At 33.9% G+C, this 72089-nt stretch overlaps 2 protein-coding genes across 3 annotated transcripts; one reads left to right on the top strand and one right to left on the bottom strand.

The window, feature by feature from the left end:
* Positions 1-11107: 11107 nt before the first annotated feature.
* LOC104903456 (uncharacterized) lies at positions 11108-26713 on the top strand. Its single transcript, XM_010691491.4, has 17 exons — positions 11108-11338; positions 11444-11533; positions 11648-11759; positions 11934-11961; positions 15314-15412; positions 15529-15598; positions 15700-15734; positions 15849-15923; positions 16003-16098; positions 20950-21013; positions 22654-22707; positions 23675-23760; positions 23855-23915; positions 23996-24060; positions 24226-24331; positions 24671-24759; positions 26144-26713. Exons 1-17 carry the CDS (start codon positions 11273-11275, stop codon positions 26304-26306), a joined length of 1359 nt encoding a protein of 452 aa, XP_010689793.2. The 5' UTR covers positions 11108-11272; the 3' UTR covers positions 26307-26713.
* A 30834-nt stretch (positions 26714-57547) lies between these two features.
* Positions 57548-64282, bottom strand: LOC125493090 (DNA (cytosine-5)-methyltransferase CMT3-like). 2 transcript variants are annotated; one of them, XM_048635804.2, is made up of 3 exons: positions 63735-64282; positions 58297-58508; positions 57548-57959 (listed from the first exon to the last, which is right to left on the bottom strand). In XM_048635804.2, the coding sequence occupies exons 1-3, from the start codon at positions 63762-63764 to the stop codon at positions 57866-57868; spliced, it is 336 nt and encodes a 111-aa protein (XP_048491761.1). In that variant the 5' UTR covers positions 63765-64282; the 3' UTR covers positions 57548-57865. The 2 variants fall into 2 exon arrangements, 1 of the variants encoding a protein (XP_048491761.1); XR_007269469.1 differs by lacking the exons at positions 57548-57959; positions 58297-58508 and adding an exon at positions 60697-61607.
* Positions 64283-72089: the final 7807 nt, after the last annotated feature.

The following is a 72089-nucleotide window of genomic DNA, read 5'->3' as shown; positions in this document are numbered from 1 at the left end:
AAAACCTCTTTCTCCAGTGTTTGAGAGATCTGAGTTTCGGGTACACCGTCAGCTTACCCGCCTTCGTATATAGGGACATCCAACCGCCACGCCCTCAAGTTCATCAGCTCGGGATCTCCTTTTCTTCCAGGCTCCCTTCCCCTTAGCGGATCCGTCTTCCTTGATCCAATGAAGCTTCTGAAACAAATTGAGGGTCTCCGAAAACCCCTTGTAGCGAACAACCCAGGCATAGGCCATAAAATTTCGCCACCCTAGTGGCATAAGATGTTCCAAGCATATGCTCTAAGCTTGGAATACTTTTACAAAGAAGGGGTCCAAGGGAAAACGAAGTACAAAATCTAAGCATATATTTTCGACTTTTACAAATTGTAAAAACTAAATCATAGGTTTTGGAACACTTCCTTATATACAACATTAATCGTGATATTATATGATTTGACCCGTGCATAATGCACGAGATATATTTTGTTTGATTAGTTTGTTTCTAGGATATAATAGATAATTATAAAACTAAATATATAATTAGTTTGTAGATTGAAGAAATTTTTTATAGATAGTATTCCTTAAAATTTCTTATATAATTTAATATGAAATATGATAGTTTTCTTTTGATTTTTAGCATTATTATGTGGACCATGATCAGATTCAAAACACACCAAATATATGTATACTAGACCTTATTGCTTTATTTGTGACAAAAATATTTGAATGCTTAAGGTGATCGATTGAACGTTAAAATGATCGATTGAATGTTAAAATGATTGATATCTTGGGAATGATTAAGTGACTAACTCATCCTCTCTCCCAGGAAAAAAAGGCACTACTTATTATAAATAAATAAATGAATGATTAATTAAATCAGAAGTCACAACTCTACCATCACTCATTTAACTCTACCCTCACTCTTATCTAGCAAAAATGATGAATAACATTAACATAATGTAATAGGAGTACTTAACTTTGCAGTTGCATATGCTGATGTGTACAACTCATGTACCTAAATAACATAAAATGTAATAGATACATTTAGTTGTCCTGACTTTGGATTATTCTCGGTATTAGCGTTATAAATTTACCAGAAAACATACTTTGTCTATTCTATAGAATGTTACCACTTTCTCTCGCTTCAATGAAGTTCATGAAATAATTTCTCACCTGATTTCAATCAATCCCACCATCTTAAATCTTCCAGATTATTCACTGAACAAAATCTTTGCTTAATTTCTAATCCACCGGAGTTTTGCCACAAATGCTCCGAAAACGGTTGGTTGTTAAGGCGTTGCATGTTCTTTTTCTCCCTCCTCCACTATATTTGTCGCTGCTGCAAGCCAGCGCTCCGTTGAGCTGTTGTGATTGTTGTTCTAGTTAATATGCTGCCTTTTGTCTCGTGTGTATGTGTTGTGTTTGTCAGCTCCTTAATGCTTTGTTTTTTTTAATGTATGAAATCATGGTAATTATCTTCTCTTAACTTACGATAAAATCTTCAATTCCTTAAATACACTTGTATGGGGGCTGACTAAGTTCCATACCGGTCCACCTAGACCAATAAGTATCGCCATGGTCAGCATGCTTACTACAAAACCGTTGACTTTGTCATACCGATTTCACTATGATACCCAGACGGTATCCCTCACCGGGCCATTACTCATGGGCCTGGGCTTGATCCAGTTTCTATCTACAGGCGCCTACGAGCCTAAGGATAAAACTTCAATAAAGGCTAAAAGTATATCCTAAAGGAATATACTTGCGTCCAACTAACCAATAGGAGTAGAGTCCTACTTGAACAAGGACTCTTGCCGGCTCCTATAAATACCCCGTTGATCTTAGTCATAAGGTACGTTCACAATCACAATCATATTCTACTTGAGAGCTACCGGTTTACCCATCACTAACTTAGGCATCGGAGGGGCGTTTCTCGGATCAACCCTCGAGGCTAGTTTACGTGTTCTCTCTTGCAGGAAATCGAACCGGCTTATATACAAAGGACATACCGGTTCACACCCTAATACTTATTCCATACCATAACAACACTAATTTAGGCGTAACTTGGGGCTGAGATTTTATAATGTGATTGCATTACCTGTTTTATTGTTGATTAACAATATTATAACCATGCTAATGTGTGAATTTAGGCCATAATAAATTTGTCACACACTTGCCGACTTGGCTAGTGGTGTCAAAATAGGTTCTCAAACAGGTTCTGGGTATACCCAGGGCAAACCAGGTCAGACCCGGACAGATCAGGATTCTGTCAGTCAATGTCCAAGGTCATGATTGGTCAAGTTTTTGTTCAACTGGGTCAATCACATTTGAATCATGAGATTGCCGGGTGCCGAGCAGGTCTGAACATTCCATTTACAAGTCGATCCATTATCGGGTATGATCGCTAGTGGATACTTTTTAACCGGGTCTGTGCAAGTCATATTTGGGTTTCATCTATGCCTGGGTAGAGTCAAGTGTACTCGGGTTGAATCACTAGTGACCTTAGTTTGATTATTGTGAAGCATCAGGTCCATTTTCTATTGAACCTTAATTCAACTTCAGTTGACTCCTTGTCGGGTCATTTTGATTTTGTAATGAATTTTGTAAACGAATCATATTATTAAAAGCATTAAGATCAACATATATATACATATGTAAGTGTGCGACAAATATATGGATGATAACAAAAAACTAATAAAACACTAATTCTTTATCGTGATGTTTAGTGTATTCTCTTAGTCAACTCTTATTTCGACTAATCAATTGTGTATAACCGCTCTAATGAGTAAAGGAATAGAATGACTCTTCAAATGTTCTAATATTATGTATAATAACCAACTAACAATAATAACAATATAAATACTAATAGTAATAGTAGCGACAATGCTAATAATAGCAATAACAATAACAAACATAACACGGTATATATGTGTTATGTTGTGACTATATATGATAAAGTATTAACAAACTATTTTATCAATATGTTTAATCATTTTAGTAGTACACTGGTATTAATATAATATAAAACCATTGTAATATTATATTGATTATAAATTAGTACACGACTCTTAATATGTTATGATATTATAACAGATGACAATCATATATTTATAACAATGGTTCATATGAGGCATAACCGCCTAAGTAATTATAACGAGAGTTAATATGTTGTACAATAATAACAATAATTATAACAATAGTTTATATAAGTGATGGTAAACATAACAATCATAAGTCAATAAGTTAACAAGTACTTAATAGTTAGTAACGTGTTAGCAACCATAAGTTAACTTAGCATTTAGTCAGTTACTCACTTAGAATTATACCAACTCAGTAACTCACTAACTTGTTCCACTATAATTGAAAGAAGTTGTTACTAGATAATATTAACGAATGTATCAATATAGATTATAAGCTAATTCAAGAACAATACAATATTTTATCTAATAGTCTTCATATGAAATGCATTTCGAAACTAAAAATATGTAATTGGATTGAAACAAGTTGTTATTGGACGAGATCAATAAATGTATCATTGTAAGTCGATAATCTATGTCAATGTAACACTACATATAAGTTTACTTAAGTAAATATAATTATACTATTACTTAATTGAGTAATAGACTGATAGTTGTATAAGCAACGCTATAAAGAGTCTAATTAAAATTTAGAAACTCAATTCATAAATCTAATTAAATAATACTTAACACTAATCATAATAATTTTGATAAAAATAACCAAAATTTCAAATTAATAAAATAATTGACTATTTATTAAAGTTAGAAGTTACTAAACCAAAACAAGAATTAGTAAGATTATAAAAAATATAAAATTGTCAATCATGTGATAAGTCATCAATCCATGTGCTAGATAATTCTCTTTTCCTATTGGCCAAAGATTAATGTCATGGATCATGAATTAGAACCCTTGATTTGAGAAGGATCAAAATCTAACCATCAATCTCTCAAAGACTCAAACCCATCTCCCATTTCTGATTTCCCTTCACTCTTCCATCTCTCATTTCTAAAACCTAATCCCCATGCCTCTCTCATCAAACCACCTTCTATTCCTTTTGTCATTCTCTCTCCTTAGCCTACCACCCCCTCAACCACCCATTCCTCTCTCGTCACACTCTCAACCACCCCACGGCACTAACCCTCCCACTCCATCCTTCGTCGATCTTCGCTCGTCGTCGTCGGTATTCGCTCGTCGTCATCGGTATTTTGCTCGTTGTTGTCGGTATTTGGCTCGTCGTTGTCGTTTGTATTCGCTCGTCGTCGTCGGTATTCGCTCGTCGTCCTCGGTATTCGCTCGTCGTCGTCGGTCTTCGCTTGTTGTCGTCGATCTTCGTTCTTCGTCGTAATTGTAAACTTTTTTTTCGTCACCTCCTCACCACCGCCAACATCAATTTGCTTCTCTTCTCAAATACCGTCCCTCGATTCCGGCCAGATTTAGTTTTCTTTCAAGATTTTTTTTCATTTTTTAGTTTAATTTGTTAATTTTTGTGCTGATTAATTTTGTTTTTGTGTAATATTGTTCAATTTCGTCCTAGATTTATTGACTTTTGTGTAATTTTATATAATTCCACATTTATTTTTTGTGTGATTTTTATGTAATTTCACTAAATCTTGATTTTTTGTATAATTTATTATAATTGCAGATTTTTTATAAGCTCATATGTTGTTGTCTAGTATAGTGTTATGAGAATTTGAGATATTATAACTCTTAAATTAAATGTTATTTATTCAATTAATTATTAAATGTAAGAAAATTTATAAATTTATAAATTTATATATTTAAATGATTTTATAGATATAAAAAAATAATTGAATTTTAGTAACATTTGGTTGAGTATGGTCGGGTTCGAATTTGAATGCAAGTCTGTCTGGTCAGGTCAGCATATAATTTTGTCAGGTGCCGCTCAGGTCTAGGTAATCCTACGTCAGGTTTCGGTCAGGTCTGGGGACTAACCCTCACAGGTCGAACCATGTTCAAGTCAAGTCAGAATTAGGTTGACCCAGCGGTCAGTTCTGTTTCTGACACCACTAGACTTGGCAAAAAAGTATGTAATTGTATTGCATTGCCAATTATGAATGAAACAAATGATTTCATTCTATGTATATCTAGTCCGTGATTTTAGCACATAAGCACACAATTAATTGCACTTTTTCAATTTAGTTGATTTAGGCTAGAAATCATGGAATATAAAAAATATTACGTTGATTTAACTTAAATTAGGCAATGATTTTTTGGGAGTAACCGATTTTGGTAATTGAATTGGATCATTTAAATGTTAAATGCTTGATTTAAGTAATTGATTGCTATCTATATTACTAACACAAACAATTTTTTCTAATTGATTTGTTTCCTTACATGTTACATGCTTGATTGAAGTAATTGATTGATTTCTATATTATTAACATAACCGAATTTTTTAAAATTGATTTGATTCCTTAAATGTTAAATGCTTGATTGAAGTAATTGATTGATTTCCATATATGACCCGTGCAGAATTGTACACATGGACACCCTATGTGATAACTTTGATTTGGTTGTGCTCTACATTTGCTTGGTGAATATGAGCTTGCTACGTAGGATTTAGGATTCTGCTTTAGATATGATGATGAGTGTTAGTTGATGATTAGCAGCTGGAGATTTATGAAACTTTAAAGGTAGGAGTGTGTAGGAGGGATTTGTGAGCTAGTATTGGAGGTTTGCCCTGTTTTATGAGTGTTGGGCCATGGTTATGAGTTAGTTAGTTAGTTGGGAGTTTTGTGAGTCGAGTGATTTTTTAGGATGTGAGTGGTGTGCTTTGGTTTCGTCGAGTGATCCTCCATTATTTCGTGAGATGGTTCTATTATATATGGTAGGTAGGTTTAGGTAGTTGTATTGTAATTAGGTTTCCTCAAGTTAGTAGGTCTCTAAAAGATATTAGAAAATAGTTAGTAGGTTTCTAAAAGATTTTTATTATAAAAGATTTTTATCAAAATAGTTAGATAAAAAATATATTTTAAAACAGTTTGGGAAAAGATTATTTTTGTAAAAGATATTTTATTAATAAAACTAATCAATATAATTGATTAATTCTATTAATTAAATCAGGCTAGAAAAGAGGTTTCATAAAATTGGCCTTTCCTAAAACTATTTTTAAAAGCTTTTTCAACATCCAGAAAGCATAAAAGTTACCTAGAATTTAAAAGTCGATACATAATCAGTTCCTATAACTACAACAATTTTACCATATATATCTAGTTATCGTTAACTATAGTTCTAAGCAAAAGTTGTTGTAACTCTAATTAATACTTTGCATAAATGTAATTAGTAACTTTAAACAAGACTTGTTGTAACTCTAAAGAAGACGTGTTGTAACTTTTAAGTAGTATCCCTATAACTCTAAACAAGCATTGATATGACTCGTAACTACTACTGCCAACAACTAACTCTATACAAATATTGCCAAAATCTAATTAGTACTTCCTATAACTCTAAACAAGCATTGATATGTTTTTATAATTCTAATTAGTACTTCTTATAACTCTTAACAATTATTAATGTAATTCTTAACTACTACTTCCTACAACTCTAAACAACTAGTTCTCTTGTTAAAAAGTGTTGCCATGTGTCAGCATTATTGTAAGAATTATTTCATATAACTCTAACTACTCATTCGTATAACTCTAAAGAAGTGTTGCCATAATTGTAATTAATATCAAAGGAAAATAAGTTAGTATTATGATACCTTTAATTAGAAGTACATAACAAGTAATGCCATAACTATAATTAGTAATTCTTATGATTAGTCAAATACTCTTGTAACTCTAATTAGTAATTCATATAACTCTAATTAGAACGTACATAACAAGAAATGACATAACTATAATTACATCTCTTATGACATGTCAAATACTCCTATAACTTTAATTAGTAATTCCTATAACTCTTATCAAATACTCCTATAACTCTTCTAATTAGAATGTACATAACAAGTAATGTTATAACTATAATTATAACTCTTACGACTACTCAAATACCCCTATAAATCTAATTAGTAATGTCTATAACTCTGAACAAGTGTTGGCATAACCCTAATGACTATTTCTTATAACTCTAAAGAAGTGATTGTACAATTCCTAAACTGTAATAATTATTTCATATAACTCTAACTACTAGTTCGTATAACTCTAAAGAAGTGTTGCCATAATTGTAATTAGTATCAAAGGAAATAAGTTAGTATTACGATATAACTCTGATCAAGAGTGTATATAACTCTAATTATTACTTTATATAACTCTAAACAAGTCGTATAATAAGAACATTAATAAACTTCCCAAGAGCTCATTCACATGTGTTAAACACAGTTGAATCAAAGTATTGTCAAAATTATATCATATAATGGTTTTCGATCTTATAGTATAGTTTTAGAATATATAAGAACAAAAATTTTTTTACTGCAGTTCTTTCAGTTATATTATTTTTCAAGAAGATATAAGGATGGAATACTAGGACTGTAATACACAATTGTCATGGCAATATACTCGCATGTTCTAAATTTCCTCATAGTTACATTCTCCCAACTTCAAAACTTCAAAATTATATCATAATTTCACGAAAAGGCAAAAAACAGAAATAAAAAATACAAATCCAATGTAAGTTAAGTTGTTGCCTGAAATTTTCAAGCCAAATTTGATTAAATTTTCGCAACTTCAAAATTTCAGATTTGTTCTCCTTATACTGTAAACAAATTTCAAAAAAGAGAGAAGCATACAAATTCAAGAAAATAAACTAACCTTCACGCGATGGGGTAATGGATTCCATGAAATTTCTTGATAAAAGGAGATGACAGGAGAGACCTGCAGTAGGAGATAAGTGCTTTAAGTTGATCTTGAATGTACGACGTTTTTGGAAGAATGAGAAGAGAGGAGAGAGAAAATTAGGTTTTGCATGGAAAGGATGAAAAAAAGGTAATTTAAGCTTAACATTAGTTTTTAAATCTTGGCTATTGATAGTATCTAATCTGAGGGCAGTAATTCTTTCTCATTTCTCACCTAATTTCCTTTCTCACATGATCTTACCTATATATATATATATATATATATATATATATATTATATATATATAATATTATATATATATATATATATATATATATATATATATATGAAGATGTATGTGTAAGTTTAAGTATTATTGCTGTTGTTGTTGGATTATGATGTATATACTGTGTTTATGAAGGCTTATGAAATCTATGTTTTAGAAACCATTTTATGAGACTTGGTTTTATTTTGAGAATTTTGATGTTATTATACTTTTGATGAGAAGAGAGAAGTTTATATAATGAATTTAACTATTCGGATTGGGATCCCAGTTTTTCTGTAGATTTGGGGTATAAGACCATTTGAGAATTCATATTGATATTTTGATTTGACAAATTATTTGGATGGATTTATGATTTTGTTATTTTGAGGTGTAAGTATCCGGTGGGATAGATATAATCCTCGATGAAAAATATGTCAACCACCTAGGTTGCGATCTAGGGATTTACCTGGTAAAATTGTTGTCGTATGAGAGGTCGGGAGGTACTGAGCTGGATACTACCCCGTATCAGGAGTTTGGTGATTCTTAGACACATGCAGTATGGATCATAAACCCATAGGCTATTTGCAGGTTGCGATTTGGCAAACCTTAGGAAGTGGGTGGTTAGCGATCCACTAACTTTCTGCTCTTTCTCAAAACATGTTATATTATACTTTATTTGGTGTTTAATATATTTTTGAGTAATTAATATTTGATTGGTTGATTATTCTCTCTTTGTTCAGGTAACTTATGTTCTATTAGTTGGTTTTTTATGGGTAAGATTAATTAGAATCGTCATTAACTTGTTAGTGTATTCATGCTGCAATGATGTGTTGATTTATTGACTATTAAATCTTACTTCTAATGCAATCTTGATTTTATTTGTTATGGGAGAACGATTAGTTACTCCTTAATGATTGTGGATTATTTGTTGCCTTATATACTTTTGCTAATGAAGTTGAAAGCTAGATTGATCACAATTTGGGCTCAGGATGTGAGGATACGAAATTTGTCTAAGTTTCTTATTTTTGTTTTAGTGGATGACACGAAGTCTTTTAGCTTCATATGTTAAGTAGGTTGGAAGGATTTTGCGGTTGTGTTTGTTGCGATGAGTTTTGACATTTAATTTACTATGTTTGGGTTTTGTGGAGGTTTCTTTTACTTCTTCGGATGTTTTGAATTTTTGTGACCTTGGTTATATTTCTTTTTATTAGAATGATGCCTGTGTTTTATTTAACCTTTTAGAGTGACATATTCGTCTCGGCAATATTGTCGCTATCTGTTATTTATTGTTTATAGTTGTTTATTCTTTGATTTTAATTCCGCATAAGGACAAAGTGTTACACCTTCAACTGTCCTCTTTTCGACTTCCCCATTGCGCTTCACTTCTTAGATACCAGTTTTATCTAGTCTTGCTCTTCCATCTTAAAAAAAGCATCTATATTCAGTTTCATTATCTTAGTTATAGTTCTCTTGATAGATTTCATCTCTAATTTTCCATTGCTATTGCTGCTAATGCCCTCGCAAAATGTCTAGGAACCAAGGGCTATAGATGCTCATAAGTTCGGGCTAATGACAAGCTTGTGAGAAGGTAGATTTGGTTGGGTTGTGGAGGCGAGTGATGAAGGCACGGGAGACAGGGGTTGTTGCTGGGGTGGATCGAGGTGGTGGTGAATGCCGGTGGGGAATAAAAAGGGGTGGCAGGGGAGGGGAGCAAGGAGGGTTGGCAAGGGATGAATGAGGGAGAAAATCATACGAGTAGGAAGAGATAAAATAAAATAAGAGAAGGTATTGTGTCAGACTCGTCTGACACAATACAACTGGTCGGACCACTTCAGTTAGAAGCACTTGGGATTCAGTTGGTCTTCATTTTTTCCAATTAGTTTCTAATTTTTTTCAGTTAGTCTTCATTTTTTTCAGTTAGAGTATGGTGATGGAACATTAATTATATTAACTTAAAAAGATATTGCTATTAACTGAAAAGTCAGGTACCTAACTTGCAAATATCATACTTCACTTATAAAGAGCATGGTCAGAGGGATTGTAGATAGTAATCTGCTATATTCTATGAAACAGGTGAATTGCTCCATTAACAAAATGTCCAGAAACTAATATGGATGTCTTCTAAGTTCAGTTACTTATCTTATTGTTTCATTTACGTGTTTTATTCTAACTGATAATAAAACTCAAGTAAATGAAATAAAATAAGTTTTAAATGAAAGCAACTTACTTCTAAATGAAAGCAACTTACCACTAAATGAAAGTAAGTTACCTCTAAATGAAAGTAAGTTACCTCTAAATGAAAGTAACTTACCTCTAAATGAAAGTAACTTACGTTTAAATGAAAGTAAGTTACCTCTAAATGAAAGTAAGTTGCCTTTAAATGAAAGTAACTTACCTCTAAATATTTCTGAAAAAAGGCTTTCACATAAATCATCTAAAAAAACCCCTCAATAATTACGATCAAGATGATGATAATGAGATGTTGCTCGAAGGTATCGGTGATAGGGACGATTTGGTCTTTGGATGTAATTATGATATTAATCTCCTACATGATGATAATGAGTATTACATAACATCATTCAAGGATTACCCTGAAGAAATTTTACATGATATTGATGCTCCATGTCATGATGATGATGATGAGAAAGACATAAGTTTTGGAGATAACAAAGAAACCTCTTTTGGATGTGGAAGACAAAGAAGTAACAAAATTGATGACGAAGGTTATGATGATGATGATGTCGATGATGTTAATGATGTAAAAGGTACAATTGCAGGAGACAACAATAGCTTGATGTTGATGAACACTACTGCAGAGTTGAAGAAGAGAAGAGGAGGAAGAGGGAGGAATTTTATTATTGGATTGGGCTCGTCTGACCATAAGTCATAACTTATGGTCAGACGATCTGACCCAATACTTTTGCATAAAATAAATACAAAATTTTATCGGTAATATAAGTCATCAGTCAAGTGAGACTATTTTCTGTAAAACATACTTTAAAATTGGGAACAGTGAGAAATAATTAAAACTTAAGACTGAAAATAGTCAAAGCTATAATTGAGACGGTTCCGGGTTCCGTCAAATTTTCCTTTATCTTATATTTTCGTTCTTTTGAACAATCCATCCTGTATCCTCGGTCTAGGGTTTAAGAACCAGAGTTCCCCACTTTAGGGTTTAATCACTCTCTCGTTCCTGCAATCTTGTTCAAGCAGAATGAGGGTCAAAGTGATTTCGCGTCCAACAGACGAATTTACTCGTGAACGTAGTCAAGATCTCCAGGTTAAAATTTACTCTTTCCCAAATTTTCATTTTTTCAGCTCAAAATCATAAATTTGTATTCTTAATTTTTGATCTATCTCCTATCTTTTGGGAAAATAAAATTAGAGAGTATTTCGGAACTATGATCCCAATTTGAGACCTCAGGAGAAGGCGGTGGAATATGTTCGAGCTCTTAACGCAGCTAAATTAGACAAGGTATCATTATTTACTTCATTCTATAGAGAAAATTATATTCTTAGTATGAGAGTGTTAATTTGTTATAATTACTGCAAAAAGAGTTGATAATTTTTGTTGTGGGAATTCGTTCAGATTTTTGCAAGACCGTTTGTTGGGGCAATGGATGGACATATAGATGCTATTTCATGTATGGCTAAGAATCCAAGTTATTTGAAAGGAGTATTTTCGGGCTCGATGGACGGAGGTACTAAGTTCGCCCCCTTTTTGTCTCAGTTTCGTATTGGAGTTAATCTTTCTCTAATTCCCAACTTCACTATTATTGCCATTGTGAAATTATGAGTTGGTTTATATTTAATTGTATGAGATTTGTTCTTTTGCAACTGAAGTTGTGATCATTTTTTTCCCTCCCTTTGCGCAGATATCCGTCTGTGGGATATAGCCTCCAGGTAAATTATGCAACTTTGAACTTGCTGAGATAGGTGTATTGATTTTAATTATGCTTATTTTTTTTTAATTTTGAAAATTCTTCTGAATATTATCTGGAATTTCTCATGAGATTTTAATTATGCTTAGTTTTTTTTGTTTTTAATTTTGAAAATTGTTCTGAATTTTATCTGGAATTTCTCATGATACCTTTAATCATCATGTCATGGACCCAAGACCACTGGCCGAACCTGGATTTTAAAGTAGGTGTCTCAGTATTATAATGGTATATGGAAAGAAATTGCATGAATTATTACTTTCATGGAACATATGTTATTTGAGAATTGATGTGTCATAGAAATTCAAAATCACATCTTATGGCAACGGAAGATATTACGTATGAATATATAACCAGTCTTACATTATTGAGTTACGAAAATTCTAAAGTTATAAGCATATTTTGAAAATTAAGATAAAAAATCCAAGCATAAAAATATTCACTGACAGATTTTGTTTGCTATTAAATCAAACTAATGAAAAAGGAATAAATTCAATTCTAGTGAAGTAAATAAAACATCATTTGTCATACTCTATCAAGGCGTGTTGGTTGTATAGAGCAACTTTACAATGTATCCATAAATTGCTCATTCGTTGTTAGCCCTACCCATCCAAAAATAAGAAAAAAGTAACCAATGAGGCAAACAAGTGGGCATTGAGGGAGTACAATCTAAATTGTCTCTTGATTGATCCATCTTATATGATTGATTGACTGTATCCACCTATGTTACTCCGGCACTCTCTTCTACCTTGAGTGTCGCATGTCGACTCGACACTCAACACGATGCGCGACATGGCTGGATATAGGTGTCGATACGCGTATCGGAAAAGCGTCCCTTTTCGAACACCCATTTAGCAAAAGTGAGAAAGAAACGAAGGGAGAAAAGGGGAACAATTACCTAATTCATTGCACTTCCAATCAAATTTTGAAATTTAGGGTTTATATGTAAACCCTAGATATGCTAATTGATGTACAAAATCTCTTGATACTATGTTGGGGTTTTTGCTCGGGAGATTGAGCCGCACCCAATGATGTGATTTCCTCCATTAGACACAGGCACACAGCCATGGATTACCTTCAGTTTCTTCTCCGGCAACGGTGGAGAGATGAAAACTCTTCGCAGCTTTGTCAAATACTACGTACACTATTATGTTTAATGATGTCAAATTATTTGGTACAGCTGTACAGATGTCAAATAAAATTATTTAATAATGTTTAAAAGGTGTGGTGTTAATGTGTTGTGGTGTACAGCTAATAAGAGTCATGTGACTGTTGGAAGAATTCCAAGAGTTGTACTTTTTGTATAACTTAACTTTTTCGATTTCTTCTAAATATAATACTCAATATAATATAATACTTAACTTTTTGTACAACTAATAGTACTATTTTAAATTTTATCATTTTTTTACTTCATTTATTATTATATTTTAATCAATATTAAGTGTCGGAAAGTTTTTTCCGACACTTTCAATGATAGACGTGTCTAGAAAATTGGTCAAGACACCCTCTTGACCGTGTTCGAGTATCAACTAAATTCTTGGAGTAGGGTGTCGGATCCTTCAATCCCTACTTGGATACGACACCCGTGTTGGAGTAACATAGGTATCCACAGTATCATTAGTCTGATTGGTAGCTTGCGGTTCACATATAGAGTGCCTAAGTTATCCTTTTTAGCATTCTACAATATTGAGCAATTTCAAATTTTTTATATAGTTGTCTCTCCTACAAATCATACGCACTTGAAGTTTCTCTGATGTTGCTTCTCCAGCCTGATTCTTTGGGGGAAAGTTATGCACCGATTATCACCTTAACTGAATGGCAGAGAGAAATTGTGTAGTTAAGGTCTCCAAAATGAGATGTATGTCATATTAATGTTAAGGATTTGGTGCCATTTTGTCTTGCTAGTCTCTATATGAAATTATTGCTAGTAAAGCAGTTGACTACTCTTGCACAAAGTTATGTGCAAACTTGAGTCTTGAAATTAATCAAAGAGTTTAAGTGCTTTTGAGTTTGGAAGGTTGTTCCACTCAACCTGATTTTAGCTATGTTATTTTCATTTTAAAAAATTTAGTTCTAGGAAAATTTTAGTTTAGGTAAATAATGATAAATTCCAAGTTCACATCAGATCTGATTAGTTCTAATATGCGTTTTCCAAGTCAAATTCTTGACTACAATAAGTTATGATTTGTTCAGTAAGTTCGAATTAGTTTGGATATGATTTGTTACATGTTTGAGACTTAATGAAAAGTCATCCTTATAGGATTTGTTTGGTCACACTGTACTGTAATGCGTAGTAGATGACATAAACTTCTCAAAAATTGTGAATAATACTGTCCTTTCTGTCTCAAAATAGCGGACTACAATTTACTTTTATGGTGAATAATGCGAATTCTCAGTCAATCTTGATAATTGATTTTATAAAACGTTGCGTCAAGTTTAATTTGACTTGTGTATATATGTAGTGAAGGCCTTGTTCTTTCCACCGAATTTTCCATGGATGAATTATAAAAACTTATGTGAACTATATGAACCTTTTAAGCCTTATTTAACTTATGAAAACTTTTCAATTTATTTATTTTGTAGTTATGAAGTGAATTGGATAGCCCGTATATGAACCTACCAGTTTTTGTCCAAACTAATTTGAGCTTTTATTTGAAATTTATGTTGCAAAGTTGAAAAGTACAAGGCTCTGCTGTAGATAGTTTCAGTAAAACATACTATCTTACAACTTTTACTGATGACATAGTGATAAACAGTAAAGGCCGAGGATGATGAAGTTTGACCACCAAAATCAAATATGAATTTTAGTTTGTTTAGAAGGCAGATTGGGAAGGAGATTATTCAGAAAGTTAGCAGTGTCAATGACTTCCAATTGTCTTATGCGAGATTGATCAACTTTTTTGTGGATTTTTCTACTGAACTAATTGAATCGATGGTGAATCTGCTTTTCTCATTAAAGTGTAATCTGTGATGTAGCATGAGTATTCTTTCTATACCCGCTATGTTCTCTGACTCCATCATGGCACCTACGTTGAGCACAATATGCTAAAATGAGGAGGATTTTGCTCTTATCCAACTGATGATTACTGCTGAAATGTGTATCTTTTGTTGTCTCTGCTTATTACTCCTATTTCCCACAAAATAGGTTCAGCTTTTGTTGTTTCTGCGTTGTCTTAAAAAATGCTTTTATAATTGGTAGCCAAAAGCTTTTCATATATGATAATACTCTTTGCTGCTTGTTCTGATTCTGAAAATTTTCAATTTGATGCTTGTATGGACATTTTTGCTAAATGATACTTACTATTTTCTGGAATTAGGCGAACTGTTTCCCGTTTTCTTGGTCACCAAGGTGCTGTAAAGGGTTTAGCAGCATCAACAGATGGACGTGTTCTTGTATCATGTGGACTTGATTGCACGTAAGTCATTGCATTCAAATTCGAACTTCATTCCTTGTAATTAAGTAATACATTATTGTAAGCAATTTAGCATCTAGTATACTAGTGTGTCTTAAAAACCTATATATTTACTTCAGTGTCAGGTTGTGGAATGTGCCTGCTCCCTCTTTCATGGAATCTGATGATATATCTGATGGGTCTCTAACGGTTTGTTTTCCTTCTGTAACGGCTTTTCAATTTCTATGCTACATAGTGCATGATTCATGCTTTCAGTTGTGGCTGGTATTAATTCTATTGAAATTTTCCAGCCTTTTGCAGTGTACACTGGACAAAATGCATACAAGTAAGTCTACTGCTCGCATCAAGAGTGTTGATTTGGTCTTTCCAGATTATCTAGTATTTTAGTTGCTCTTATGAGTTGAGGATGATTCGTGGCTTTTTGTTTGATGTCCTGTAGAGCTGTTGATCACCAGTGGGGTGGGAATCTCTTTGCTACAGCCGGTGCACGGTTAGATGTTTGGGATCATAACAGGTTTCACTCTATTCTTGTATTTCCTTCTACATCCTAGCAGTTGAATGAATTAAATTGACTCCGTGTCTTGTTACATAAGGTCACAACCAGTGAACAGCTTTGAATGGGGAGTTGACACTGTTGTATCTGTTCGTTTCAATCCTGGGGAACCAAATCTGCTGGCTACATCAGGCAGGTTAGAAAGATACCTTATTTTGATTATCTTATCTACGTCGTGCATAAAGTGATAAGCAATTATATGGGTATTATGCATGCCTATGGTCATTATGTTCTGTGGTGTGTATTGGAAGCACAACTCCCCAAACACCCACTCTTGTTAAAGAAATTAAACGGTTTAATTTGATATTTCAAGCTTCACTCATTTAAGCTTCTAGTTAGGTTGGATTGATTGATTGGGCTTTACTAATCTAATCAAATTATCTAAGGAAACATAAGCTCTGTTCTTTTGGACTGAATTAATGAAAAATTCAGTTCATTTCAGGACAGGAAAAACTTAGGATGCGTTCTCTTCACCTTAATACATTAAGTTTTTGGCCAATCAGTTTAGTTCAGATAAGTTCAGTTCGTCCAATTAGGACAATAAGTTCCAATCAGGTCCAATAAGTTCCAATCAGGTGCAATAAGTTCCGATAAGGTCCAAATAGTCAGTGATCAATAAGTTTGAATTAAAATTTTAATTAAAGTACCACTATGATTATTATTTAATATTATATTTGTAATATTCTCTATTATTCTATTATTCATATTACTATTAGTTGATATATTATTATTAAATTTTTTGATAAAGTACCATTATGATTATATAGTATTATATTTGCATTATTATCTATTATTTTATTACTCATATTACTATTGGCTGATTATGTTATTATTAAAAAATATTATAATCATGATCATATAAAGTTAACAATAATAATCATCATAATTATAATATTTTTGCAATTTGTCTTTAAATAACTAGATATATCATGTTTTCGTTACTAATGACAATGAAAGATATATATGTTATTACTTGATTTCCTGCTAGTACTTTATGAAATCAAAGCAACACTATTTTATATATTAGTGGTGAAAGTTATATATAGGCAACATATAATTACTATTTTTTTGTTAAAATGTTAACCATAGGAGATAACAAATAATTACTATTTTTTTGAAGGATAAATTTTAATGATTATTATGTTGTAATAAATTTTGAGGGATAGTATTTATGTTAGGGGTAATATTTATGTTATTACTCATCAATTTTTTTGTTAAATAAGGTCAAATAAGTCCCAATTACGTTCCATAAGGTCTAATAAGTTCCAATCAGGTTCAATAAGTTCCAATCACGTCAATAAGTTTCAATCAGGTTCAATAAGTTTAGTTGAGGTCCAATAAGTTCAGTTCAGATAAGTTCAGTTCAGATAAGTTCACTTCAGTTCAGGTGAATAGAACGCACCCTTAGGGTGCGTTCTATTCAACTTATTGGACCTGAACTTATTGGAACTTATCTGAACAGAACTTATTGAACCTGAACTGAACTTATTGGAACTTATTAAACCTGATTCAACTTATTGGACCTGATTGGAACTTATTGGACCTTATTGACCTTATTGAAACTTATTAGACCTTACTGGCCCTGATTGAAACTTATTATACCTTATTGGACCTGATTGAAACTTATTAGACCTTATTGGACCTGATTGAAACTTATTTGACCTTATTAGACAAAAACATTGGCCATGAATAACATAAATATTACCACTAACGTAAATACTACCCCTCAAAATTTTTTATGGAGTAATAATTATTATAATTCGTCCTTTAAAAAATAATTATTAATTATCTCTTATTTAATTATTTAACAAAAAAATTTACTATTTATATATTTGCCTATACATAACTTTCACCACTAATATATCGAATAGTTTTGTTTTGGTTTTATAAGACACTAGTAGAAAATCAAAATTTTATATCTTTCATTGTTATTAGTAACGAAAACATGTTATCTCTAGTTATTTAAAGACGAATTGCAAAATATTATAATTATAATTATTATTATTATTGTTAACCTTAATTATTTGACCATGATTATAATATTATTTAATAGCAATATGAATATCAAATAATAGACAATAATATAAGTATAATACTATACATTGTGGTACTTTGATAAAAAATTCTAATAATAACATAATCAGCTAATAGTAATATGAATAATAAAATAATAGACATAATATAAATAATTATAAAATAATAGACATAATACAAAAAATAATAAAATAATAGACACTAATAAGTATAATACTATATAATCATTGTGGTATTTAATTAAAATTCTAATAATAACATAATCAGCTAATAGTGATATGAAATTATGAATAACAAAATAATGAACAATAATACAAATGTTTATTAAACATTGACTATTTGGACCTTATTGGACCTTATTAGACCTGATTGGAACTTTTGGACCTTATTAGACCTGATTGGAACTTATTGCACCTGATTGGAACTTATTGCACCTGATTGGAACTTATTGCACCTATTGGAACTTATTGACCTTATTAGACCTTATTGGAACTTATTGCCCTTATTAGACCTTATTGCAACTTATCTGAACTTATCTGAACTTATTGGACCTGAAACTTAATTTTTTAAGTTGAACAGAACGCACCCTTAGTCTACTTCAGGAAAATTAGTTGAGTTCAGGAAATCAGTTCAGTTTGATTAGTTTCCTCTCACAATTTTAATTCAATTCATTCAACTTACTTCAATTCAGTTCAGACAAATTAAGTCCATACCAGTCCAAATTCCAAAAGAACAGAGCCTTATTTTAGGATTCGTTCTCCTACAACCAGGATCTTTGTAGTTGCTGACTTGCTGCACTTGCAGTGTATTACATCATGAATAAAGACATTACTCTAATGCACTGTAAATAGGCTAAGGCACCCTGAAGAGTGCTTACCAAAAGGAATTTAGAAGACTGCCGAATCTAGAAAAATATAAATTAAAACAAGACCTGATGTCCCTTGATTTTGGGCTCACATTGTTCCTGAGTGTAATCTGAAAACACTAATAATCCTAAGTTAAACATGTCACACATGCACAAACCAACGCTGCAACAATCAGCTATGTGAAACGTGTGAATGAGATACATTTCTGGTGGAATATGGTAGTGATAAATAACGGCCGTATCAATTTGGTTTACCCGAGTTGTAACGGTTTTCAACTTAAGTGAACCGAATTCGACTGGCGTACCGCCTTTTAATAATACACCGAGATTTCGGCCGTTCCCATTGGCGAAATATTGCCCACGTTTCCCGTTCCAAGATGCGATTTTCAATTTTTTTTCTTGAAAACAAACCCTAGATCTATCGATTGAAGATGAAATATGCGATTTCTTTCATGGAGACTTTAGGGCTTGTGCTCGGGAGGTTGATTCCTGTGCAAAGGCATTAATTTCGTCGTCGGGCACAAAAGTTGCCGGCCGCTGTAAAGAAGAGAGAGAAGCCGCGAAGAGAAAGAAGGTGATAGCAATTTATTCTTTTTCTTAGGCCTTGTTTGGTTGTATATAGGAAGTCATACTTCCTAGGAAGTTGTTTTTTCCATGTATTTGAAATTTCTAGGAAGTGTAAAATTGTGTTTGGTTGATAATGGGAAGTAGGATTTCCTATGGGAAGCTCTACTTACCTAGGGGGACCTAGGTAAGTAACTTCCTCCATTTTGGAGGAAGTAGAACTTCCTAGGAAGTGCAAATTCCCATGATTTTGCCAACCAAACAACTTCATATACTTCTACTTTCTAGAAATTTGCACTTCCCATGATTTGTTTTGTCAACCAAACAAGGCCTTAATTTTATGTGGGAAGGGAAAGGGCACCCTACTAGTACTACCCACGGGCCACGTGAATTGCAGTACACCTGTAATTTCTATTTTTTCCGAACATGCTATACAGCTGTATAGCATTAGCAGCAGCTACAACTCTTTCTCTCTTAAATTCTTATTGCTTTTTGTTATGGGTGAAGGAGAGTCACGTGCAAATGTGCAATTGGGTTACTGATTGGTTTTTATTTTGATTTTCCATTCTATCTTTATTATTATGAACACTTTGACTTTTCAATTCCATATCTTTTAAAGTAGAAAGGAATACATGGAAATTTTAGAAGATTTTATAATATGTTGATGTACAACCATTTAGAAAATAAAAATTTGTCCACCAAAAAAGAACCATTAAGAAAATAATAAGCATAAAAGTATTACTTCCTCCGTGTTTTTATTCTTGCTACATAGAGAAAGTGGGGGGTTTTTAAGAAAGGTAGAGAGAGAAAGTAGGGGACTACCACTTTTTGAATAAAAAACCATTTGTTAAGGAAAAAGTATGAGTATTTTAAAAGAGAAGGTGGGGGACCACCAACTTTTTAATAGTATTTAAAAATTTTTATGGTGAAAAGGAATCCATTTATGGTATGTAGCATCTATTATGACATTTTCATTTAAGGGAAATGTAGCATCTATAAAAAAACGGAGGAAGTATAATATAAAATTCTTGCCGCGACGTGGTCCGGGATGAAATTATCTGTTCTGTTCCAGCAATACCGCAACCGTTGCCACCGGCCGCATTTTCGAACTATGGAATATGGTGAACGATACTTGTTTTTTTTTTTTTTTGGTCAAAGGTGATTGGAAACCAGATTATTCGTATGTAAATTCTGTTCATGGATCTATTTTTCGTTTTGCAGGGATGTTTATGCCCCAAAATATAATTTTGCTAAAGAACTCAAAATTCAAATGAAAAATATGTGATGGCTAATCATATTTTTCTTAGGCTACCTATTATTACTTATCTGCTGCTTACCTTGCTTCTAGGATTTATCCCAGTTGTTGACTATAACTCTCGAAGTCGAATTATGGGGTCATGAGATTTTTATTTGTTTGTGTTTATCAAGCTTTTACATTGTGGTACTTTTACTTGATGGAAGTTCTAGCTGATTGATGGTAATGTTATATCTATTCCTTGATATTCTATCTTCTCTTCTCTCCAGTGACCGAAGCATCGCAATATATGATCTTCGTTTATCTACCCCGGCGAGGAAGATTATCATGCAGGTATATTGGTGCATGAACTGTAGCTAAATGAATACATAATCTTGCACACACACACAAACAGACCAACAATCTGGAAGGGGGCTGACTTGGTGGATTTTTGTCTAGAGAACAAGAACATGAGAGCCATATCTTTTATAATTAGACCAGAAGTGAGAGAAGTAAGCATGTTAAAACTAGCCTCTCGAAAGCTTGCAGTTTTCCTTTAAAGTTTATGTATATCTCAATATATCAATCAATTTTATCATCATCATCTTCTCTTAATTGCCTGACGAGCTATGTTAATACATAGCATCTTATTGGTTTGGATTCCTTACAAATCGTAAATTGATAACACTTGTCATCCTCTGGCATATAATAAATGATTATTATAATAATGAATTTAGTTTAAAAAAAAATCTCAGAACAATTTCCATGATAATGTTTATATATCCTCAATTGTTTCTTGTTTTCATAAATTTTCATTACCAATTTGTCATCAATTACCACTACAGAGGTGATATTGCGATGATATGAAAATTTATGAAGAAAAATACATGTTCGTGGATAAAGTTTCAATATTATAGGAATTGGCTTGAGACATTCTTTACAAAATTACAGGTAGATTAAATTTTATTACTATTTTTTAAAATTACCATTGATATTTGATTTAAGAGAGAAGGTAATATTCCCAGTATATATAGCATTATAGCTACAACCTTATAGCCTTTTGGAATGCATGGAGTGCAATGAAGTTGGTTTTGAGGACCCTAACCCATCTTTAATGTAAGTGTCTGATGTTTGATCTCTTGGCTTAGGGAAGCCCAACCTTAACACCATGATATATACATCCTGCATTTCTTAATACTTGAAACATACTCTTTTTGGGATGTTTCACAATACTTGCAACATTTCTCTTTTGGTTAGTTTCTAGTTTCTACTCAAATAAAAGCCTTATTTTATTATTTGTACATGGCCAATGTTTTACTTTCTCCACTCCTTGCTTCATGTGTTTACCAATGTTGCAAGTATTAAGAAACGGAGGAAGTATTTTGTTTTTTTAGTTTGTAGGCCATTTTGGCAATGTGTATCACTTTGTGGTTGATTTCTAAAGAGTAGCTATGAGTTAGGCTAAAACTTGAAATTTATGGGTTTAAGGGTTTATACTCTTTGAGTGCGTAAGACTTTGGGAGTCAAAAGTGAAAGGGAATGTGTTATTGCATTTTATACCATTAATTGTGGTATTTGTGTAGTTTACTAGAAGTGTAAAGGAAGCTATGCCAAATGTCCAGAAACGTAGATTTATGAGAGTCAAATCTTGGCCGTATATTGGGATAGCTAAGAACAAAAATTCATCCACCATAATGGGACAGAAGAAATATATTATAAAAGAGATCGTGATTCATGTTGGGGTCGTTGTCAATATTATTGGAGCTTATATAAAATTATTCTACTCGGTACTCTGTTAGCTCGAGATATTGCTACGTATTTATATCCCAATAGTGAATGGTGATTATCTGCTGCATCATTGCTGTTGAAACATTAGATTGGCAGATTGTAAACCCTGTAGTGGTCATTATATTGATGATTTGATGGTATGCAAGACAAAGAGAATGTGATATTGTTCCTGTCTTGATCTTGTACTTTATGTTCTTTTGTTGCAGACAAAGACAAATTCGATCTCTTGGAATCCAATGGAGCCATTGAACTTTGCTGCGGTAGGCACTAGCAAGCTCATCTTCTTGATGCAAGATGTTTCTCGCTTCATGCTGTTCTTTCCATGATATTGTTTGTTATGCATGATTTGTCTTTTAGTTCAATCAATTGATATTGAAGAGTGTATTTGTGATTTTCCATGATTAGTACTCCCTCCTTTTTTTTTTTAATTGTTACACTTCACTTTGGGGGAGAACCAAGGAAATTTTGCAAAAAACAAGGAAGAAGTACAAAAAAAAGAATGTTTGGTTTTGGAAAATGTAAAAGAAGCATTAAAATATTGTAAGAGAAAAAAAATAGGGTAAGTGGGAAGGTTTTGGGTGGATTATTCAAGTGGGTGGTGGAGTATATGAGGTAGAAAAGTTTAAAAAGTTGATGAGATAGGTTACCATATAAGGAAAAAATGAAAGTGCAACAATTAAAAAAAAGACTGCCAAAAAAGGAAAGCGTAATAAATTGAAAAAAAAACAGAGGTAGTATTACTATGGTACACATAAATGTCTTTGAAGGTTATGCAGACAGAATAAAAAATTGTTAGTTTTCTTTCAATACTGACATAATATTTTGCTGGTATTTGGAACTGAAAGTACTAATGGTTTGACTTTTAAGTCACAGATAATATTGAAGAAAAGAAGATAGTTAAGTAGGCAAATTATACAAAATGGAGGGAGTAGTATGTTCACTTTAGGCACAAACTCCTCACAAACGGCCATCTGAAAAGGCAAATTTGAACATGCAAGTGGTATACTTTTGGGCTAAAATTTACAAAACTAGGTAGCAACTGCACTTTTGTAAACATATTCTCATACTGCAAATCAGGTAATACTAAGTGGCATATTTGGCGGTTGATACTTGAATTTGATTTATCTGATTTATTGGACTGTTTGAATCGCTCTGAGGGCAGGCAGTTAGAAATTTCAGTGTGATTCTATCTGGTCATTTTTCTTACAAATGTATATCATTATGCAGGCAAATGAGGATTGCAATTGCTATAGCTTTGATAGTAGAAAACTGAGTGAAGCTAAGTGTGTTCATCAAGATCATGTATCTGCAGTGTATGGGTTTAGTTGGCATTCTTAGCAAGTTTAATAGTCTAATATTGATTACTGGAATACTGACGGATATGGTATACTACCTATTTCTGCACAGGATGGACATTGATTACTCTCCTACAGGTCGAGAATTTGTTACAGGGTCCTATGATAGAACAGTAAGTTATTAGCTTTCGTAATCTGTCTGTGTTGCTTTCAACTTTCCATTCAGTTCTTAAGTAGAGTAATATGTTTTCAGGTAAGAATTTTCTCCTATAATGGTGGCCACAGTCGGGAAATCTATCATACAAAGAGGATGCAAAGGTTGGCTTATTATTCAGTAACTCTGTTAGTTAATTCAGTATCCTGATCTCTAGAATAAAGCTGTTTCTGATCACTTGCTATACCTATAGTGGACAATCAATATATGTGGCATGTGAAAACTAATATGGGAATGCTTAGTATAATGATCTCATCATTTTTATGCAGGGTATTCTGTGTGAAGTACAGTTGCGATGCTTCATATATAATATCTGGAAGTGATGACACAAATCTGCGGCTGTGGAAAGCAAGAGCATCTGAACAATTAGGAGTTGTGAGTATCATCACCTCTTTGCTGCTTAACTTGTCCGAAAACTAGGAGTATTTCTATATACTGTGCGTTCATATGTTTAAACCTTTTTGTTCAAAATCGCATTGAACATAATAATCTATATCTGATGATAATTGAGTGTTATGTGTCATAAAAAATTTAACATCCCTTCCTCTTATAATGTGAAATTTGCACTGAGCATTCAATATAATGCCTAGCTTCTGGAGTTAGCTAATAATGTGATATGTCAAGGACTAAACTCTATGTTTTTTTTTTTTTTGAATTGGACGTTTTGATATGCTTATATTTTGCTTATGCTGAAAAAGGATCATTCTGCTGCAGGTTCTTCCTAGAGAACAAAAGAAGCATCAGTATGATGCTGCTGTATTAAAGCGTTACAAGCACCTTCCGGAAGTGGGTCGTATATTTAGGTAACTCATCCCCTGCCTCCCTCTCTGTGTAACTTTCATGAAACTGCACTTGGAGAGTCAATATTTCAGAAAATTATCGTTAAATTATTAGGCGGTAGAGATGAACAGAACGAAGTACTAATGGCTATTGGCTGTCGATTTGGGATCGTCTTGGTGACTTCTGAGTGGGGGCAAGTGACAGTTGACTTGCTTCATGTCACATTTACATAATCTTAAAGTAAAATAGTGACCTTTTCTCACCTAGATAATGCCTTTGCTTATATATATATATATATTTGAACTTTGGATTTCGGAGAACAACATTGCTACAAAATTTGCCATTTTTGATGATCAAAGTAATCCCTGCTGGCAGGAGCATTATGCTAGGTAGTTGTAATTGTTACTCCGTCCCAGAAATGAATTTGACATTTTTGGTGGGTTTCCTTGAAAATAACTTCACCTTAACTTTTGTAGTTGAGATCAACTTTTTAAATATCATTATCCTCTCCTTTTGCATCTTCCAACTTTCTCTCTTTACACGTACCCTTTTTTTTTTTTTCACATTTTAACAAGTATTCTTAATGTTTGTGCCAAATTCAAGCATGAATAGTACGTAAAAAACTTATATGGACCTATAGTGTAAAATTTGACTATGTGAGAAAAAAGCTTACTACGTACAAAGTGAAAATTTCGTTATGATAAACTAATGTAAGAAATTGTAATTATATTGAAAAAAGGGTCATTATGGTAGATAGTAAATGTATAGTGTAATTTAAGATTTTAAAAGGTTACTATATGAGAAAAAAAAGGCTCATTATATAAGTGGCTTTGGTGCACAATAATATTAGTGTGGACCAGGTCCACGTAAGACCAACTCGAATAGTACTCCTATATACTACCTCCGTTTTTTAATAAGTGCAACATTTTCCTTATTTGGAATAGTCATAGTAAGTGCAACCAAGCTCAAAATGGTAAAAAAAGTTCAATATTATTACAAATATGCCACCAAAAAGCAAGAGGGGACCACAATTTTTTTGTTTCATCACTTGAATTACTCTACTTTATTGTGGTCCAACTTTCTCTCTCTATATTTCTTGGTATTCCCCCACTTTCTCTATGTTGCACTTATTAAGAAATGGAGGAAGTACTTCAGTTCAGCAAAGAGAGAGTTTATTAGCTCATCTAGCTGATTACAATGTAGGTGGTAGTAATATGGGAGCTCTTACTATATATGACTAGGTGTGTGACTAGGCTTCAGAGGTTGAAATATAAAGTTAACTCGATATGTTAAGCTCACAATACTTCTCATGAGGTGTGTGACATTGGACTTGTGACATCTTTTTAGGTCCGTGTTCATGTGGGTGGTATGACATCCATATATATTTTTTTTTTGTTATATTTGCAGGCACAGGCATTTGCCTAAACCAGTGTACAAGGCACAGAATTTGAGACGTACAATGATGGAAACACAGCAGAAGAAAGAGGGAAGAAGAAGAGCACACAGTGGCCCATCCAGTGTGCAGAAGAAGCCAATGCGAAAGGGTAAAATCATTAAAGAGATTGAGTGAAGGCTGCATCAGCTTCGAATTCATACCCCACTTGATGAGCATCTGCAAGCTTTCTAATCAGCTGAATGTACGGACATAAAAGAAAACGGAAGATAGGGTCATTGGGACGTATTGGAAAGTTGGAACTTTTGCCTTTTTGTAGGTAAAGTGTTATAGTATATACTTTTTATGACCTGTGTCCCTGCTCTAGAGTGTCAGAATGACCGGGTCTATTCTCAGCCATCTCTAAACGAATTTTGAAAGGTGAAGCTCAAGTTCAGCCTATTTACAATTTGCTTGGCTACAATTTTGACGACATATTTTCTGTAATTCATAGTATGTAATCCCTTTTTTATTTCTTTATTGTATTTGATGTTTTTTCGGTATATCGTTTGAAAATAATGATCAAATGTACTGTAGTTTCTGTATGGCATTGCACAGACCGGAGAAATCTGCTCGTCTCCTGCACTTATATACTACCCCATGATCCTAGCGTTATCTTTTCCCGAGGAAGATAATGAGGAGCTTTATTGCTGGAGTTGTGTGGAGCATGTGGCTACATAATTTTTTGTTTGGGTGCAACTATACAAATACACAATAGTGTATGAATCTTAACATGTGGGAAAGAACATGGGCTGTAGTTACTTACCCCTCCAAGTCTTCCTCTCAAATCTTTGAGCGTGCCCTAACTTTTCAGTCAGTGCATAACCCGAGTACTTCTATCACCTTCATCTGGAAATCAGTGAGCTTCCTATTTTTGTTTTTTTGATACAACAGTTTTTGTTCTTTTCGATATGAAGGGTATCTAAAATGCATACTCAACGAAACGTGTTTCCAATTTCCTAATATTGGTACAGATTACCTGAGTTCAAATAAGGTGGTATGATAATGTGTTGTGAAAAAAAGCTAGTCACTGTTAATACTGAACTCAATATGGACAACTACTGTATTTGTAGATGAAAACTTTATATTGGTAACTTGTTAAAGGAATATATATGCTGCCAATAGCTAAGTATGTGCATATAGGGGTGACAAATTTACCAAGAATCAAGGATGGTTTAGTTAGTAGAGGTCGTCTATTTGCCCATATGGGTTGTGACAAGGTTTGATTTTTACTCTTCACTATGCGTGGTTTGATTTTTACTCTTCACTAGCTGCAATGCTTGCAAAACCATGCATCGCCCCAAGGTGGCAAAAGTAAGTTAGATAATCTATCTCTAGCGAGTTAATATGGTATCTGAATTTAATAATTTAGGTAGCAATATTATTACGTTAACTTAATAATTACATGGAAATACAACACTTGCATTTCGTATAATTATGTATCGCGTACATGGACTTCCAAAACGAACTTTACTTTAACTAGTTATAGTAGTTTTTATTTGAATTTAATTAAACATTAGTTGATTAAGATAGCTTTAAGTTAGATGGAAACATATGATGGATGATTCATCATCATCATCCATCATCTGCTTAACCCTGTTTTATTAAACAGGTGAAAACCTGAAATAAATGGATGAGCAGTGAGTAGCGGGTGAAGCCGATGATAGATGTGGGTGAGATTTTTTTTATCCGCCTTTCGACTCATCACCTACTTACCACCCACTAAGGATGAGGTGCTAGCTCATGTGGTAGAGCACTCTCCTCTGATCCTTGAGGTCAGGGGTTCGATCCTTACCCCCAGCATTATGTTGGGGTATTTCCTTAGCATGCTTTGCATGGTTTACCGGCCAATGTGCTGGTAGTTCCTACAAGGCTAGTAGCCTTGGTAGGGGTTAGCCCTTGGGCTGATTTAATTTCCCAATCAAAAAAAAAAAAAAAAAAAACTACTTAACACCCACCCATCATCCATATTATCAATTACTCATGTTTATTTATTTAACTTTTTAGTTGAAAATTTTAATAAGTATCTTGTGACATGTTTTTTGAAAAAATTGTAATATATCACTTCACTCGCTAACCACCGACTTACCTGTTCAATCGGTGGATGACAGATGGATGGATATGGGTGAGGCTTATGCGGGATATGGATGGATACATGTGAAGCGGATGGATGTGGGTGAAGCTCCACCTGCCCCGAACACAATCCATTCTTAAGTAAATGGTTGTAAATAAATATTTTTTATTTGAGAACTAAATGCAATTAGATTTTCAAATTTCTTTTTTAATCATAAACTTTTTTTTAAAAAAATAGATAAATTTCAATATCAACTATAAACTTTTAAGCTAACGATGTGATATGAACCCGGTTACGGATCCTAGCATAAGTTCTCACAAGTTTTCACTCACTTATGATTGCTTAAGGGTTCTAAAACAAATTAAAGATTTCCTCACCTTAAACCTGATTTAGGAGGGGTTAGATTGATTAATTTGGTTTCACTTACCAATTAAAAAACCTAACTTAAACTAAGCTTCATTCACTTAGATTAAGAGATTTATGTTTAAGTTCACTCCTTAAACACAAGAAAAAACTTGGATAAATGCCTCCAAATTTAAATAAGCAACAAAGGTCACTTTTCATTCATCAATACACGAGTACTACAAGAATAGTACATCCCTTATATAGGAAGAAATACACGTCCTAAACAAAAACAAAACAAAATAATACAAAATATCTAAAATAAGCTAACTTGACTGAACAACTGCTTGCATCCTTGCTTCCCTTCTCAAGTGGACGAACTTTTTGGATCCAGTAGGAACCTTTCCTACATTTGAAGTATTTCAATTTTGAGAAAACAACCACCCTTATGGCAAAAAGCGTGAGAATCACTCATTTTTCCTCATTTTACGTTATATATGTATATGTTTAAACTAATATTACAACGACCCTTATAGTGAAAATCGTGAGAATCACTCAATTTTCCTCCTTTTATGAAGAATTTTGCTGATTTCACAATATATATAATCATTTTTCCTCCTTTGATGAAGAATTTTACTTATTTTACGGGTTGGGTTCTAGTGAGAATCCTCTTATGGTGAGAACCACTTAAAATGAGCAAAAATTTCCTAAAATGAGCAAAAAAAGTAACAAATGAGCAGAAACATAAAATGAGTAGAAAATATTAAGTTATCAAAAACGTAAAATGTATAAAAATGTAAAAGAAGAAAAACGTAGAATGAGCATAAAAAAGTTCAATGAGAAAAAAAGTAAAATGAGCAAAACGTAAAATGAGCAAAAACGTTGATATATGAGAAAAAAATTGTTAAATAAGCAAAACCATAAAATAAGCGAAACAAAAAATGAGAAAAAATGTTATGAAATGATCAAAATCTTCATAAAATGAGGAAAAATGAATGGTTCTCACAGTTCTCACCATAAGGGTGGTTCTCATATAAACTTAAACCTTCATATAAATATTTATATATACATATAAATATATATATACATATATATATACATATACATATACATATATATATACATATGCATATACATATACATATACATATACATATACATATACATATACATATACATATACATATACATATACATATACATATGCATATGCATATACATATGCATATGCATACACATATACATGTACATATACATATACATATACATATACATATGCATATACATACACATATACATATACATGTACATATACATATACATGTACATATACATATACATATACATATACATATACATATACATATACATATACATATATGTATATGTATATGTATATATATGTATATATATGTATATGTATATATATATGTATGTATATATGTATTAGAGGTGATCATCTTGGCCCGGTTCTCGGGCTCGGCCCGGCCCAACCCGTTTTTGGGTCGGGTTTTGGGCAGAATTTTTCGGCCCGCGGGCTGGGCCTGGCCCGGCCCGGCCATATTTTTTTGTTTTTGGGCTGGCTTTGGGCAAGCCAAAAACGACTTTTTAGTCTATTTTTTGGCCCGACCCGTTTTGGCCCTTAAAAGCCCGCTAATTTAGGCCCAAAATAGCGGGCTTTGGACACAAAAGTTCGGCCCGACCCGACTAATGGGCAAATTTTTTTGGCCGAGGCACGACCCAAACCCGGGCTGGCCCATGATCACCTCTAATATGTTTATATATGTATATATATGTATATATGTATATATATAGATATATACATATATGTATATATGTATGTATATATATGTATACATATGTATATATCTGTATATATGTATATATATGTATATATGTATATACCTGTATATATATGTGTTAGAGTCCGGTTTTTCGAGCTGCTAGCGAAACACATTCAATATCCATAAACTAGAATTAGTTCTTAATCAACAGTTTTTTCACCAGGTACCCTTGAGGTTTCACGAAATGCTATTGATATAAGGACTTCATTACGAGCCCATACATGACATTTCGGGTTTTAAAACCCACTCGTATAATCGTTGCATCTATTTATGGGCTCGTTTAGGCCCTTGCCTTACAAATCTCGAAGCATATACAACTCCATCTCTACAAAAGCTCGTTCTATAACATATTTCAAATCCAACATAGTCTATCAACTGAATAGATCATCCTTGGGCTCCATGTGTACCTTGATTAGGACTTCATTACGAGTCCATACAAAAGTTTATGGGATCCAGACCCATACGAAATCCCAACTATTTTATGGGTTCACTTAGACCTGTAACAATCACAACACATTTCGAATCAAGCATAACTTACATGGATCTTCCATGCGGGCTTCCCACTCCTCCTCTGTGAAAAACAGTTTTCTAATCGAAAATTTGAGCTTCTAATGGGACGATCGAAACATATCATCTGCATTAGTATCATATCACTGCATTAATTAGTGTCACATCTCTAAATTTGCATTACATATATGCATCGTCCAAACATTGTGTCAAGCATGGTATCCTTCGTCCTTAGCCATAAGATTCTAGCGCCAATCATCATGTCGTAAACACATACACACATATGTATGCACACACGATAACACATGCAAGTAAAGTCAAGCCAAAGTTTAGTCAAGGCAATTCGAGTCCAATGAAGTCAAGTCATGTTCTATCCATACACTAGCACCCACATCATAGGACACATGCATGTCCCTTAGTTGTTTGTCTGTATATCTGTGTGTTATTTGTATTCACATGTACCCAATATTAAATGGCTCTATACATGTTATACTCTTCCAAGGTTTGAAAACCATTACAATTTAACAATAGAAAACAAGTGCTATATACATGGTGCGTCCAACGCACTAACCACAACATCGTATGCAGAAAACTGCATCCAACGCAGCATACCACACCAAGCGCGAGCCTTCGCATCTGGCGCACATTTCTATACAACACGGTTGGGGGGTTTTTAGCCAGGTGTACAACAGTCCTGTACAATACGCTTGGAGGCTTCAAATGTTCGTTATGACAGTACGCGCGAGAACCAACAAACTTCAATTTATATTTCTCGCCTTTTAGCGAATGAACTTTTTGTAAGTTATATATATTACTCGCTTTTTACGAAACAACTTTTCATAAGTTATATTTCTCTCTTTTTAGCAAACGAACTTTTCGTCAGTGATATTTCTCGCTTTCAGCGAACGAACTTTTCGTAAGTTATATTTCTTGCTTTTTAACGAACGAACTTTTCGTCACTTATATAGCTTTTTAGAGAATGAAATTTTCATACGTTGTATTTCCTGCTTTTTAGTGAACGAACTTTTCATAAGTTATATTTCTCGCTTTTAAAGAACGAACTTTTCGTAAGTTATATTTCTCGCTTTTTAGCGAACGAACTTTTCGTAAGTTATATTTGTCGTTGTTGAGCGAATGAACTTTTCGCAAGTTATTCCTTCTTGCTTTGAGAGAATGAGATTTTTGTAAGTTATTCCAATTCCAATTGCGTTTAACCCAAGTCGATCTGCCTCGAATAATCCCTTTCATGCGACTAAACTTTTGACAGCAACAACAACGAAAAACAAACTGTTGGGTCTCCAAACCATTTCAAATCAAGGACGAAACACAAACCGTCAATAACGGAACACAAACCATTAGGTGCACGAACCATGTAAAATCAATGACGGAACACAAATCGTTAATAACGGAACACAAACCGTTAGGTCTATGAACTATTTCAAATCAATAACAGCTTACGAACCGTTAGGTCTGCAGACCATTTCAAATCAACAATGAAAAATAAATCGTTGGGTCTGCGGACCATCACGAGCCAAGAGAGCGGGAAACAAAGCGCTAATATGGTTCGTGTTCCTGAAGAAAAAAACAGCGGAATGCAGCACAACCCTAGAGCGGGGTGCAACTCTACATATAAGCACAACACTGGAGCGGGATGCAGCTCTACATATGATAAGCACATCCCTGGAGCGGAATGCAGCTCTACCCCCGCATGAGCCAGACCATAATAGCTCATGATTCCTTTTTTCACATATCATCTCATTTTTGCAAATTTATGATTATTTTGCAAATTTATTTCACATATGGTTGTTCCTGAAGCATTTGCATATTTTGTAGGTACGACCGTAAAAGAGTGATTTTGGATTGCAGAGCATCTAGAATCATTCTCTGTCCCGACACATGTAGACTTTCGGTTTTGCAAATCTCAGTCAAAGTGGGGGCTTTTGTAGGCACATAATCGTGTCTACCCATTTGGTACCCTATGACGATTAATTCCCTGCTCCAATTGGTCCGGATCGAAGAAAGAATAAAGAACGAGTCTAAAATAAAATGTTTAAGCCCAAATGTATTTTCCAACTCTTTTTGTTAACTCATTTCCGAAAACCTTAGTTTTACTACGCCCACTTTCTAAAACATTTTGAAATAATATTTTTAAAGGCCGATCTTCGGAAACCTTTTAAAAATAGTGTTATGAAAGCCCAACTTTTATGAAACTCCTTTTCTAGCCGAATTTAATTAATTATGTTGATTAGTTTTATTAATAAAAATATCTTTTAATCTTTTTTCCAAACTATTTTAAATATCTTTTATCATATTATTTTGATAAAAATCTTTTATAATAAAAATCTTTTAACCTACTAACTATTTTCTAATATTTTTTTAGAGACCTACTAACTTTTGGAAACTTATTACAACTCAAGTACCTACCTACACTATATAACTCAACCTCCCTAACAACTCACAACATCACAAGACTATCTTTATCATCACTCACGCCATATTTTCTCTGAACCTAACTCATAGCTACAATCTCAACCATCGTCACTCATTAAACACGGCACAAGCAAATTGATGCATAACCTCACATAAATACAACACGACACCCCTAATTCATTTTCAATAATCCACCACCAGATCATCATCATTCATTCATCGCCATTCACTCCATGATCCCTATCCTTCTATTGTATTCAATAAATCCATTCACGCCTACAATCTTTATATCCAATTCGACGGTGTAAGAAATTTTTCTGTTACTTTCCGAATTTATTACAAATTGTTAAATACCCAATTAAATCCAAGATGCAAAATACGTTTTGCTAGTTGTCAAACTTTACTATTCAAAGTAGAGCATGGTAAATCTACTACTCACATTCCTCAAACTCTAAAATGCAATATATTAGCCATTCCAGATGAATGACAACTTTAAACAATACCAATTTCAAAATCGTTAACTGTAAAAGAGTTGAACAAATTATTGAAGAACCAGATGGCAGAATTCTGATTCGATTCAATTCGAATAGAGAATTTCATCATTTTCTTCCAGCTTTGATTTTCAGACTGCGAGATCTTCTTGCTCTTACGAACGATCCAATACTTTTCAAAATGTTGAAGATATACTTTGTTATTCTCAAAATTATATATATTTTTTTGAAAAATCTCCTATTCCATAACTAGTCGATGATGACCTCCCATCGCCAACTAAGTCTAATATGCGACTTGAAAAATACTCTAATTTGAATGTTCTCACTAGAGTAGGATTTCAAATTGATAAATAAATGCTTCAAAAAGATTTTTATGATCCTAAACATCTTGATAAAAGAATATGGTTTTTTTTTCCAATTTTGTTAAGTCCTCTCAAGATTTTGTCCATGAGGAATGTTATGTTCTCATGAACAAATTATCTGCAAATATTTCATTGTTTTATATGATTTCCAATATATTTAAGTAATTTAAAAATTCCTTATCCATTTTCTGAATTATGTGCTAAATCCAATTTAAACCAAAAACGGACCCTTGAAAATGGTGAATTAGTATTATTCATTATATTCAGCCTCCTTTAGAATGTTTGCAAGTTACCACAGATGAAGGTACTTGTCAAGCTGCTCTATTTAAAGTAGGAAGAGATGCAGATGACAAAGCAGATCCTTCGTTAGGAGATATCAAAAAGATTTATGAACAAAATAATTTTTCAAACACAATGTTACATACAATTTCCAAACAAGTTGATTTATTATCTACTTAAATTGATTCTTTATCTTCGAAAGATTCGCAATCTTTGGATTCTCAATCTTCCAAAGAAATAGATGATTAGTCAAATAAAAGAAATGGAAATTCTCTCGAGCAGTGAAGTCCAAGTTTTCCAAATGAAATTACGAAACCCCTTATTAATATTCCAACTATCTTTCCGATTTCAAAAGGCATTGGTAATAGTAGTAAGTAAATTTTAAAAAGAATTTATGAAAGATTAGATAAAAACATTAAGTGTATAGAAAAGGATAGAGAAGCATATGTCATTACTAAAGCCTTTTCATCAGGTGATGAATCATCAGCTCAAATTAATAGTATTCGTTTTAAAAATTGGAAAAATGATCCAATGAGAAATTATCATTCCAGATCTACTCCTCATGATCTTCAATTTGAAGAAAGAGGAACTTATAGTAACACATGACCCATCCGGAGTCGAGTATATTATCACCAATGCACATCCAAGGCAAAGAACTGTCTTCAATAACCAACACAAGTTCATCTGGCACATTTTGTCCTCACTCATGCGCACTTTGAGAAGAAAGAGGAACTTATAGTAACACCTGACCCATCCGGAGTCGAGTATATTATCACCAATGCACATCCAAGGCAAAGAACTGTCTTCAATAACCAACACAAGTTCATCTGGCACATTTTGTCTTCACTCATGCACACTCTGAGAAACTTCCCAGGAGGTCACCAATCCTTGGATTACTCCCAGTGAAGCACGCTTAAATGTGGAGTAACTAAGGAAATGAGCTCTCTAAAAGAAAGATGCATCTTGTTGGAATAAGTAGCCTGCTAAATCCCTTTAAAACAATCATGAGGGGTATTACATACACCCCACCTTGAGAAAAACAACGCCTAACACTTTTCGAAATAGTTTTGGGATGACTTTTCAGACTTCTCTGCCCTTGGGCCGGACCAATTAAGACCATGATATGTTTAATCATCGCATCCTTAAATGTGGAGACACGATTATGTGTCTATAGAAAGGCCCCACTTTGACTGTGGTTCAGGAAACCGAAAGTCAAAGTATACTTTGTTAGCACCGAGAACGATTCTAAACGTTCAGTTGCTTACTGATCTATATACGCTGGTCTCTATAAAACAAATTTAGTACGCAGGATAATAACTACAAGCAATGTGATTAATTGCAGAAGAAGATGTTAGCAGATAGGTGCAAACAACTCAGATAAGCACATAATGATGCAATAATGCAAACTTAGACTCTCTAAGGATGCACAAGACACTATGCAAGGATTAAGGTAATGCAAAGGTAATGGATGGCACGTCATGGAAGGTCAGTGTTATGGAAGACTAAAATGTATAAAATATGTTGTATTCCAGGTTTTAATGATGACAAATCATGTTATTGATTCTAGGAAAATTAGTTGAGTCTAGGAAATTAATTTTGTATCTTCGAATTAATTTTAATATTGTCTTGAGTGTAATTTATTTAATTATAACATGTGGAGAAATGGTTATGAGTTTAATCTAGTCAAGTTATTTAAAAAAATTAATTCATATGCTCGAAATATTTTATATTATAAAATTGCTAATGTCATGGAATATTATTTTGAATAAAAATAATCTCCATGATGTTCGACGAGAATATGTTTGTTACTTTCCTGAAGAATGAATAGCTGAAATCATGGGCATAACAAACTGAGCTATTGCGAAGGACACTAATTTCAAGCTGTTGTTCCTGGATTCTCGGGAGTCCGTTCCTAGAATCTTGGAGGAGTAACCAACTACCCATGAAGATAGCGCACAACAACTCGGCGCTGAAACTATAGGTGGTGGTTGCATGAATGTGGATTTAGTGGAAATAACAGCTTGGTTATAATGGCTACCTCAACGGATAGATCATGGGTCATTAACACTCACATCTATGTGATGGAGCAAAAATAGGAGCTGCTATGGTATTCTATTTATAGCTCGACAATCAACCAAAATAAACAATACTTTCCGGATTTATTGTAATATTTTATGTGAAAGTTTATTTTCGTTATTACTCTTCAAAGCAATTATTGTAATATTTTTCGAGTGTGGGTTGAGAGAACTTAAATCTTGTATTCAAGAGAGGGAAAGCAGAAAGAAAAAGAGAAGAGAGAAAGAGAAGACTTCTAGTGAAGTTAAGTGAGGAAAGTCACGTGTTCAGGGGGAACAAGGTGACTGGGAACTAGTTCCTAGAGGAACTGAGTGAGGATTGATTTATAATAAGTTGTAATAACTTTTATAAATAAAAGAGTAAGGTTTCTTCTAAAGAATTAAGGAAAAAAATCTTGTTAAAAGGATCTTCGTGTGTTCTTACTCATTACTCTTTCACTTTATTATCTTTCTAATTTAGTTTATCAGCAAAAAGTTTGAAAATATCCCCAACTACAATTCACCGCCCTCTTGTAGTTGATCTAGTGTTTATACTAGACTAATAAAATACAACGCAAGGTCAAGGTTTTGCAAGGCTAGGAGATCTGGATATGTAGAATGATGGAAGATCATAGATGAATAGAATGACTTTCGAAAATCGTTTTAAGTGAATAATCGAGGTCCGCAAACGAGGTCCACATATTGCAACTTTTCGAGAGTTTGATTTGATTTGGAGGAACCACCTCATATATAGGAAGCACCCATTTTATGTGAGCTTGTCTTGAATTAGGCATGTACTTGATTTGATATTGAAATGTATTTTATATGTCTTGAACGTTCAGAGTTTTTAGTGGGGATTCTTCATTCGCAAATTGATACAGGCAAAGTCAAATATTGCCAGAGACCATGGAATTGTCACAGAGTCCTTCAGGGACAAAGAAAGTTTGGATTCAAAATTTAAAAGTTTAAATTTGTGACTCAAATGAATGTAGGTGGGAAAAGACTTTAATGAGGCTATGTTAATACTCGAGTCTATGTCGGGATCTAGAAAGAATTATGCTCCTCAACTCTATAAATTCACATTATTAGACCATGACTAAAATAATTTATTTTATTGGAGCGATCGGACCTCGAGATGATATGTATCCTTGTGGAATCAGACCATAGTAGTTCTCGATCTGATTTGTTTTTATTTTTAATTTTTTTGTGTCCTAACTTTTGACTAGGCCGCCCTTTCGGGTTTTCAACCTAGCAGGCACGAACATACCTTGAAAAAGGAGTTAGGGTTAATGAAAGGTTTAAGGCTTGAGGTTTAAATGATAGATGTTTAATTGGTTTGGCAAATGTAAGGATCATGGATTTGGTTTATATGGATTGAAGAGATTTGAATGAGAGGTAGAACTTGTGTGCAAGCCCCCTAACTTGATTTTTTATTTCTTTGCCTTTGGCTCTTCCTTTTTTGCATTTTTTCCTTTTTGTGTTGTGTGTTTTCTTTTGCTTTTTTTTCGCACTTAAATTCTTTTCACTTTTTTATTTTTGCCTGACATTTTTTTTTATTTTTTTTAAGTAGTAATGCTTGCCCATAAGTTTTTGGTAATGGGTATTGGAAGGCTTGAAGGCTATTTTGTGGAGCTTTGGGTTTGAATAGACTATTTGGCTAATGGATATAATATATGGCTTATGGATGATGGAGGGAAGAGGAAAATAACTCATGATCCGAAGTATGTCCTTTTTTCATATTTCCTTATTTTTTCAGATTTTATTTTTATTAGTCAAGATCATTAGGTGATTTGAGTTTTATCATTCAACTCGAAGCATAACTGATAGAAGGCCAATGAAAAATAAAAAGAAAAATAACAAAATTAAAATGAAAAGGCTATGATAGATGAAGTCCTATGGTGATATAGACTCAATGGCAAATGATAGAAATGGCTCAGGGTAAGAACTCTCTGACTCATCTTCGGAAACCAGAAATAAAGACTATACCCTTTTGAATTGTTGATGCATTGCCTAAGGGGTTATTAATGATGATGATTCTCGTTGCAACGAGTATTAGAAGTCTATTGGCATCGATCATGCTTCGCAGCTCATTAATGGTACTCAACACTAGATGTTAAGTGGAATTATGCCATTGGGATTCGCGGTAAAAATGTAAGTTTCTCCTTTTGAATTTTATTTTAGGTGAAGGGTTCGGAGTGAATCTTATAGAAGTGATCACGCCTTTATTATGAAGGCGGTAGATGTAATATCCCCAAGTTCTAATTTTATTTAGTTAATAACTAATCTTAATTAATAAACCAAAAGTAAATCAATTTTTAGTAAATAAAAATTTCCAAGTTAAGTTACTTTACTCTTTTAAATGAAGTTCATAAATTAAATTACTAAGAGTCTTTAGTCAACCTTGTAAGTAATTTGGAGTTTGGATGTAATACTTATGGTGAGTAATAAAATTCTAATGGCCCCTTACCTAGTCCATAAGCCCAATTTAGAAAAGAAATTCCAAATCATAATAAGGAGCCCAATTCCAACTAAATATCAGTAAACCAGAAATAAAAGAAAAAGAGGAAAATAATCTTCCTCCTTTGTCAATGGCGTGTAAGACTACAACTCTCAAGCCATGGAATTCTTCTTCTTCCCTTGTTTTGACAAAACCAGCAAACATTTTATAATTATACTTTTTCCCTCACAAACTCATTAAACCCACTGAAATTCACTCAAAAACAATGGTTAAGCTTCTTGTTTTTCTTGAAAATCCATGGATGCTCATGATTTGGTGAATTTTTAATTCTGAAATTCATCTTGTGAGATAGCAATTCCTCTATAAATAGGGAGATTGAGTTTGAAATTTTCCTCACAAATCAACAACAATTCATAAAATTAAATCAACTAAAAGAAAGTGAAAACAGAATTTCAATTCCTCTGTTCTTCTGTTTCGGCCACCACCACAACCACCACACAGCCACCACCTCCCCACTTTCCGACCACCTTTGGCGAGCCCGCACCCAGCCGACCAACCGCCGACCGTCGCCCTCCTCTCTCGCTGCACCTTCGTCTCCTTCGACCCCCCCTGCACACTCGTCTCTCTCTCTCTCCTCCGCGACACCGCCGCACCACCGCGCACCACCCCCTTACCTTTCTGCCCGTCACTATTGCCTCGCCTGTCGCCGTCGCCGCCGCGAACTGACGCCACCAGCAGGCCTCCGTCGCTGACCCACATTCTTTCTCTCACTCCTGCGTGTGTGTGTTTGGTGTAGGTAATACTAAATTCCCCTTTTTGTGTTAACTTTATAGTTTAGTTTACAAATTCCTAATTGAGTTAAACAATAAACATATTTGTACTTCTAAAAAGTTTATCCAAGTGATAACAATAAGATTAGTACAAGCTTATAACAAATTAAGAAAATTACTCACCAATAATAGCTCACCTAAGTTTAGCAAATGTTATTATAGTAGTATAAAATTTATGTTATCAAGCTTTAGATTATTTAAGTTATAGCATATACCCGTGAATTAGTCCAAAAGTTATAATAATATATTACTTGTAATTTCAATAAGTAGCTCACTTATATGAATGCAACTATGATATATTATAAGCTTATAATATGACTAATTGAAGGATAATCCTTTTAATTCGATTTTTAAGTAATATCTATAGAAATAAGTTTAAAGGTTTGGATAAACTATTATAACTTCATTATATTACGTAATCACTAAATAAGTTAGACTTTATAACTTATATAAACAATACTATAAACTAAGAATCATACTTAAGGAGCACTTATATTAATTTCTAATTTATAAAATACTCGTTTTGAAACTTAAAAGAACTCGTTCCTCGGAGCTCAGTAAGGACGATATCAAGGACGTAAGAAGAGGATTATTATTATTATATTATTCTGCAATCAAGGTAACAACTACTGTTGGTACCCGCAATTCCTTTGAAATGCATTTTTTATAATATGTTACGGAAATGATGGTTTATGAACATGTGTTTTTGAGTTGCGGGAATATTATTACATGTTTTGATTACGTATCCTGAGATTTAACAATTTTAAAAGACTGAAAGATACTGAGTTACAGAGGTATATTGATCACTGAAAATGATATTGTTTATGAAATATTGAGGGAAGTTACTATATTACACTGATCACTGTTAAAATAAAAGAAACGTAACATGATAACGTAAAGTGAAAGAACTGGTTGGTTGTACCTACTGACTGACTGAAGGTCGTGCACGTACCGTACTGTTTACTGGGGCACTGGCCCGCTACTGTCTACTGGGGCACTGGCCCACTACTGTTACTGGTGTAGGGTAATGCCCGGGGCCAAGGCCCTTGCACAGTGGTGCATACACATACTGGGAGACGTCCCAGCACTGACTGATGTACATCAACCAGAGTAAAAACTGATGAAATGGAATCATGGACTATTAAAGTGAATTGAATGAATATTGTTTTCGCAAATGTTTGAATTATTCTTTCTCCCTGTTTTGTAAATAAAATGAGTTGAAATGAGTTTACGTTGCTAGGGTAGTTTGTTACTGAGCCTCGGCTCATAACGTTTTGTATTTATGTTTTAGGTACTGCTGGGGACGATGGTACTGCGTAGTGGCAAGGATTACCACCTTATTAAATCATCTAGTAATAGTGCTACTAACTTGTAAGGTTAAGTTAACTAGAATGTAAGACCATATACTTTAATATAAGTTATCATTGCCATGTCATGTAACGTTAACGTTGTTTACTTTATTATATTATAAGAAATTTAAGTTATCACTATTATATCTCTTAATGTTAATTATGTTATAAGATTGTAGCCTTGCACCTTCCTAACCGAAGGTGCGGCAGTAATGCCTCGACTAAATAGGTATGCCGCTACTAATTGGATTATCTTAAATAGTGAATTAGTAGTCGGGGCGTTACAGAGTGGTATCAGAGCAAACGGTTCTGAACCATAACGTTTAACCCCATGGTTTTACGTTAAATAAAAATATCTAAGTTATAAAGAAGATTTAAAGGTACATTGGTTAAATTATAGATAAAATAAGGAATTATGGTTAAATTAAATTAAGTAAATTGAAAACTAAAAATATTTATAATGAGTGTGAGCGTAGGATGCGGGAAATGGGAATATTTTATAATTTTATTTCAACGTAACTGTAAATTGACATGCAGAATGTCGACCGTTGATGTCAACAACGATGTTACAAATGGTGCTGAAAATGTGCACGTGGAGGATGTGCATATAGAGGATGACCAGGATGATGATTATGAACCTTTAGACAGAAATGCAGAAAGGATGGAAAGGTTGGAAAATATGAGCACTATGTTAGCTGAGTTAATCCAAGAATCCCGGAGGAAGGTAGTTACTAATGAAAATGAGAGCGCTGCGATGTTCAAAAAGTTCTCATCTCTTAACCACCTTTATATGATGGTAAGCCTGGTCCAGTGGCGTTTGAAGATTGGATTAATCGCATTGATCAGCTGTTTGAAACCTTGCAATGCCCTGAGAAATGGAGGGTAGACTTTGCTGTATTTTATCTCTCGGGCCAAGCAAGTTTATGGTGGAAGATTGTTAAAGAAAAGAAAAATGAACCTGGGTTTGGATGGAGCAAACTTCAAGATTTGATGCGAGATAAATTTTACCCTCCCTCACTTAGGATGCAGAAAGAAGATGAATTCCTTCACTTACAGCAAGGTACAATGAGTGTTTTGGAATATGCTAATAAGTTCATGGAGCTTTCGAGATTCGCACCTGAGCTGGTAACTAGTGAGCAGTCAAGGATGAACCGTTTTGAGCGAGGTCTTCTGCTCAAATATCAGGATAGGTTGGCATCTCAAAGGTTCACTTCATACCAGGATATGGTTGATGTTGCTATTAATGTGGAACGCGTAGTATTGCTTCGAGAATCTCAGAATAGTAACTTTAAAAGGAGGAATGATGGGAGGAATGATAATCAAGGAGGGGCAAAAAGGCCTAATCAAGGGAGCCAAAATTTCAGGAGAAATGATAGTGGTCAATCTGATTATAGGGGTCAAGGTTATCATGGAGGTAACCGAGTCCATAGTAACTTCAGGGCACCTGTGAACAAACCTCAGGAGTGTGCCAAGTGTGGAAAAAGGAATCATTCAGAGAGTGAATGTCGTGTTGGCTCAAATGCTTGCTATAGATGTGGGAGTCGTGATCATTATGTCAGGGATTGTTCTAAGCCACCGGGAGCAAATAATAGCATTGGAGGAACGTCTTCAGCTGGTACTAATCGCAACCGAAACAACAACACCGCCGGAGCATATCGTAATCCACCACGATAAGCACCGACAGGAAGAATCTATGTCATGAGGCAAGATGAGGCTGAGAATGATGACACTGTTATTACCGGTACCTTTTCTATCCATTCTTTGCCTGTCCATGTTTTATTTGATTCTGGAGCTTCACATTCTTTCATTTCCCCATTGTTTGCCAAAATCCTGAACTTGCAACCATCATGTGACTTTTCCTCTCTAAATGTTGCCCTACCTACTGGAGAAACTGTGAGATGTAGAGTCATGTATAGAAATTGTCCAATTGTGTTGGGGAAAGTTGAATTTCTAGTTGGCCTTGTAGAATTTGAGTTGTCTGAGTTTGATGTGATTTTGGGGATGAATTGGTTGACTAAATATGAGGCTGACATTAATTGTGTTAAGCAGAGTGTGACCCTCAAAGCACCTGATGGGTGTAGAATTTCATAACAAAAATTTGTGACAAAACCTCAAATCCAAATTGTTTATGGGTTGAGAGCTCAAAAGATGCCTGAGTTTGACTATTTTGGGTACCTTTGTAGTGTCATAGATGTAAATTCCCCTAAACCTTCCATAGCTGATATACCTGTGGTTTGTGAATACCCAAATGTGTTTCCCGATGAGATACCTGGTATGCCCCCACGAAGGGAATTAGATTTTAGCATCGAGATAATCCCAGGATCAGCCCCCATATCCAAGGCACCCTATAGGATGGCCCCAACCGAGTTACAAGAATGGAAGAAACAATTAGATGAGTTACTTGAAAAGGATATATTCGACCGAGTGTGTCACCTTGGGGAGCCCCAGTTTTATTTGTGAAGAAAAAGGATGGAAGTTTAAGGTTATGCATTGATTATAGGGAATTAAACAAGATCACCATTAAAAATAAGTACCCATTACCCTGCATAGATGATTTGTTTGATCAACTTCGAGGTGCAAAAGTCTTTTCGAAAATAGATTTGAGGTCTGGTTACCATCAACTTCGTATCAAGCCTGAGGATATTCCAAAAACTGCCTTTAGAACCCGGTATGGCCATTATGAGTTTGTTGTTATGCCTTTTGGGTTAACCAATGCACCATCTGTATTTATGGACTTAATGAACCGTGTCTTCAAGCCATACCTAGACAAGTTAGTGGTTGTTTTCATTGATGATATTTTAGTGTACTCTAAGAACATGGAGGAACATAAGGAGCATTTGAGGAAAATAATGGAGATGTTAGTGGAAAATCAATTATATGCTAAGCTGTCAAAGTGTGAATTCTGGCTCAAGAAATATCATTTTTGGGTCATATTATCTCTGAAGAAGGTGTGTCTGTGGATCCCGAGAAAATAAAAGCAATAGTGGAGTGGCCTAGACCAACTAATGTTTCTGAAGTTCGGAGTTTCATGGGATTAGCTGGCTATTACAGAAGATTTGTGCAAGATTTCTCTAGAATTGCCTTACCCATAACCAAACTTGTGAGGAAGAATGTCAAATATAAGTGGACTGAGGAGTGTGAGACTGCCTTCCAAGAACTTAAAAGAAGACTCACCACTGCCCCTGTTCTTACCCTTCCATCTGGAACCGAGGGATTTGTTATCTATAGTGATGCCTCCAAACACGGGTTAGGTTGTGTCTTAATGCAAAATGGAAAGTGATAGCATATGCCTCTCGCCAACTCAAAACACATGAACAAAATTATCCCACCCATGACCTTGAACTTGCTGCTGTTGTCTTTGCCCTCAAAATTTGGAGACATTACTTATATGGAGCCTCGTGTCAAATTTTCACTGATCACAAAAGCCTCAAATATATCTTCACCCAAAAAGAGCTCAACATGAGGCAACATAGGTGGCTAGAACTCCTGAAAGACTATGATCTTGATATTCAATATCATCCTGGAAAAGCTAATGTAGTTGCTAATGCCCTGAGTCGTAAATCTCACCTGAAAACCATCGTGTCTATTCCTCGAGCCATTCATGATGATTTGATGAAGATGGAGGTAGAACTCATTCAGAAGAAAAAGGGTGCTTGTCTGAATGCAATAGAGGTAAGGCCGTGCTTAATGGATGAAATAAAGGGAGCTCAGGGAAAGGATTCACAATTGGAACGAATAAAGGTGGATGTGAAGAATGGGAAGTCACCTGGTTTTGTGATCCAAGAAGATGGAACTTTGAGGTTTCAAGGAGATTATGTGTTCCAAATGATGAAAATTTGAAGAAAAGGATTTTGACTGAGTCTCACAATGCACCATACTCAATTCATCCTGGAGGAAATAAGCTGTACAAGGATTTAAGGCAGGTGTACTGGTGGAGCAATATGAAACAGGAAGTAGCAGACTTTGTGGCTAAATGCCTAACATGCCAGAGGATTAAAATAGAACACCAGAGGCCAGCTGGGTTGTTGCAGCCTTTGGATGTGCCAGAGTGGAAATGGGATTCCATATCGATGGATTTCATCTTGGGTTTGCCTATGTCAACCAAGGGAATGAATGCCATTTGGGTTATTGTGGATCGGTTGACAAAGTCGGCACATTTCCTAGCAGTGAAGAGTAATTGGAGTTTGGATCGATTGGCTGAATTATATATGAACACGATAGTACGCTTACATGGAGTGCCTAGCTCGATTGTTTCTGATCGCGATTCAAGATTTCAAGCAAAATTCTGGAAAGAGTTACAGAAAGCTCTGGGAACAAGGCTTAACTTTAGTACTGCTTTTCATCCAACAACAGACGGACAGACAGAAAGGACAAATCAGATTGTGGAAGATATGCTTAGAGCTTATGTTTTGGATTTTCAAGGAACTTGGGAGAAATTCTTACCTTGTGGAGTTTTCGTACAACAACAGTTATCAAGCCACTATTGGGATGGCTCCCTATGAAGCACTTTATGGCAGGAAATGTCGCACGCCCTTGTGCTGGAGCGATATTGATGAAGCACGTGTCATAGGTCCAGAATTGATTCAGGAAACCACAGATAAGATCCGCTTGATACAATCAAGAATGAAAGCAGCTCAGAGTAGACAAAAGAGTTATGCAGATCGACGGAGAAGACCATTGGAGTTTATGGTAGGAGATTACGTATTCTTGAAAATATCACCCACGAAAGGAATCATGAGATTTGGCCAATCAGGGAAGCTGAGTCCAAGGTATATTGGACCATATGAGATCTTAGAACGGGTTAATGAGGTAGCATATCAGTTAGCATTACCGACTGACCTGGACAAGGTCCATAATGTATTCCATGTGTCGATGTTGCGCAAATATGTCCCAGATCCGAGCCACATTATTAGACACGAGCCTTTACAGCTACGAAATGACTTGACCTATGAGGAGAAACCAATTGAAATACTTGACCGAAGAGAAAAGCAACTGAGAAGTAAGGTGATCCAAATGGTGAAAGTTCTATGGGCTAACCACTTGACTTCTAAAGCTACTTGGGAAGTAGAAGAACAAATGAGAGCAAAATATCCCCACCTTTTCTCTTAGGGTGATATGATCTTTATGTAATGAATGCTTTAATTGAAATTTATATGATACTGCATGATCTGAATGTTTGACGAAATGATTTATGACATTGCTTATTTCGCATATATCATATGGATTGAATTTTTATATGAATGTATATGTTATCAATGATATAGGTTCTAACTGAGCTCCAGTTTCGAGGACGAAACTTTTTCTAAGAGGTGAAGGATGTAATATCCTCAAGTTCTAATTTTATTTAGTTAATAACTAATCTTAATTAATAAACTAAAAGTAAATCAATTTTTAGTAAATAAAAATTTCCAAGTTAAGTTACTTTACTTTTTTTAATGAAGTTCATAAATTAAATTACTAAGAGTCTTTAGTCAACCTTGTAAGTAATTTGGAGTTTGGATGTAATACTTATGGTGAGTAAGAAGCCCAATTCCAACTAAATATCAGTAAACCAGAAATAAAAGAAAAAGAGGAAAATAATCTTCCTCCTTTGTCAATGGCGTGTAAGACTACAACTCTCAAGCCATGGAATTCTTCTTCTTCCCTTGTTTTGACAAAACCAGCAAACATTTTATAATTATACTTTTTCCCTCACAAACTCATTAAACCCACTGAAATTCACTCAAAAACAATGGTTAAGCTTCCTGTTTTTCTTGAAAATCCATGGATGCTCATGATTTGGTGAATTTTTAGTTCTGAAATTCATCTTGTGAGATAGCAATTCCTCTATAAATAGGGAGATTGAGTTTGAAATTTTCCTCACAAATCAACAACAATTCATAAAATTAAATCAACTAAAAGAAAGTGAAAACAGAATTTCAATTCCTCTGTTCTTCTGTTTTGGCCACTACCACAACCACCACACAGCCACCACCTCCCCACTTTCCGACCACCTTTGGCGAGCCCGCACCCAGCCGACCAACCGCCGACCGTCGCCCTCCTCTCACGCTGCACCTTCGTCTCCTTCGACCCCCCCTGCACACTCGTCTCTCTCTCTCTCCTCCGCGACACCGCCGCACCACCGCGCACCACCCCCTTACCTTTCTGCCCGTCACTATTGCCTCGCCTATCGCCGTCGCCGCCGCGAACTGACCCACCAGCAGGCCTCCGTCGCTTGACCACATTCTTTCTCTCACTCCTGCGTGTGTGTGTTTGGTGTAGGTAATACTAAATTCCCCTTTTTGTGTTAACTTTATAGTTTAGTTTACAAATTCCTAATTGAGTTAAACAATAAACATATCTGTACTTCTAAAAAGTTTAGCCAAGTGATAACAATAAGATTAGTACAAGCTTATAACAAATTAAGAAAATTACTCACCAATAATAGCTCACCTAAGTTTAGCAAATGTTATTATAGTAGTATAAAATTTATGTTATCAAGCTTTAGATTATTTAAGTTATAGCATATACCCGTGAATTAGTCCAAAAGTTATAATAATATATTACTTGTAATTTCAATAAGTAGCTCACTTATATGAATGCAACTATGATATTATAAGCTTATAATATGACTAATTGAAGGATAATCCTTTTAATTCGATTTTTAAGTAATATCTATAGAAATAAGTTTAAAGGTTTGGATAAACTATTATAACTTCATTATATTACGTAATCACTGAATAAGTTAGACTTTATAACTTATATAAACAATATTATAAACTAAGAATCATACTTAAGGAGCACTTATATTAATTTCTAACTTATAAAATACTCGTTTTGAAACTTAAAAGAACTCGTTCCTCGGAGCTCAGTAAGGACGATATCAAGGACGTAAGAAGAGGATTATTATTATTATTATTATTCTGCAATCAAGGTAACAACTACTGCTGGTACCCGCAATTCCTTTGAAATGCATTTTTTATAATATGTTACGGAAATGATGGTTTATGAACATGTGTTTTTGAGTTGCGGGAATATTATTACATGTTTTGATTACGTATCCTGAGATTTATACAATTTTAAAAGACTGAAAGATACTGAGTTACAGAGGTATATTGATCACTGAAAATGATATTGTTTATGAAATATTGAGGGAAGTTACTGTATTACACTGATCACTGTTAAAATAAAAGAAACGTAACATGATAACGTAAAGTGAAGGAACTGGTTGGTTGTACCTACTGACTGACTGAAGGTCGTGCACGTACCGTACTGTTTACTGGGGCACTGGCCCGCTACTGTCTACTGGGGCACTGGCCCACTACTGTTACTGGTGTAGGGTAATGCCCGGGGCCAAGGTCCTTGCACAGTGGTGCATACACATACTGGGAGACGTCCCAGCACTGACTGATGTACATCAACCAGAGTAAAAACTGATGAAATGGAATCATGGACTATTAAAGTGAATTGAATGAATATTGTTTTCGCAAATGTTTGAATTATTCTTTCTCCCTGTTTTGTAAATAAAATGAGTTGAAATGAGTTTACGTTGCTAGGGTAGTTTGTTACTGAGCCTCGGCTCATAACGTTTTGTATTTATGTTTTAGGTACTGCTGGGGACGATGGTACTGCGTAGTGGCAAGGATTACCACCTTATTAAATCATCTACTAATAGTGCTACTAACTTGTAAGGTTAAGTTAACTAGAATGTAAGACCATATACTTTAATATAAGTTATCATTGCCATGTCATGTAACGTTAACGTTGTTTACTTTATTATATTATAAGATGTTTAAGTTATCACTATTATATCTCTTAATGTTAATTATGTTATAAGATTGTAGCCTTGCACCTTCCTAACCGAAGGTGCGGCAGTAATGCCTCGACTAAATAGGTATGCCGCTGCTAATTGGATTATCTTAAATAGTGAATTAGTAGTCGGGGCGTTACAGTAGATCTTATGGAAATGATTACGCCTCTAATATGGAGGCGATCAAAAGTAATCTTCATGACTCTAAATGAAGTTTGGGTCGTGATAGTGCGATTGATGAGCTTTAGAGTGGGCTCACTTTTTTTTTTTTTTTGCGCTCCATTAGGCGCTCCAAAGTTATAATCTCTTGACCAGTCATGAACATAATCGAGTGGACCACGCTTGTGAATTTTAAGGAATGAATTTTGAAATGAGAAATGGAAACGAGAAATGGGAATGGGAAATGGAAGATTGGACATGAGAAATGGGAATGATTAGAAATGGGTATGGTTATGGACTAGTATGGGGGTGACCATGATGGAGACATGGGCCTAGCTAAATGCATATGTAGACATGGACTAGACTGAAATATACGCAAGCAGACATAATGATTGGACTTTACTGAGTACTAGACTTTGCACTTACAATAACCAGACTAGACTCAAAGAAGGATAGACAAATAAATGTTGTTAGACTTAGGAGATGAACTTTTACAGTCCAAAGACTGACTAAGGTTTATAATATGATGCAAACTAGACCTAGGGAAATTATATAGTCTTAAGACTGAACTTTTATAGTCTGAAGACTGACTACGGTTTACATATAATGCAAACTAGACCTAGGGAAATTTTATAATCCTAAGACTGACTTTTATAGCCCGAAGACTGACTAGCGTTTACATATAATGCAAACTAGACATAGGGAAGTTTTACAGTCCTAAGACTGACTTTTATAGTCTGAATACTAACTAGGGTTTACATATAATGCAAACTATACCTAGGAATTTTTATAGTCCTAAGACTGAAATCTTATTGTCCGATGACTAACTAAGGATTACATATAATGCAAACTAAACCTAGGGAAATGTTATAGTCCTAATACTGAACTTTTATAGTCCGAAGACTGACTAGGTTTACAAATAATGCAAACCAAACCTAGGGAAATTTTGTAGTCTTAAGACTGACTTTTATAGTCTAAAAACTAACTCGGGTTTACATATAATGCAAATAGGCCTATGGAAATTATGTAGTCCTAAGACTGAACTTTTATAGTTCGAAAACTGACTAGGATTTACATTTAATGCAAACTAGACCTAGAAAAATTTTATAGTCCTAAGACTGGGATTTTATAGTATGAAAAGTGACTAAGGTTTACATATATTGCAAACTAGACCTAGAAAATTGGCTTATCTAGGTAACTAGGAAAACCCGAATATTTGCAGAGGATAAAGATTAAAAGTAATAATTAAAGTACTCTTTGTGATTATACCATGAGTTTCTTTTTAGAGCACAATTGATAATATGAAATAATAATCTTGTTCGCAACTTTTAGGTAGTTATTAATCCTTTAGGAAAGGGTTTGTTAGTGCTATATTAACTCAATGTAGTAAGTAATAAGTACAATCACCATAACCTGATTGATATTACACTATTTGAAAATAGATTGGATGTGATATGTATATAGAACATTTTCTAAATAGATTGCTATTGAAAATGTGGATTAGTGGGTTATATTCATTAATACAAGTTTATATGTGGGTTTAAATTATCATGTTCTACATAAGTTGCTAATTAGTTTAAAGATATCTCATTTATAGTCTTTTGTGTTAATCATTTATAATTAAGTCAGACTTGCTATGTGGATTCATGTTGAGAATTTCCAGTCATGTTATGTATTAATATATAGCTATTTGTAGTTATAATATACTCCCTGGTTGTGAGACAAACATTAATTGACGAAGTGTTAATGATTCAATTGTATGAAGGTCGAGGTGCATGGTGGTAAGTGAAACTCCAAGTTGAAGTATTATTGGTTTATGGTTTAAGTACCTTGTATTGGTGTTAGAAAGTGACTTAAATAACTGGAATGGGGTAAATTCTCTCTATGAATTGTTAGTCGTGAAGGTCTTAAACTTGGTAATCTAATGTTAATTTTTTTTAGTTATAGCTAAAATGATTTTCTTGTCGGTTATGACTTTAAAAAGATGAGTAATTAGATGAAAGTTTGTAGTCAGGTAAAGATTACATAATCTGACTAGAGTTATCAATGATGCTATGTGGAAGAATAGTTTGAGTATACTGCTTAAATGGGTCAACCTAATTAATAACCTACATGAAGTCGAAGGGATTAACTAAGTTGTACTAATAATAAGAAGAGTACGGGAGTTAGTTTACTTAATTATGGATTAGAAGACTGAAGACGTGGTTAATAAAGTATTTTAGTTTGATAACTATAAATGGAATAAGATAATAAAGTCAAACTACTCGACTAGTGATTCACTAAAGTAAATTAGTGCTTATGCTTAACTATGTAAATCAATATAAGTTGTGAATTACTTAGGTGAAGTCCCACTTAGATAATGGAATTGTTTTAATGAGATAAACTCGCTCTATGACTATATATGAGTATAGTCCGTAATTGGTTTTACCATTGATCATGTTAATTAGAACTCAGCTAATGGTATAATTTGGATCATATTTACTTACTTATAATCCACCTTTGATTGATGAAGCTTAAGTTGTGTGTTTTAAGTTAACTCTCATTAGTTAATTCTAACTGAGAGACCATTTGCTATTGTGGTTGGTATTGACCAGATATGATTGCTTATGAGTGTGGTAATTTATAAGTTTATGATTGGAATTGGAATTGAAAAGCATATATGTATCAATTTTGAAATATGTATTTATAAGAGTTATATGTTAAATGATTATGGTTATCTACGGAGAAATCTTTTGGTTTGGTTAGTTATTCAAAGATCGTTGTTAAGAATTACTAAATTATTGGATGAGTTATATGAATCGAAAGGAATCTAAAAGGGGAAAGTAGCCTTGTCCGAGTCGACGGATGAGGTGACACGAACATTGCCCCATGGAATGCGAACCTTGGGGGTCTCACATGGAAACCTACCCATTGCTCCGTGGGGCGATAATCAGGCGATATATCAGGTAATGTGAAACATTAGATGACTGATTGAATCAGCGGAAAAATGTACTCCGGACTAGTAGCGATTATTGGCCAAAAGTAAAGTGAATGGTTAGGTAAAGACCCCACTGTCAGAGTGTAAGTTTTGTCTCCTCCGCCGCGTTCTCTTTCCCCCTGGTTAAAAAGAATGTTATCTCAAAGTATGAAAGTTGTTTCGATATTGGATTCCCTATAAGGAATCGTATCAGGTAAGTAATGAATGTTTATTAACTAGATGAATATGAATATCGATATTGGTTTCCTAATAAGGAGACATATCATGGTAAGTGATACTAATGTTGGATTCCCGATAAGGAATCGTATCTTGTTATGTGAATTTCCAATAAGGAATCATATCTTGTTATGTGGATTCTCGATAAGGAATCGTTATAATGAAAGTTATTGTGAAATTTATTGCATGATAAGAGGTTGTTTATAAAATATAAGAAAGTGATTGATAGAGTATGAAAGCTTAAGTTTGAATTTCCATTAGGAAATAGACTAAAGGAAATGGAGAATATTGTTTATATCAAAGTTGGTGACCAAAAAATCCTTTTATGGAATCGTGGTAAGTTGAAAGGTTGATTAAATGAGAATATATGAAACATGTTGTTGTATAATATGAGCACTATAAGAGGGGGGGGTGAATTATAGTGAGAGAATAAGCTATACTTTTTGCGGAATTAAAAGTAAACTTGGGAACAAACAATGGGAACACGAGAGATTTTACGAGGAAAAACTTCCTAGGCCTAGTAGGAAGAAACAACCTCGACCACAAGGGATTTTAAACAACTTTCCACTATAATAGGCCAAAACAACTCTGATTACAACCTATTACTTTTCTCTCGATTCTCAACTTAAGTCACTCAACTCAAGTTCCCAACGACAGTTCCCAACAACTGACGTTTCTCTCAAACTTCACTCGAAGTTCCTTTCTCTTTCTCTTTCTCTTGCTTCACTCAAAGCTTTCTCACACTTACAAGAGTTCACTCAAACCCTTTTCTCAAAAATACACTTTGTAAAATAATGGAAGAGTAATAAACTCGATTAATGTAAGTATGAATTCTCTTAAGGAAAAGGCACTGACACTTTAGATAACTTAAGACAAATTAACTAAGTCAGACACATTTTTCTCAAATGAATTAGGCGCCTATTTATAGACAATTAAGACACTTATCAACATGATCTCCATGATGTTTAATTAATTAATTAAATTAAATTAATTTTTTTATTCCATGTCATGTAAAGCATCCACTAATCCACTACTTCACTTCATAGAAGCAGTAACAAATTACGTGGTTTTTCAAACTTGGAGAATAATTAAACTTATTTAATTTAATTAAATACTTGGAGGATAATTAACTTAAGCCACTAAATCCACTAACTACATAAACGTGTAGCAGTAATTTAGGCGTGCAATCAGATTTTAGGAAATAAATAAATAAAATCTTTAGCTAGTTTTTAGGAAAAATATCTTTTTCAAAATTTTTTAAAAACCGGAAAAACAGTTTTTATATTTTAAAATCCGAAACATTTTAAAAACCGGAAATATATTAATTTTCGAAAACTAAATCTTTTAAATAAAATATAAAAGATAAAAGATAAAATATAAAAAGATAAGATTTGAAAATCAGTTAATTTAAAATCAGAAAATCTTTTTAAAATCTTTTCCTAACAAACTTAAACTAATTCCTAAAATAATGGATCTTAGTCAAAATATCCCTAAAAACTCTAACAACTATATTGGGCACAAATTTCACTTAGGCACAATATTAGTCACTTAGAAGTTACTAAATTAGTTTTAAGTCTTGTTCCCTAATCTTTAAGTCTTGTTCCTACCTTGTTCCTATAGTGCCAGGTCTGTTCCCTTCATGGGAACAGAACCAAGTTCCTTTGAGAATTCACCACGAACTTAATTAAGCTTTTACTCGAGAAGATTAATAAATACCCTAATGTATTCTAATCTTCATTCCATGCTTGATTCTTCATCTCTCGAACATCTTTACTTCGATCTTGATTAATTCTCCGCTTTAATCTTCAATCAAGTATTCTCTTAGCTCGAGCATGAATTACCTTGCAACAACATAAATAAAATATACTATGTCTTTTGTGGTTAGGTCATCTTCAAAACTCAAGGGTCAACAATTTCCCCCTTTTTGAAGATGACAACAAAAGGCATATACTAAAATAATACACATAAGTCATATAAAAAATTTTAACAAAGTATGTAACCAAGTTAAATTAAGTATTATAGACTCGTTATTTTATTTTGTAAAGTGAAATATGAGAACATAATCATGACAAAAAAAATTTACTCTGATTTGCCTTATCTTTCCCCCTTTGGCATCTTCAAAAACATAGTCCACGATTTCAAAAAGATGAATATTATCACTAAAACATCACACCACCAAACTTGTAGAAAAATTGGTTAGTATAAGCAAATAAAGCATTCAACTCTCAAAAACCGCAATCCAAGAATATTAGCCATTCATTTAGACGCACACATGCAAAAAGATCAAACTTAGAATATAACAAATAACATTTCCACTGTAGCATGATTAAAGGAGAAGGATAGAAAAGACAAATATTAAACAAAGTTCATGTTCCCACACAAAAAAAACAAACTAAGCTAGAAAAGTTTATGATTTAGGAGAGGGAGGTTGATCACTTCTTCCACCACATCATGAAGCTTTGCCATCACTTCTTGATGATTTTCGGCCAATGTGTCATTTCCCTTGAGCACAATGTCTTCCAACTTCAACAACCTAGACTTCATTGCTTGAAGGGAATAAGAAAGTTCACCAAGCCGAGCCATATCTCTTGTTGTCCTCCAAGGCTTTGTCAACTTTGTGCATAACCCCTTTTACAACCCATTTAAATCCTTAGCTTCCGTAGCAAACTCCATCATTGCTTCCGAATGACCCATAACCAAGAGAACAAAAATCCAATCTTCTAGCATGAGCTAGAGTATATGTAGAACCAATGGTAGGATTTTGAGAAGAGAGGAGTTCATGAGAAGGATTGGTGCGCTGTTTGTTCCTTAGGTTTGGGAACAGCAGGTTGTTCCTCTGAATGGGAACAACACTGTTTCCTTAGCTTTAGGAACAGAACAGGAGGGTTTTGAGGTAGAGGGAGGGATAGATCATTTTGTGGTGCTAGGGTAGAGGTGAGGCAGATTTTTGTGGAGATGGAGGAAAAGGAGGATTGGTTTCCATGGGAACAGGAGTCGGTTCCCTAGAAGGAGGTAGGTTAGATTCATAATCTTCCCTATCAATCACCTTACTTCATCTTCCTCAAAACTTTCTCTCATCAAGCAAAGGAAAATTAAGCACTTTCATGTTTTGAACCTTTGACTAGCTCTAGTGCTTTTCAAACCGGTTTCACCACCTCATCAACCACCTTCTTCCCTTTCTTTTAGCTTCTTCTTTTCTTTTTCTTTTCTTTTCTTTTTATTTTTCTTTTCTTTTCTTTTTCCCTTTTCATTTTTCTTCTCTTCAACTTCTTTCTTCTTCTTCTCATTTCATCATCCACATCATCATCCTCATCATCATCAAGTTAGCCGCTCCCTTATAACTTCTCCATTCACAACACAAACATTCAAGTTATTCAAGGCACGCACATTCAACATATTTCCCGTGGATACACCAATGGATGAGTTCCCGAAATTTTCACATTAACTTAAGTAGATTTCGGTTACTAAAGCTCCATAGCCAACAACAAACCATTTTCAATACAATGACTCAATGTGTTGAATCATTAAAGAGGGAAAGTTTATGTGTTTGAGAGGCTAAACAATGAATATAAATTAAATCCAACATGCTAACTTGAGCACGTTTGAGAAGACGAGGCAATAAGCTTTCTTAGGATGTGAAAAAAATTTTGTGTAGGGAGAAAGAAGATTATGATCAAGAAATGTTTTTCCCTTTTGACCACCATATTAACAATCAATTGATCAAAAGAGATATCCGAAAATGGATAGGACCACGTTGTTTCTTGAAATAAACATCGTTCCTCTCACGGGAACACCAAGCAATTTACCCAAAATTTTAGCATTAAAATCTATTTGAGTTCCTTTACCAAGTGGAACAATTTCCTTCTTCATCCATGGAAAAGTTTTCACAAAATTCATATCCTAATTTAGGAATCAAACTATTTCCATAACATTTCACAAAAGATTTCCCAACCTTGAAACTTAATCATATTGAGCAATTGACGAAATTTACTCTTTTCACCAAGAAACATCAATAAAAAGTCCATGAATACCTAGATGCCGTGGATTTTTTCGAGCAACTCTGTTGTTCCTCTCTCGGGAACATCGATTCCCCCTCACTTGTTGCATGTGTTCTTCAACCTCCATTTCAACGTTTCTTCATTTTCTTCCTTTTCTTAGAATTCTAGATGAGAATTGGGAGAAATATCCATGGGTGTAGGTGATTCAATTTTAGTGGAGGAAGGAGAGGGTTTTTCGGCTTTGTGGGAGGAGAGAGAGTGAGAAGTGTTTTTGGATTCATATTTTGTGGAGTTATTTTCGGTTTTATGAGAAGGAAAGTAAAATTTGTTTTGGTTTAAGGAAAGAATAAAATGAATATTAAACCGTGTATTGTACACGTTTTTGAAAAAAAATCTTCTATCTAAATAAAAATATCTTCAACTAACTTGAGAGATATAAGGAAAAATCAAATTTTTAGGAAATAAAATCTGAAGAGAATATTTTTGGATTTTTGAAACAAAAAAAATCTAAATTGAACACGCTGGGAACATCGTTTGGGAACAATGAATGGAAACAAGAAATTTTGCTACTTTGGAACTCCATTAATTCTTTTAATCCTTTGTCATCACTTAAGGCATAGAATTGTCTTATGAACAATAAGGGGAATATTATTGGACATTGGTGAGCAGTTTTCAGACATTTTTACTTATACAACATGAAATAATCATATAAGATTGTGATGTATTTAAGCAAACAAAAACATCGAATATGCACATCCAAACATAATGCCAAAGAATTAACACGAAGAGGAATATTGTAGCAATCATTTCAACTTGATTAAGCCAAGTGTGACTACAAAAAAGGGCAAAGATAACTGTTAAATAAGGCTTTACATAACAGTTTTGAGGCGTTATCCAAGTCAATGTAATGGAAAGTAAAACATAACAACTGATGAAAGTGTTATGTTTGCTAGAAAAAACATAACACTCATTTATAATAATACACGTTATACTGCTAGATAACATATTTTGTAAATAAGCGTTATGTTTGTTATTTATATGACAAATTGAAAGAAGGAAATAAATTTAACACATATCTTGAATAACTGTTATGTTTACCTATAATATATATAACATATTTCACCTATAACTATTATCTATGATATTTATTTTTTTAAAATAATCAAATTCTCATTTCACGCTTCTATTGGCAGTAGGCGTTGCACCACGTAGCACAACAATGTCATATGATACAATACATGTATCTTCTGTATAATTAATACTCAACCCATAAAATCTTACAATCAATAGATTGAATATGACATTCCAAACTTTTAAAATTCTTTATATCACAAAATAATTCAACCAACATTCATAATTCTAAAGTTCCAAAAACTACTATATATACTTAGTAATATTATTCTAAATCATAAACAAGATCAAATCTAGCCTATAGCCACATCCACATAATGTCAATATCCAAATCCAAAAATTGATATCCAAATCTTAAATGTATATGTACGTCAAAGAAAGGAATATGGTAAAAACTCATTCATCATCTATTCTTTGAGTTGATCCCTGACTATGTAATCCATACACCTCTTTGAGTTCATCAATGTTATCTTGAGAGGTTGGAGGAGCGCCATGATAGTACTACAGTAACATTGTTTAAAATAATAAGTCATTGATCATGAAAACTAGAAAAGTCATTAAATATAATAGTATGTAGTTAAAGAAAATGAATTAGCTTCTAATTGACACATGCAGAAGTAATTAAGCATATGATACATAACCCATTGTAGTTGAACTAAAGCTTCTAATTGACACATGGCGTAAATAGGAGCACTTTCATTAGTTTCATATATTAGATTCAGACCATCATTCATTTGATACACTCTCACAAGCTCTCGTATGAGTACCAGTCATGTTCTTTTCCCCCATTCTGAACAGCCCTTCATTTAGTTAGGAAACCAAACATCAAATTGCTAACCTCATTAAGATGAACTCTCCATACGAAAACACGAAGACGGAATTGTGGAAGGCCGTAGCAACCAGCAGCCATAATTCCAAGACTTGCTTGATATTTCCAATTGCATATTTTCCAAGTTGGGCGTCGGCAAGCCTCAATATGTCAACCACATTTTCCATCAATATATATGTTGGCTTGAGAAACTCCACAATGTCCATAAACACCACAATTCCCTGGCATGGAGGACCATCGCATATCACATCAACATTTCCATGCACATCCACTATAAGTTGGTTATCTCGACCAAGGTCTCTTCCGCTGTGCATAATCCACTATAAGTTGGTCGGGGAAATCCCGGTTGTTAAACTTGGTCTGCGAGATTGGCAACCTTCGGGACAAGCAATCATGAAGCTTAAAAATCTGAATGTTTGAAAGTATATAGATTTGAATATATTTGTGTTTGAAAGGTATGAGTTTTTGTAGGGAGAATTTGTGTTTCGTAGACGTTCGTAAGTTGGTGCGCTAACTTGGCTTCTAACACGTTTTGCCAGTTTTCTAAAAGTGCGTGTTAACGATTTTCTTTTATGGAGAAGTGAGGACGATGGAGTGGCGGGGAATTGGGTGGTAGCGGTCGAGCAAAGACGTGAGAATGATGGAGTGGTGGGGGTTTGAAAGGGCAAACCTTGAGGTGAAAGAGACCTGGTGGGAAATTAGGAGAGTAATTTTTGTGGCTTTTGTTTTAGGATGTTTAGCTTTAAATTTTCAATTCTTTTTATTAAGTTTTTGCAACAACAATGTCGTTGTAGTAAAATGTAAATTTTTTGGCAAGAAAAACAGGTCGTTGCAATAAACCTGTATAAACAGAAGTAACGACAAATGTCATTGCAATATTTATAGACAAAAGTAGCAACAACTTGAATCGTTGTTATAAAAGGACCCAGAATGTTCCAATGCTCGCGGTCATGTAATTAAGGGAGAAAAAAAAAATGAAAATTTATCTATTGCAACAACTTTGTCGTTGCTAAAGCATGTTTTTAGCAACAACCTCTAAGTCGTTGCCAAAATGTGATTGCGAAAAAAGGGTTTTCTTGTAGTTGATTATGTGTCTACAAGTACATATATCATGCATATTAGAATAATCTAACTTCTGAATTTATCATAGAGGTAATTAACTAAGGTGGTAGTCACAAAGACTTCATTAGATGTTATCATGCCTTAAGCACATGTCGTGGCTACTGTAAGCCTTATGACATAGCTAACCTGATTAAATCTAGTTTGCCTCACAAAGAGTTAAATAATTCTCTGATCATATTCATAATCAGAGGAATTACCAACCTAAACAGAATGCTATGGTCTCATGAACATAAATTAATCACAATTTCAGCATAGATATATATTCTAATCAATTAATGTAAAAGAATTAGAGAGAACACTCAAATAGATTAATTGATAAGCCTACCCATTGTCATTAACAAAAAAAATAGCACAACTTAAAACAAAGAAACCAAACATTTAGAACATAGTAGCACAAACCTTGAAGTATAGAAACGTAATAAAAATAGGGGGAAAAAAGTAAAAATTCACCACAATTTACAAGTTAGAATTTTGTATCTGTAATTTATAATTCAAACTCCACTAAATTCGCAAAATACTCCTACACTCTCTTAAAGTCATCAATCCAAAGTCATTGTAACAACCCGAATTTTCCCGACCAGCTTATAGAGGACTAAGCACATCTAAAGTGACTCTAGTTGAGATAACCTGGACTATTACGATCACACTCACCGAACTACATCGGAGAGTATGGAACTCGATTTCCAATTCTATTTAAATTAATTAACTATTAAAATAATGCCCTAATTCTCAAACTTATTCTCATAAATTTATATAGAAAAACCGGCAAAATTTCCTTTGAAAATAGGGCAACTCTAAAGCAAGAAGTATTATGAACCTATTGCAATTTCAATTAATAAAATCTTACCAAATCATATAACTCAACAACCTCAATGCTTCGAAATATCAAATCAAAAATAAATAATTAACAACTAAGTGTAACAAAGTCAAGCGTCCTCACCCCGAAAACAAATACAACACAAGTAATCTTCCAATGGATAATAGCTTTTACTCTTGAAAGAACAACTCAAAACTCCAACCTCAAACATTTAGGGAAACTGCCACCCACTAAGTGACAAGCCATAGAAATGACAAAACAACATACACACATCAGCAAAGCTGAGTACTAAACCCGTAAATAAACTTAACACATGTTTTGGTGGCTTTTACTTGAAAACAACTCAAAAGTCAACAGTCATCATGCTCAGATTAATCACACAAGTCATAACAAAGTATAACATCAGTTCTATCGAACACATACATCCAATACCATCATTTAATTCACTTCATAGTACACCATCGTTCATGTAACAACAATAAAAGCAGAAGCATGTTTCATATATCTGCACTTAATTAGCTTTCAGCATATTACAATTCCTTATGAGGAATCTAAGTTAACCATCACCGATATAGGTTATATCACTTATTTCCTTAAATCGATTTCTTATCAGAAATCCAACTTATATTTTCAAATACTATATTGATCATTTTCTTATAACTTTACTACCAATTCCTTATCAGGAATTAAGTAACAGGACAACACTCCATGACACGATTCCTTATCAGGAATCCAATGACAAAATACGATTCCTTATTAGGAATCTAATAAGAAGATACGATTCCTTATGAGGAATCAAACATCAATGTAACATACTATGATATGCCTCCTTATCAGGAAACCAATATTGATATTCATATTGAAATATTGAATAAACATTTATTATTTACCTGATATGATTCCTTATTGGGAATCCAATATCGAAACCACTTACCACGATATGATTCCTTATCGGGAATCCAATATCGATCTAACTTTCATAATTTGAGATAACATTCTTCTTAACCAGGGGGAAAGAGAACGCGGCGGATGAGACAAAGCTTACACTCCGACAGTGGGGGTCGTCACCCAACCACTCGCTTTACTTTTGGCCAATAACCGCGACTAGTCCGGAGTACATTTATTTCCGCTGATTCCATTAGCCATCCACATGTTTCACATTACCTGATATATTGTCCGATTATCCCCCCACAGAGCAATGGGCATGTTTCCCTGTAGGGACCCCCCCCTAAGGTTCAAAGTCCATGGGGGTTACTGTTCATGTCACCTCATCCGTCGACTCAGATAAGACTACTTTCCCCTTTAGATCACTTTCCATTATCATTCATAACATAATCATCATTCTTGGAGCTCATCCAATAATACTCGTGATTCTTAACACCTTTTGTACATCCAAACACATTATAAGACTTCACTCTAGAGAAATATACTCATTTATCATGGTACCTTCATACGTATTTCAAGTTTAATATGTTTATACATTTAAGTTCAATTCAATTCCAATCATAAAACTTATAACCACCCTCATATTCAACAACATATTCATCACAATGATAAAAGTCTCTCAGTTAGGATTAACTGATGAGAATTACTAAATCACTTACGCATAACTTGTACACTTGAATATAAATATCTTGCTTATAAATAGTTTATACTATTTTATACTTCAGGGTTATTAATCGGGCATTTATTTCAATAGTGATAACAACATTCATCAAGCAGCAACAACAATTACAATAAGTCTCTCTCTTAGAGTCAACTAAGGAGAATTAGTGTAGATTCCACAACTCGAGATTCATGAAGCAAAGGTTGATTAGACTTAATCAATTATGAGCCATGTTATCTCGTAAGTTCAATTCCAATTACCATTATAAATGTCAACCATTAATGGATCATATTCTTACTTAGTAGAGCGAGTCAACCTCATTTCTAATTAAAAGTCATTTAATTATATAACTCAAACTACTTTAAAGTATTTCATGGACTTACACTTACTTAAGTAATATGATGTATTAACTTACTTTTCATGGTTACTAAATAAACAATAAAACACCTTGATTATATTACTCCATCTACCAATATCAAAGTGAAATATCATTTTACACAACCTAGTTAACTAAGTCCATAATTAATTAATCAATAACCAATACTCAACATATCATTAGCCACTATTAATTACAATTGATTACTCCTTTTCAAAGTTATTTCTAGCACCAACAAAGTCACATCCTTCATTTAAAAGCCAATCAAAGTGAATCTCTTACAAGTTAACTTTGATTACCTCAAACCTCAATCATTTACCAAAGAAGTGAGTGATGTTTTACTTTATAACCAACATGGAAGTAGTTTACTAAACTATTTGCTTTGTTTACTAAGTATTACGAAAAGAATATAAATATTTTAATTCCATTTTAGTAAACTCTAACTAGTATGCTAACTTTACTATGTTAATTCGTTTATAGGATATTTCCTCATCACATTAACTAAAATAAATTTACTGATAAATTTTACTAATGGACTTTATGAGCTATTCACTACATTTAATAATCTTGATAACTCAACACTTAACTAATTCCTTTCCTACTTTAGTTAAGTGACCTAGCATGATCACTTGGGTTATAAAGTGTAGTAGAATAGTTCTCGACTAATTAATATAACCATTATAACTTCCTAATTGCAATCCTTTTAACTTATAACTCAACAATGAGCTTCAACAACTACTATACTTTGACAATATAAAATACTATACAAAGATTAGCAACTTTCTATCAACTTTAGGACCAAAGAAACTTAGGTTGTCTCTTACTAACTCATAGCATTCCAATTTCTTAATTATCAAATTATAATAATTATTCATCTAACTCAATTAAATAAGAGTAATGAGATTACTTCTTATTAAACAAGTACTCACAAAAGCTTATTGAAATCCCTTCACTAGTGGTAAACTAAGTTAACATGCATGTTCGATTCCATAACAAACCCACCAATAAAAATGGAAACAATCAACTAACTTTACTCACAAATGAAATTGTTTGCACTAAACGCTTTATTCTCCATCATAGTATTGAAAATAAAGTTCTATACATACATACTTTAATAACGAATATAACCTCCATACTATAACCAAATTACCTAATTCCAAATTAATAAACTAAATGATAATGTTATTAATTAATCCGATACATATCCACAACAGTATCAACGACATCATCGAGTATACCAATATATAACCAGAATTATGCTAAATTGATACTATCAACTAAATCTAAATGAAACAATAAGGTTGAATATCAAATATCAACCCACTAACCAAGAGGAACGTTCAAATCACTAATTCCAAGTATACTTATAAACACCAACTGAAATTCATATCTTATACCCATTTCCTTGCAAACATAAATTAAATTGAAACTTATACAATACAATGAACATCATAATAACACATTCAATTCATAACAGAGTTAATTGAATTGGTAAAGGAAAGAGGATGGCAGACATAGTTTAGTACCTTTATCAAACAACCAACACACGCCACCATCACAGCTAGCAGCACTACAAAGCAGCAACATCACAACGGGTGGGGGAAGACACGAGCAGCATCAACAACACAACAATAGCAACTACCGCGACATCAACAACAAGCAAGAACCGGCGGGGGGGGGGGAGAACGCAGCGCGATAACAAGCAGCGCCGCCTCAACCATAGCGCGCGATAGAGAGAGAGAGAGAAGAGGTGCTGAGTCACTGGCGAGCAAGGTGGCAGCACAACACAACACATCAACATAATAGAGGAGAGAGAAGAGAACCACGACATCAGCAACAACAATTCTGACAATAACTGCGGCAAGGCAACACCGCGCATCAGCGGTGAGGGAACGATGGGGTTCCGACGAGCATGGGAGGCTGACGAGAAGGCAGGCGAACAGATGACAGAGAGGGGTCGGGGTTTCACCGGGGTTGGGGTTTTTACGAGGAGGGGAGAGAGAGAGAAATGGGGTTTTGGATTTTACGGGTGAGAGAAAGGTTTTTGAGGGGTTTGGGTTTGTTTCCTTAACCGACAAAGGTATTATGGGTTTCAAAATAAACCAAACGGATAAAAAATAAAGGGATATTTCATTTGGTATCATTGAATTTTTGGCTTTTTCATTTAGTACCACTATTATTTTAAAATTCCACATGATACCACTCTAATTTAATATTAATCTTTATCATACCATTTTTTAAGTAAAATGTTAGTTAATGGTTGAGCAAGAATAATACAATTTTGTTTGTTTTTGCATGTTTCTATTTGCAGTTGCAAAAATATAATAAATTAAGATTTTAGGGTGTCGTTTTAACCCTTAAAGCTCTATTTTTCAGTCAAAATTTTCATAAAAACAATCATAATATTCTATGTCTTTTTATTGTCAAATATGACCTCAACTTTGACCTTAACGACTAAAACGATTACTAAAACCTTAACGCAAATTAAAACATGTAAATCGAAGTAAAACTCTAGCCTATTCTAACTTAAATTAACACTTTACTTAGTTGAATGCTACAATAGAGAATAAAATCAAATTATAGTAGTACCATGTAGCATATATGAAAAATAGTGGTACCAAATGGAAGAGCCAAAAGTACAATGGTACCAAATGGAATATCCCAAAAATAAAAATGAAAACCGACTCTAGTTCCCCACTTTCGATGAATATCAGTCAAATAATTTTAAATAACTAAATCTCAAAATATATAATATAAATAACCTCATAAAATTAAGCAAATAAATATATCGGTTTTTTCACCAAATGCCCCCGAGTTTTCACAAAATTCACCGGGTACCCCCGCACTTTTGAAAATACACGGGATACCCCTCAATTTCAACATAATACACCCCAATACCCCTAATGACTAACGGCGTTAACTACCGTTAGTCATTATCCCTTATTTTGTTGTTTCTAACCCTAATTAAGTACTAACCTAACCCTAACTCTAAATCCTAACCCTAAGCCCTAACCACCCTCCCCACCACCCCCAGCAGACCCCCCCTCCCCAACCCCACCCTACCCACCACCCCAGCAGACCCTCCTCCCCCAACCACCGGCCGCCCCCCTACCCTAACCACCGACCGCCCCAGCAGCCACTTCCCGTTCCAGCAGCCCTTCCCCCCACCTCCAGCTGTATGGGGTGGTGGGGAGGGTGTGGTTAGGTCGGGGGACGGGGGGTCTGTTGGGGTGGTGGGTAGGGTGTTTTTAGGGAGGGGGGAGGGTGGTGGGTGGATGGGGTGGTGGGGAGGGTGGTTAGGGTTTAGTGTTACTATTTAGGGTTAAGTTAGATTAATTAGGGCTCATTAGAGTTTAATTAGGGTTAAGTTAAGTTAATTAGGGCTAATTAGAGTTTAATTAGGGTTAACACTAACGGCAGTTAACGCCGTTAGTCATTAGGGGTATTGGGGTGTATTATGTTGAAACTGAGGGGTACCCCGTGTATTTTCAAAAGTGCGGGGGTACCCGGTGAATTTCGTGAAAACTCGGGGGCATTTGGTGAAAAAACCGTAAATATATTATAAATACTACAAAAGTAAATATTCATACTCCAACTCAAATAAAATAAGAATACTCGAAATGTAATTAACTTAATAGTTACAATACCTTTAAATAAACGCTCTTAAAAATAAGACTATTACAGTCATCATCTAACATTCTCATAATTCATCAATACAAGATCTATACAAAATGGAATTGTGTTACGTCCACTATACAAAATCAAGTGGTTTACTTTTTTAGGAACACTATATATACAACACCACACTTTTAAAAAAGTAAAATAAAACACTAGCGTCCCTAAATCATCATCCAACAGAAAAAACCACACTTAATTCAGGAAACATAAACCCAATTAAACATAAATGACCACACACAATTTCAATAGCAAAGAACATAGGAATTCACAATAAACATAAAACACATTTTCATATTTGAAATTAGGTTATCCTAAATCATCATCTAACAACACACAAATACCACACTCAAAGTCATTATAAGTATATAAAAAATTCAAAATACATTCATAAAAAAAACTTAAAGAGTTCAGGAAACTCCCTCGAAGGCCGACAATGCTCAAGTTTTATAGTTGGGAAATATATATTATCAAATTCTCGTAAATTTCCTCAGGAGATGGCAAAGGGAAATCATTAATTTTAGGCTCAGTTCTAGGAACTTCCCTATGAGGTGTGTATGGAACAAAGAGTTCCTCGATCCTCTTCCTTAATGTTGCATGCTTCATTGGAAGAGTTTTCAGTAATCTCATAGTCTAGAACAACCTTATATTCTTCAAAAAGCTCATAAGTTATGTTTTTAGCTATTGTTGAAATCAAACATAGTGGAAGATATAAATCAAACAGAGTAAATCTCGAATTTGTTTATTATGAAACTAGTAGTCCAGAATAACAAAGAGAGAAGGTTGTTGTGAAAAATGAATGTTTGTTCTGTTGGAGAATCAAAAATGAATCTAGGATGAAAATAAATCTCATAAACCAAAAGCCCAGAGAAATAAAGAGAAAGAGAGAGACGTTGTTGCAAATCTAGGGTTTTCAAAGTAATTGATGTTTCGCAGAGGGAGATGTTGTGAAGATTTATAGCCCAAGATGAGAGAGAAAGGGAGAGAGAGAGAGACAGACAGACAGACACCAAGAACATTGAATGGACAGTATTTAGTGGGTAGTTAAGAGAGTCCTCCATAACATGAAGAATAGATCATTCAATTGAATTGATCCAATGGGTGGTTCAGCGAGTCAAAGGTAGGGGGAGGATTTAATGAAAAATCACAAGAAAAAGAGAAGATAGAGAAGGGGGAGGACAATCTAAACTTGATGACATCAGTCAAGCAAGGTGTAACATGCGGCCTTTCCCGATCAACTTACAGAGGATTAGTGCACAGCGGAATTAAAGAATTTGGTCGAGCTAACCATCTGCTACCATCACACTCACTGATTTATATTAGATAATGTGGAAATCAAAATCCAACTCTATATAATTTGAACTAACTATTATAACAATGCTTTGATTCTCATACTCTATAAATTCCTCTGCAAAATCCGACTAAGTTCCTTTGAAAATAGAATCACCCTAAAGCGGGAAATAAATTAAACCCGTTAACAATCTGCATCAAATAAATTATATTCCCAATTCCAACACCCAACATTCTCAATGCTTTCGCGGAGAATCACCAAGAGAGAATCAAGCACATTAACGCCTATTATATATAAAAATGGAAAACAACTTATTCATGTCTAACTATTAAAAGGTTGAGTGACCTCACTTCGAAATATACGAAGTAATATGCACAATCGTACTTCTAGCATTCACGAACCCTCAACTATATATAATAAACTTCACGTCTTGAACCTGCAACAAATAGGACACTGCCACCCACCAAGTGACGGGCCACATAAATGAAAAAACAACATGTACACACATCAGCAACGCTGAGTGCTAACTCGTCAAATACATTTAAAACATGCTTTGGTGCTCCTTTACTTGAAAACCATTTCATTCCAATTGCAACGACAAAGCAACAACAATAACAATAGCAACAACTATACATGCTTTAACCTTGTCATCCAATACCATTGGTGACTTAGCGGTTCCTTACTAAACAATCTTTACCTGAAACATGCTTATCCTTATCATCTAATACTCGTGGACACTTTACAGTTCTTTACAGAATAATCACAATAGCATCACATGCTTTAAACTTGTCATCTAATACCATTGGAGACCTCACGGTTCCTCGAGGAATAATATTTTTATTCCTTTCAATCAATTTGTTTTACAAAACATTCATATACTTCATGTGATTTTAATACAATAATTTGGCAATAGGTAAGGGAACGACATGAAGGTAGCAACACCAGATTGTAGACACATCACTTATCGGGGAACATCTTCCCACCAGATATAAGGCCTACCATAGTCTATAGCGTATACACCTCTTGAAGCAACCCACCGGAGGTAATACTTCCAAAGAGACTCTCCTAAAACCCCACCAGAGGGTTTCCCCAGCCTTAAAGACACTCGACGAGAGAGTAATCTTTAAGGTCCTCAGGGTCGACCACTAGAGAAGCCCCTAAGCCTTTTGTTATGTGTTCATAACCTATGAAGGGCCCACCAGAAGCAATCCTCATTGGCTCCTTCTAACCTTTGCCATTCATACTCACTTTACATGATTAATTATTTAATCACTTTCATTCCAATAATTTTTGTAACTGATCCAATTCCAAATCATCATTCACATGCAGAATATGTAGAACACCACAAATAAACAAGAGTGAAAGGAAGATAATTAACCAATACCATAAAAAGAACTAAATACCTCCAATAAAAGCAATATGTCCCGTAACTAAATATAGGAAGTCACTGACTAAGTTATACCCTTATACTGAACTTAATAACTTTTATTAAGACCTTGCTTCCAATTACGTCATCAACTCCTATTCCAATTACAAAAGCTTATTTGTATTACGCGTCTTAGCAGAATTCATTTTACCCAACTGATAAACATTTCCTATAATTCTTCTCAATCTGACATATGAATCCGTGAATCATCTTTACAACCCGATATTATCTCACAAATGATATTTAGGTTAAGATTTAGAATCATTCACTTGAATTATTACCATTTGAATAAACTGTTGAGAATATTCTAACTTTACTATATTATTCCATTTATAGAAGTATTCTGTACATACAAAACCTTGCTTATGGACTTTATGAGTTAAGAAACTACTAGATTATCTCCATATTATTAAGACAATTACCTAATCCTTTTCCTCACTTTAATTAAGTAAAGTAACAGAATCTGTTCATTCTCAAAGACTACATAAATAGCTCTTGACTAATTAAACATATGACCATCATAAACATCTCAATTACTACTCTTTTAGCTTATAACTCAACAGCGAACTGGAATTACTACTTTACATAAGAATGCCATTACCATTTATAGATTAACAACCTTCTACTAACATTAGAACCAAAAAAGCGTACATTACCCTTACTAACTCATGCTTTCCAATTTCATCAACTATTGATCTAATTCTAGTTATAAGTTAACATATATCTACTCACAAACCTCCACTTATTTAATTAACTTAACAATAATCACAACAATGGCAGTAATACTCAAGAACCATTTCAACTGAATTAAGATAAAGAAAATAATTCCATTAACATTCTTAATACAAATTGAATCATCAGATAAACACCTTTTGAAGACAAACCATTCAATCCATACTCTGATGTCCTCTACAAATCAACTCCTACTACCTCAATCATAATTACAATAACATAAGTTGAACTTCCTCAAAATATTGTATAAGAACACTATATAGATTTAATTTCATATTTGGAAGCATAATAAGATTAGAGACCTAATTCACTTCATGTTCAAAATAACAATGATGAATTAAACCAACTATTCACATATATGAACTCGTACCTCAATCTAGTGATCCATTTAAAGAAACTAAACAAACTAATTTCCTTTATATAAACAACTTGTATAATCTAAATGACAATCACCAATCGAGAAAACTAACTCAAGTAGATAACTTACTATTCAAAATAACTAGAATAAGGATTACTAGTGAAATTATTCAACAGATGTAACTTGGAACTCATAAGACAAGTTCTTGATCTAAAATTCAATAAATTGGCTTAGAAAATTACATACCTAAGATCGGACTAAGGACCGACTGAATTATCGACACCACCAACCAAACTTAGTATCTAGTTATATACTCCTTTAATCTTTAAACAAGTTGATTTAATTAGCATCCTTGAGTATTGGTAGAAAATCCAAAACATCAACACCACAATAACACCAACAACGCATCACAACAATCGTGTATCATCAACATCAAAAATAATAATATAACAACACAACCAACAATAACCCCAACAACTATAATTCAATAATAATAACACTAATAACAACAATAAAATAACGACCAACAACAACAACAATGAAAACTGCAAGCACCACCACCAGGCAACCATAATAACAAAGGAAACCACAACATCAACATTATACTAATAACACCACTAACACAAGAAGAAAACCAAGATGCAAGAGGGGAAGAGGAAAGAACTAACAAGGGGATAGAAATCAACAAAATTTAAACTAGAATTCCAAAATCTTGAAGTTACAATATGTTTTTCTCTTTAAGTAGAACCCTAATAAACTCTATAATAAAACTAGAATAAATCATTAAATGAAAGATAAGTCTAACTAAGGTTTTAATTGGCACGGGGCCTTAGAATTTTTTTTTTCTTAACACAAGGGCGCACCAATTCTTCTAACTTGGGAAGTTTGGCCTCCTCGAAGTGGTGCGGGCGGTGTGGTTCCACTCTAGTCAAACAACTCAACTTAAAACGCTATTGAAATCAAGCTTATGATTAGTCATTGGAGAGTTATTGAAATGATCTTTGACTTCCAACTAGAATTACCTTCATCTGTTTTGTGATTTGCGAGATATGTCCATTTGAAATTCCCCTTACAAAAATTTATTGTGCTATGTGTTTCTTTGCGAAAGCAGACATGGGGCATGGTGCGAGCACATCATTTCTCAACTTAGACTCTATTTTCATTGCTTTCGTTGCCTACTCTTAACTTGTAGTCATCTTAGATGGTTCCACCTACATTTAAAACACAACAAACGCAAGGTGAAATTAATATACTAGAAATTCCGTAAAAAATGACCGAAAATCTAGCAAAATGTCACTATGATCATGTGAATGAAATATAAGGGGAAAGGGAGAAGAAAGAGGGAAGAAAGGGGAGAAATAAGATCAAAATGAGCTAAAACGAGTCTTTAAAGTACGTTATAAACGCACTTATTAGTCTGGCTTATACCAACCCTTAATTAGGTATCAATAATAATTTTAAAGGATTGACATTTTGTTGGAAAAAAATAATGTTGCAGGGTCTCCATCCAGTCAACAATCATTTTCTTTTCTATTTTTTCATGGTATTGTTGAGTATACTTCTTCTTTACTACATCTGCACACTTATTGTCATGTTAATAGTTTTCACTTGTAGAATAATCTTATAGTACTATGGTTATAGGGGGCCTTATTGTTGCATTTTTCACACCGTCGCAAATCAAGGTGCAACAGTAGGTTAAATTTATTATTGCTGACTTGCTGTTGTGGGGAAAACCCACAACAATAGTTGCTGGTAAAAAAAAAAATCAGTTTTAAAATTCTAAATCTTCTAATAGTTTTGTAAGAAATTTACAACACAAGAAAACTACAACAACTAATTCAATGCTGATTGAATTCATATATATTCAGTAAAAATGATGATTTTACAAACCCTAATTAAAAAAAAAATTATATTCTTATCAAATAACATCATATTTTTCATATCTATGTTACAACCACTAATTAAAAAAAGGAAATTTAAACCACAACCCTAATTAAAATACAAAAAAGAAAAAAGAAGCTTGCACCAAAATCTCAAGAAACTCAACAAAAAAAGAAGAGATTTTCCATCTTTCGACATTTGAAGAAACACAACACGATAGGTAGTTTCAAGTAGGCGTCCAATATCACAAATCAAAAGAGACACAGGCACAACCATGCGAAGTTGGTAGTTTCTTTGAAGACGACATCTGTAAGGGGACTAACTAAGTTCCATACCGGTTTAATGCAACCGATATTCATTGCTGAAGTCACACGCTCTTATCGCTGGATTGATGACTCCGTCATACCAGTTTCCTAGCAATGCCTAGCCGGCATCCTTCTTCAGGCCTACTGCCAAAGGCCCGGGCTCGATCCAGTCTCATCTATCAGCGCCTACGAGCCTAGAGATAGAACTTATCT

Source organism: Beta vulgaris, chromosome 9 (genome assembly GCF_026745355.1).
Source record: "Beta vulgaris subsp. vulgaris cultivar EL10 chromosome 9, EL10.2, whole genome shotgun sequence".
In the NCBI taxonomy this organism is placed as follows: domain Eukaryota; kingdom Viridiplantae; phylum Streptophyta; class Magnoliopsida; order Caryophyllales; family Amaranthaceae; genus Beta; species Beta vulgaris.
This window is presented reverse-complemented; position numbering and strand designations above follow the sequence as displayed.

Excerpts from the sequence above, each read along its gene's own strand:
- LOC104903456 (XM_010691491.4), top strand. The coding sequence starts at position 11,273 with ATGAGGGTCAAAGTGATTTCGCGTCCAACAGACGAATTTACTCGTGAA. Across the intron at positions 15,924-16,002 it reads GATGTTTGGGATCATAACAG|GTCACAACCAGTGAACAGCT; the intron begins GTTTCACTCTAT and ends TTGTTACATAAG. Across the intron at positions 22,708-23,674 it reads AGCCATTGAACTTTGCTGCG|GCAAATGAGGATTGCAATTG; the intron begins GTAGGCACTAGC and ends ATCATTATGCAG.
- LOC125493090 (XM_048635804.2), bottom strand. The coding sequence starts at position 63,764 with ATGGTGGCGTGTGTTGGTTGTTTGATAAAG. Across the intron at positions 58,509-63,734 it reads GTGTTGGTTGTTTGATAAAG|GGAATTGTGGTGTTTATGGA; the intron begins GTACTAAACTAT and ends CCTCCATGCCAG. Across the intron at positions 57,960-58,296 it reads GGAGAGTTCATCTTAATGAG|TACTATCATGGCGCTCCTCC; the intron begins GTTAGCAATTTG and ends ATGTTACTGTAG.